Raw genomic sequence first — 72,089 nt, forward strand, 5'->3', positions numbered from 1 at the left:
ATATTTGAAGATAAAATTATGGAAGATAATCAAAAGAAAATTTTATATGTGCTGGTTGATATAGGTACACTCATGAAGAAGAGGAGAATTAAACTTTTATATATTCAGTGGAGTAGAAAGATCTTTTGGTTTTGCTCTTTTTTTTAACTGAAGGGAAAGAGAAGCTGGAAAAATTTGCAGGATATTAATATTCATTGCAGTTGAGAGAACCATGTGAAGGTGGAAAAATAAATTTTAATTAAAGCTATAAAAATCTCAAATTGACCTACAATTGTTCCTTTCAGAGGAAAGAAAGAAGAAGAAAAGAGGAAATAATGATTGATATATAATATATTAAATTTAATAAATTTGAATAACTACTAATGTTCATATTCCATGTAAAATTTATTTTAAAATGTAATTTGAAAAGTAATTCATTTTAAAATGCTATATTTTCTAATCTCTATACTATCACTTTCATAAATATGAAAAATATTTGATTTCATAATGTTCATAATTTCTCTTCTCAGTGAAATAAACATAGCTGCTTGATTTTTACTTCAGTCTATATTTAAATTTTGCTGGAATTGAAGAGTACCAATCTACCATGAGTTGAGTTACATTCCTAAGTATGAAAGCTAGGCCCCAGAATGGCACATGTTACCTATCTTGGGATCTGGGATAATCAAAATTGTGAAACAATATTCAACATCTCTAGCAGTTAGAGAAATTAAAATTAAAACTGCACTGAGATTCCATCTCACTCCAGTCACCATAACTATTATCAAGAATACAAACAACAATAAATTTGATAAAGGTACACTCATACATTGCTGGTGGAAATGCTAAAGGTGCAACCACCCTGGAAATCCATGTGGAGATTCTTCAGAAAGCTTGCAATGGAACCACCATTTGATTAAGCTATCCCACTCCTAATTTTATACACAAAGGACTTAAAAAGAGCACACTATAGTGAGACAGCCACATCAATGTTTACAGAAGCTTAATTCACAATATCTAAACTATGGGAAAAGCCTAGGTGCCATTAAATAGATAAATTCATAAAGAAAGGCGGTATATATAAAAATGGTATATTTTTAGACATAAAGAGAAAGAAAATTGTGGCATTTGCTCATAAATAGACAAAACTGAAGACTACAATGCTGTGTGAAATAAGCCAATCTCCAAAAAACAAAGGGTGAGTGTTCTCTCTGATATGTGCATGTTAACTCACAATAAGGTCAGGCATGTAAGGAAGAATAAAAGTACTTTGGATTGACAAAGGATAATGAAGGGAAGGGAGGGGGATTGGAAATGTATAATGAATCAGACATTACTATTCTATATTCATATATGAACACATGATCAATGTAATTATAAATTATGTACAACTAAAAAAATTGAAAGTTAAACTCCATGTATGTATAATATGTCAAAATACATTCTAGTGTCATCTATAAGTAGAAGATCAAATAAAAATAAAATAAAAATAAATAAATAAAAATTAAAAATGGAAATGAAACATTTAAAAAAATCCTCAGTTGGAATTTTTTCACCCTTGTGAAATACACTGAATCATATTGAACAAATATGAATAAAAGGCTGATTTCATGCCCAGACCACCTGCATCCTTGTCACTGGCTAGGAGAGAGGACATTTTCATCCATGACTGAAAACATTCACAAGTCCTGCAACTTCAGGCCTTTCAGCATCTACAGTCTCTGTGGCATTGCATGTAGCCAATGGTGGCTGAAGTGCTATATGGCTCTGCCTAGCTGATAGTCACAATCCTCAGTCACTTTCTGGCAATAAGGGTTACAAACATCTGAACTGAGAAAGCTTGAAAACTTGCACACAAGTACCTTCTGAATGGCAACTCATAAGATTTACAACAGAGTTCCTTGCCAAGTTCAAGGTGAAAGGACCCCAAAACAAAGTTTTTGTGTTGTAAATAAAGATGATGGTACCCTGAAACATTTATGTTCACCTGCTTAATCCTGATCTGGGAAGAATTTATATCAAAGAGAGCATCTTACAGTGAAGTGTCAAGTGAACTATGCATAAATTCACCATGAGGATCTGAGGAAAGCAAAATGGCCACCCTGTGGTAATGGGAGGCCACAGAGGGGCTCATTCACCTGCATATTCAGTGGGGATGCAAGTCTGTCTCAGGACTCCTGATCAGAATGTCACATGATGAAGTGTATGGGCTTGGACAATAGGGGGCATGGCAGACCCCTTAAGAGGGGTTGGGAAGTAACTAGAACTGTAATAAGCCACCTGGCTCTGCCTGACATTCTTTTGTTAGGGCTCACAGCTGTGATATTTAATATCCCTGAGCCAAACCAACTCCACCCCTGCACACCCACTTGGCATCTTTATATACATTAGTGTTAACCAGGGCCCAGAGTGCAATTAGAAAACCTGGATGACACAAATTTGCATAGATAGACCCTCCCCTTCTCAGTGTATTAAGAAGGCAAGGGAGAGACTTGGGGGAAACTCTCCTCAGCATCGTGAACAGAAGACAGAGCTCAGGATGACCTTCACCACGGCCTGGTCCTGTCTCCTCTTCACATTCCTTGTTCAATGTTCAGGTGACATGATAAGGAGGAGAAATATGGTGTGGGAGTCCTCTGATATGGATCCTGATTCTACTCTATTTTATAGACAAAAATCACTCTGTCTGTGTCTCTTTTTCTTTCAGGGTCCTGGGCCCAGTCTGTACTAACACAGCAGCCCTCACTGTCTGGGACTCCAGGACAGACAATCACCATCTCCTGCACTGGAAGCAGCACCAATATTGGTAGCTATAGTGTAAACTGGTATCAGCAGTTCCCAGAAACAGTCCCTAAACTCCTCATCTATGCTGATAGTAATCGACCCTCAGGGGTCTCTGATCGCTTCTCTGGCTCCATTTCTGGCAACTCTGCTTCACTGACCATCACTGGGCTTCAGCCTGAGGATGAGGCTGACTATTACTGTCAGTCTTATGACAGTAGCCTTGATGCTCGCACAGTGCTCCAGACTCAAGGGGAAGTAAGACAAGAACCCCTTTACCATCTGTCAGGTGGGCAAACACCCAGAAGCTTTGCTCAGGCTTGTTTTTTTTTCTGCTGCCAGTAGTATAAGCCCAGCTGAATCTCCTGAATCACTTCTTTGAGTGAGGAATCTCTTGTCCTCTGTCCTCAGAATCATTCACAGCAGCATGTTCCTAGGAAAATGTCATATGGAGATTCTTCAGAAAATAAATTATTGCTCCTCTTTAGCTTGAGATGCTGAACATTCAGAATGCTGTGGTCTCTTTTCCCTGAAGTTTAGGTGATGAGGCAGCCAGTGCAACCCTGATTATCTCAGTTTTGACATCTGATGGAGAATCCTGTGGTTTCTACATCCATTCTTCCCTATTTCCAGGAGATCCAGAACTGTGATCCTCTCCTTGGTTCTCATTATGTACTCCAGTGATTCTGGTTGTAGCCTATTTTATATAAATTTTATTATTGTGGAATATTTGGCAGTCATTGAACTACCCAGAAGTGAAATTTTGTACAAATATTGAGATATGTTCACACATTTGAGAACATCCACACATAAGGTCAAGAAACCCACTACACCACACAAGCCTCCTGTGCCTTGTGGGAATACTTCCTCTAACTGTTCTCATACCACCTCCCAGTCAACCAGTGAATTGCTCTCTGGGGTATTTGCTCAGTTTATACTTTTAAAACATTTTATGAATGGAATCATACAGTAGGTATTCCTTTCTTAATGTATTCTTCCACCCTGTAACACTGCTTTTGAGTGTCTTCCATGATGAGTTGAATTGCACTTCATCCTACTGAGGATACATCATGATCTTTGTTGTCTCTGCATGCTTCTTCCTTCAGAGATCCTTTTTGTAGATAACATGTAAATTAAAATATATTTTATGACTCATTAGAATAGAGGAAATTATAATCCACTCTGGATTATATTCATATTGCTTCTGGTTATAAAATAATATTTTCTTAGTGCCCCCAAACTATTCAGTCCTCCAGGCACTTGTTTCTTCTGCTCTGATGGATGTCAGACCTGCTTACATACTACACAATTTTTATCCACCTTTAAATAGTGCTAATGTTTACTCCTAATTTCTAGAGGTAATTTTTTGGATACCGCTGACTCCCAAGTCACTGGGATTACATGTATGTACCACCATGCCAGGCTAGAGGTCAGGTGTTAATTATTTTATAATTGCAATGACAATACCACAGGATGTATAAATTTTGAACAGTATAAGTTTATATATTTCATGATTCTAGAGATTGGGAAGCCCATCAGCGTAACACTGGCATCTAAGGATGGAAGAGAAAATGGTAACACATGAAGGACATTAGACTGAGTTTCTCCCTTATATCCAGAGAACATTTCTGCCATAACTAATCACATACTTTTATTTTTATTTTTTTTATATACACACATGCATGATTATTTATAATTCCCTTTATTTGTTCTTTTAAGTTATACATGACAGTATAACATATTTTATGTATCATACATAAATAAAATTTAACATCTTATATTTGTGGTTGTTCATGATGAGGAGTTACACTGGTTGTGTATTCATATATGAACATAGGAAAGTTTTGTCTGATTCATTCTACCATCTTTCCCATTCCTATCCTTCATCCTTTCTACCCACTACCCTCTGTCCAATCCCGTGAACTTCCCCCTACCTATTTTGTGTTAGCATCCACATATCGGAGAGAGTATTCAGCTTAATTTATTTGTATTGGCTTATTTCACTTGGCATTATAGTCTCCAATTCCATCCATGTACCAGTAAATATCATACTTCATTCTACTCTATGACTGAGTAATATTCCATTATGTATATGTACCACATTTATTTCTTCTATTGTTTGGGGGGGATACTGGGCATTAAAGTCAGGGGCACTTGACCACCGAAATACATTCCCAGCCCTATTTTATATTTTATTTAGAGACAGGGTCTCACTGAGTTGCTTAGCACCTCAGTTTTCCTGAAGCTGTCTTTGGAGTTGTGATCCTCCTGCCTCAGCCTTCCAAGCTGCTGGGATTATAGGTGTGCGCCACTACACCGAAATTGTACCATATGTTCTTTATCCATTCATCTTTGAGGGGCATTTATGTTGCCTTCATAGGTTAGCTATTGTGAAGTAAGCTGCTATAAATATTGATGTGGCTGCATCACCATAGTATGCTGAAAGCAAGTCCATTGGGTATATGCCAAGGAGTGGGATAACTGGGTCAAACGGTGGTTCAATTTCAAGTTTTCTAAAGAATCTTATCATTGCTTTCCAGAGTGTTTGTACCCATTTGCCATCCCACTAGCAGTGTATGACTGTACCTTTTTCCAAACATCCTCACCAATATTTAATGTTATTGTATTCTTGATTATTGCCATTCTGACTGGAGTGAGGTGGAATCTCAGTGTAGTTTTAATTTGTATTTCTCTAATTGCTAGAGATATGGAACGTTTTTCATACATTTGTTACCTGATCATATTTTTTCTTTTGTGATGTGTCTGTTCAGTTCATTTATCCACTTATTGATTGGTTTATTTATTTTTATTATTTATTTATTTATTGATTTTTTTTTTTACTTTTTTTTTAGTTCTTTATATATCCTGGAGATTAATGCTCTATCTGAGGTATAGATGGCAAAGATTTTCTCCGATTGTCTATGATCTCTCTTCATGTTCTTTTTTCCTATGCTGTGAACAAGATTTTGAGTGTGACTGAGTAATATTCCATTGTGTATATGTACCAAATTTTTTTGGGGGGGATACTGTGTATTGAAGTCAGGGGCATTTATTGACTCTTGATTTTACTTCTTGTGCTTTAAGAATCTTGTTGAGAAATTTGATTCCTCACCTGACATGATGAAGAGTTGGGCCTAATTTTTTTTAGTAGGCACAGGATCTCTGATCTAATGTCAAGGTCCATGATTCACTTTGAGTTGAATTTTGTGCAGGGTGAAATACAGGGGTGTAGTTTCATTTGCTGCATATAGATTTTCAGTTTTCCCAGCAACATTTGTTGAAGATGCTTTCTTTTGTTCAATGTATGCTTAGGGTGCTTTGGATACTATGAGATAACTATACTTATGTGAATTTGTCTCTGTATGTTCTATTCTGTACCTCAGTATTCATGTCTGTTTTGGTGTCAATACCATGCCATTTTTGTTACTGTGGATTTTTAGAATAATTTGCAGTCTGGTATTGTGATGCCTCATGCTTCAGTTTTCTCACTGAGAATTGCCCTGGCTATTCTAGGCCTCTTATTTCTTCAAGTGAATACAGTGACTGCTTTTTCTACATTCTTTTCTTCATAGAAAAGAAGAACATAATTGCAATTTTAATAGGAAATGCCTTAAAATTTTTAAAGCTGTTTTGGTAGTATGGCCATTTTGACAATATTAATTCTGCCCATCCAAGACCATGGGAGGTTTATTCATATTCTAAGATCTTCAATTTTTATTCTTTAGTGTCCTGTAATTTGCTTTGTAGACATCTTTCACCTCTTTTGCTAAATTTATTTGTAAACATTTCATTTTATTTTTTTATGATATTGTAAATGGGATAATTTTCCCAATTTCTCTTTCAGCTGAATCATCATTAGCGTGTGGAAATGTAATTGATTTATGCATGTTTATTTTATATCCTGCTACTTTGTTAATTTTTTGAGTTCCAAAATATTTATTGTGGAGTTTTTTGGGTCTTCTAAATATACAATCATGTCATCAGCAAATAGGGACAGGTTGAGTCTTCTTTTCTTTGTTATATCCCTATAATTTTTTCTTCTAATTGCTCTGGCTAGGGTTTCAAGGACTATGTTAATAAAGTTAGTGAAAGAGGGCATCCCTGGCTTGTTTCAGGTTTTAGAGGCAATACTTTCAGTTTTTCTTCATTTAGAATGATGTTAGTCTTGGGGTTAGAATATGTTGCTTTTACAATGTTGAGATATGGTCTTACTACCCCTAGTCTTTGTACTGCTTTTGAACATGAATGGATGCTGATTTTTTTCCAATGCCTTTTCTGCAACTATTGAGATAATCATGTTATTCTTGTCTTTAAGTCTATTGAGGTGAAAAGTTAATTAGTGATTTCCAGAGGTTGAACCAAAATTACATCCCTGGGATAAACAACGTCTCATTGTGTACTATCTTTTAAATATGTTTTTTTGTATGTATTTGACAGGTTTATAATGAAGAATTTGTGCTTCTATGTTCATCAGGGACAGTGGTCTGAAATTGTGTATACATGATATACTTTTTCTGGTTTGGTTATCAGAGTGATTCTATCTTTAAAGAATGTGTTTGAAAGGTTCTTTCCTTTGTATTTCATGAAATAATTTGAGGAGGTTGATGTTATTCTTTGAGGTCTGGAAATCTTGCCTGAGAATCCATTTACTTCTGGGCTTTTCTTTGTTGGTAGGCTTTGGATGGTGTCTTCAAGTTCATTGCTTAAAATTGATTTCTTTAAATTTTCTATGTCCTCTTTTTCAATTTTGTTAAGTCATATGTATCTAGAAATTTGTGCATGTGTTTATGATTTTTTGTTTTATTTTAGCATACATGTTAAGGGTATTTTTCTGATTACCATGTGTATTTCAATGGTGTTCATCAAAATAGTGTTTCATCACAAATTTTAGTTATTTGAGTTTTCTCTCATTTTCTTCATTAGCATGCCAAAAGATTTATCAATTTGATTTATTTTTTCCAAGATATGTTTTTGTATTTCATTTGCCCAAATTTTATTGTGAATTTTTGTATCTATGTTCATTAGAGATATTGGTCTGAAGTTGTCGTTTTTTGATGTGACTTTGCCAGGTTTTGGAATCAGAGTGATATTGGCCTCACAGAATGAGTTTGGAAGTTCTGCCTCTTTTTCTATTTTCTGAAATAAATTGGAGAGCATTGGTAATAGTTCTTCTTTAAAGATCTTGTAGAACTCGGCTGTGTATCTGTCTGGTCCTTGGCTTTTTTAATTCATAGACTTTTGATGGTGTCTGCTTTTTTTTTGCTTGAAATTTAATTTATCTGTTTAAATTGTGTGTATAATCCTGACTCAATTTGGGCAAATTATATGACTAGAAATTTGGCAATTCCTTCGATATATTCAATTTTTTTTGGAGCACAAGTTTTCAAAATAATTTTTAATTATCTTCTGTATATCCATAGTGTCTGTTGTGATACTTCCTTCTTCATCACGTTTATTAGTGATTTGAGTTTTCTCTCTTCTTCTCTTCATTAGCTAAGGTTCATTGGTTTTAATTATTTTTTCAAAGAATCAACTTTTTGTTCTGTCAATTTTTTCAATTGTTTCTTTGGTTTTAATTTCATTGATTTCAGGTCTGATTTTAATTATTTCTTGTCTTTTGCTGCTTTTAGTGTTGATTTGTTCTTCTTTTTCTAGGGACTTGAGATGTAGTGTTAAGTCATTTATTTGTTGACATTTTCTTGTTTTAAGGAGTGAACTACATGCAATGAACTTTCCTCTTAGACCTGCTTTGAAAGTGTCCTAGAGATTTTGATATTTTGTATCTGTGTTCTCATTCACTGCTAAAAAATTGTTAATCTTCTTCTTGATGTCTTCTGTGACCCATTGTTCATTCGGTAGCATATTATTTAGTCTTCAGGTGTGGATTGTCTTTCTTTTTTTTAATTTTTATTGTTGGTTGTTCAAAACATTACATAGTTATTTTTTATAAATAATTTTTAATTTTTATTTTTGGACTGAAATACAAATTTTGCTTTGTATTTTGATCTTGTATTCTGTAACCTTGCTGAATTCACTTATTATTTATAATGGTTTTCAGTGTATTACTTGGGATTTTTTTTTTAATTTTTATAGTTGGTTGTTCAAAACATTACATAGTTCTTGACATATCATATTTCACACTTTGATTCAAGTGGGTTATGAATGGATTGTCTTTCTTATTCTATCATTCATTTCTAATTTTATTCCATTATGATATTAAAAATGCAGGGTAATATCTCTACTGTTTTATATTTGCTAATAGTTCCTTTATAGCATAGTATATGGTCTATTTTACAGAAGAATCTATGTGCTGCTGAGAAGAAAGTATATTCTCTGACTGAAGGATGGAATATTCTATATATGTCAGTTAAGTCTAAGTTATTGATTGTATTATTAAGTTTTATAATTTCTTTGTTCAGCTTTTGTTTAAAAGATTTATCTAGTGATGAAAGAGGTGTGTTAAAGTCACCCAAAATTATTATGTTGTGGTCTAATTGACTCTTGAACTTGAGAAGAGGTTTTTTTTTTTTTTTATATGAACATAGCTGCTCCATTGTTTGTGGCATATATATTTATAATTGTTAAGTCTTACTGGTGTATGCTTCTCTTGAGTATGTAGTGTTCATCTTTATTCTTTTTAATTGACTTTAGTTTGAAGTCTATTTTCTATGAAGATGGAAACCCCTGATTGCTTCCACAAACTATGTGAGTCGTATGATTTTTCTCAACTCTTAACCTTCAGTGTGAATGTCTTTTAAATGAGATGAGTCTCTTGGAGGCAGCATTTTTTTTTTAATCTAATCTGGTAGTCTATGTCTTTTGATTGGTGAGTTTATCCATTAACATTCAGAGTTATTATTGAGACATGATTTGTATTCCCAAATATTTTTGTTTATTTTTGGTATCTAATGTGACTTTGTGTCTCCTCTGATTAGGTTTTCCTTTAGTGTAATCCCTTTCTTTGCTGATTTTCATAATGTTTCTCATTTCTTTTTCTTGGAATATTTATTTCACTGAGGATGTTCTGTGCAGGCTTTCTAGTTGTAAATTTTATTAACTTTTGTTTATCATGGAAAATTTTTATTTCATCATCAAACATAAAGCTTAGTTTTGCTGGATATAAGATTCTTGGTTAGCATAAATTTCATTTCAGAGCATGGTAAATAAATATCGTTCCACAATATCCTGGTTTTGATGGTCTGGGTTGAAAAATATGCTGAGATTCAAATTGGTCTTCCCCTATATGTGATCTGATTCCTCTATCTTGTGGATTTTAAGATTCTATCCTTATTCTGTATTCTAGGAATTTTTATTATAATATGCCTTGGTGTAGATCTCTTGTGATTTTGTAAATTTGGGGTTCTCTAAGAATCTTGTATTTGGTTTTCCAGTTTGTTTTTGATGCTTGAGAAATTTTCTGATATTATCTCATTGAAGAGATTGTGTGTTCCTTTGGTTTGAAACTCTGTGCCTTCCTCTATCCCAATATCTCTTTTATTTGGTCTTTTGATGCTGTCCATAATTCTTGTATGTTCTGTTCATGGTTTCTAACTATCTTCACTGTGTGATCAAATTTATTTTCCAGATTGTATACTTTGTCCCCATTATCTGACATTCTTTCTTCCAAGTGATTTAGTCTGTTGGTTATGCTTTCTATTGAGTTTTTTATTTGATTTATTGTATTCTTTATTTCAAGGATCTGACTGTATTTTTTTTCAGAGTCTCTATCTTTCTCTTGAAGTAATCTTTTACTACCTGTATTTGCTCTCTTATCTCATTGTTGGAGTGATCAATCTTTGCTTGTATTAGCTCATTTAGATCATTTTTTAATTCACAGATTATTTAAATTATGACTCTTCTGAACTCTTTCTCTGAAATTTTGTCAAATTCGCTGTCCATGGGTTCTGTTATTATAGTGTCTTGGTTTGTTTGGGACACTTTCCTCCCTTGTTTTCCCATGCTTTCTATGTGTGTTCCTTTCTTGCAGTGGGGATCTGAGATATTACAGTTTAGTTCCTATATTCTTGCAGTACCTGTGCAGATTGTTTGTACCTCACCTTGATGTTGGTCTTCCATACCCTGTTGGTGTCCCTCAATGAATGCTACTATATCCTGGATCTGTGTCCCACTTAAGTTGAAGTGGGTGGATCTGGGCACTGGGCTTGACCTCCTGTGGTAGTCTGCTGGTCAGAAGGGGTGATCCTATGCCAAAGGCTAGCCTCTGGCCATGTCTGCTCTGTCAGGGGAGGGGTGAATGAGGCTTTCTGAGAGCCTGAATCCCTTGTTGGCTGGTGTGGGCTGTCTGGCTCCCAGATTATGTAGTCCACTGGTTATAAGGGGTGGTCCTTCACCAGAAGCTAGGCTCTGGTGAGTGTCTGCCCCATCAGGAAAGGGCTGGACCAGGCCTTCTATGTGCCTGGGCCCAACAGAGGTCAGTATGGTTAGATCTGAGCCTCTGGGCTTAACCTCACATGCTTGTCTGAAGGGTTGGTCCTTTGCCAAAGGCTAGCTCTTGTGGTGTCAGCCACACTGAGGGAAGGGTGAACCAGGCTAGCTGAGAGCCTGGAACCTGCTTGGGCTGCTTTGGGCAGTCTGAGCTAGATCTCAGCTCCAGCTGTAGCCCCCTATTCAGAAGAGGCAGTCATGAACCAGAGGCTAGGCTCTAGTGAGAGTCTGCCCCACCAGGAAAGGGGTGGACCAGGCATGCTGTGTGCCTGGGTCCCCACAGAGGCCGGTGTGGCTGGAACTCTGTAAAGAGTTTTAATGAGAATTCTGGGGCTGTCTTTCTGGTGTGATCATTCTTGAAAATCACACACCTAGTCTGTCTGTACTATGATCTGGGCTCCTCTCTTGCTCACATTTCTGGCTCACTGCAGAATCATGGAAATAGAAGTGGAGATGGCAACATGGGACATTTAGGCCCCTATCTTCTTTATTTACCAATCAGTCTCTTGGTTTTAAGGTTAACTCTCCAGGCTATGATGATTAAGGAAAGTTCAGTTTCCATAATTCTTGAAGAAATGTTTACTTTCCATGTGGATGCACTGCTTGGGCCTCATGAAAGACACAAAGAGAAATTTGTTTCTGAGAACCCTGCAAAATTCTCTGGCTTCTAGTCTGTAAATAAACCAACCATAACAGTGAATCTGTCCAAGCATGATCCTGAACACCAATGTATTCAGTGGTATATAAACCGTCATTACAGTGACAAGCAGGTGAAGACTCCCAGAAAGAACCAGGCTCAAGCCTTTGTACTGTGCATCTGAACCAAATGTGCTCTTGTTTGGAGGTTGGCTTTTGCAAGAATTGACTTGGCATATTTACTTTACAGACCTCAGAAGAGATAATGACAAACACTTTTTATATCAAGCCTAACCCTAACCCTAACCCTAACCCCCATTAAAAAAAGAATCAACAAATGGGATTAATACAAACTAAAAAGCTTTTTCCAGCAAAGGAAATAATCAATAATGTGAAGAGAGAGCCTACATATTTGGGAGAAAATCTTTAAAACCTGCACACCAACATGAATATACAGGATATATAAAGAATGCAAAAAACTTAACACCAAAAACCAAATAACCAAATCAATATGTGGGCTAAGAAACTGAAGAGAAACTTCACAGAAGAATGAATTGATCAATAAATATATAAAAAAAATGTTCAACATCTCTAACAATTAGAGAAATGCAATCAACAATTTTTTAAGACTTTTTCTCATTGTAGTCCTAATGGAAATTACCAAAAATCCAAGCAATACCAAGTATTGTTGAGAATGTAGAGACAAAAGTACACATATACATTGCTGGAGGGAATGCAAATTGGTGCCACCACTATGGAAAGTAATATGGAGATTTCTCAGAAAACTTGGAGTGGAATAAACATTTGACCCAGCTATCCTACTGTTCAGTTTATATCCAAAGGACTTAAAAACATCATATTACAGGGGCTGGGGTTGTGGCTCAGTGCTAGAGTGCTCGCCTACCACGTGCAAAGCCCTGGGTTTGATCCTCAGCACTACATAAAAATAAATAAATAAAACAAAGGTATTGTGTCCAATTAAAACTAAAAGAATACATATTTTGAAAAATTGTTATATTGCACTAGCATAGCATGCTCAATGTTTATAGCATCTCCTCTAGTCTTAAATAACACTGTGACACATTTGACCAACTTCAATGACAAAGATAGAGGGTAAGGGAGATGTCAGGCTTAATGTGCCTTGCAGAACCTTTTCATGGCCAATTTCAGATATTCTTGGAATGAGTAAAATGGAAGCAAATTTCAATAAAATAAAAATAAATCATTTAAGCCAACTCAATGCATTTTATATAACTGAAAAATAGAACAGAATGAAAAATAAAACTCCAGGGAGACTCAAGGATAAACAGTGCATCTAAACTTCTAGTATTAGAGAGATATTTAACACAACTAGAGCATTTAAGTATAATTATCAAATTATTGGTGGGTACTATGGATCTTCTCAGAAGTTGTCAAGGCATGAAAAAGTCTCGGATGGCCAACAAATAATTTTCTTGAGCCAAGTTCACTGGCTTGAAATGGAGGTTATAGCAGGTGCTTCCTTCCATGGGGCAAACTCAGATCACAACACCACAGCCCCTCTGATAGTGGAACTTCTCTCTGAGCTGGAGGATGCTTTCATATTGGAAAAGGGCTTATATGTGCCTAATTCACCACTCAACCTCAGGCCCTCACTCAGAAGACTATGGGGGAGATATAAAGCAGTAGAGTCCTGCTGTGGACCATTGTGATCTTTAAAATGTCCCCACCATGAACTGGATGCCTGCCCTCCTCCTTCCTTCTTTGCTCCCACTCTTCCCATATTCATATATATTTCAGAGAACTGCCTTTTGAATGAGCCTCCTGTTGTCTTCATTCTCAACAAGTTGTTTTCATTTCATTGTCCTGTTGTAGGCTGTGCTGACTAATGGAGTTTTCACCCTGTCCACAGGAGGGATGGTAACTCTCCAGAGGCAGTCACTAGTGGTTGCTTTTCTGTTTCCTGAAGAGGCCTTTCTAAGTCCATAAGACACTCATTTATGATGCAAACAATGGTCACTCCTGGTTACCTGTGAGGCTCTTAGGCTTCCTCCTTAGACCCTCTGTGTAGCCCAGTGTGAGGACAAGGTTAATATCTGCCAGTGTGCTGTGGGTCTCAGCACAGTGATACCCAGATGGGAAAACAGGACAAAAACATGCTCATGACTAAGCCTGGAAATAAACTTGATCATGTAAGATGTGGCCCATAAGATTCTGAGCTCTCAGGCAGCCTAAAGTTAATTATCCATGGAGAGAATGTTCCTTTTCCTGATTGAATCCTAAAGAGGAGAATATTAATGACTGATTTTGGTGTAGGTGTGCCATGAAAAACAGAGGCAATTATTTATTTTCTGAAAAGAAACTCTTGAATTCTATCTGGCGAATGTCAATGTATTTTCTCCAGAAAGAAGAATCTCAAGTGATACTGTTTTTAACATCTAAGAGAAAAGCAAGCAAATTATCTTCCATGTGTTACTAAAGTCAATTTTGTTTTATTTAATTTTTGACATGAACATTATATATCACTTTAAAAATATTAAAAAATATATAAAATATTTGGGTCAAGATTCTGTCTTCTCTAATGTTATTTGCTAAAATACTTTCCCCAAAGAGGACATATTGAAGTGATGATCCTAAGGAACACAGGTTGTGACATTATTTATAAACAGAGTCATTGTTGATGTCATTAGGTAGAATGAGACTATATTGGAGTAGGGTGATCTACTGATCCAATATAACTAATCCCCCAGAAGAGAATGGTCATCAGAAGAAAGGAAAACCCAGGTAGAATGTCATAAAAATATATAGGCACACACTATAGGGTCAAGGAACACCCCAAAGTGCCTACAACCAACCAGATGCCAGGAAGGGGAAAGGAGGAATTAACTTAGAATTGTCACAGGATACAGTTTCATTTATGGCTTTTGGATGACTAGTTTCAAGAAGTAATAGGACAATACATTACATGTACACCAAGTTTATGGTACATTGTCATTGTCATTTTACGAAATGAATAAACCTTATACTCAATATCACATTATTACTAAACTTGCATGCAATTTTCATCTTGATTTATAATTTAACTAAGTAAGATCGTATTTCTTCTTAGACTTCTAACGTTGATGACCATGATTGTGACTTAAGGCTAAAACCAGAAATTTCTGTGTTAAAATATATATAAACATAGCGATACCTCTTTAATATTAACATTAGAAGCACTATATAAAATACAATTTAATATAATCTCAAATTTTCACTGATACCAATATGCAAAGGTAGGAACTCAAGGAGATCATATTTTTATTAATAAAATGCTGCTTGATATTTTTGTAGCTTTCTTAAATGCCAAGCAATATGACTGCCACTTTCAATGAGAATCCTTGAGTACATTAAAGAAGGGAACACTTTAACAAACATAATCTTGTGATAGTAAGAGCAAATGTGACTCCATTTTGTTTTATGACTTCATCCTCTAAAATAACCATGCCAAGTAGAAGTGTCATTACTGGGGCAAGATGTTCTTTTCCTTTTGCTATAGAAACCTTTAAGAACACAAAACTACCTAATGGGGTATTATTTCTATAACTAGGGTAACGGGGCTCTGTTTCTGTAACTGGGGTGACTGGGCTAACTGTGATTTGTTAGGCTTCCCTCCACTTGACTGCACTGTCCCACTTCTGTAACCTGGCTTGCTTGCATTGGCTAAACCCCCGGACATCCCTTTTGTGGTTTTCAAGTTTATAAGGAGTGCCCTTGCAATTGTTTGTGCTGATTAGGGGAACAGCTTTATGTTCTGGTCAGCCACCATCAGTGTGCTTCAATACAGGCTTGATTCGATTATATATATAAGCGGTCTGGAAGTCAGTTTATGAAACCCTGGTATGAAGCTTTATCTATAACATCTGGGGACTCATCCAAGATCCATTTCTTCCCTACCCTCATGCCAAATTTGCCTCCAACGATGGTCCTTTGGACCTGGGCCCCGGAGAAGAGGGGAGCTCCTGAGAGCATTCCTCAGCCTCACTCCGAGGACAACTCCAATGCATACTAAGACATTTTGAAAAGTCTCCTGCCGGCCTGTCAGTTCTGGTGAGTTGGCTCTTCTGGGGGAAAAAGGACAGATTGGATGCAGTCATTTACACCTTCCCTGGGACAGGATGAGATGTTGTCACTGTCTCCCTGGAGGTAGCCCTGTGAGACCTCATCTGTCTGTATCTGGGGCCCACTGGAGGCCTCCCTGGGAAGCCTCATCTGTCTGGGGGCAGGACAAGATGTGGTCTCTACCCTATTAGATGTCTCTCTGGGTGATCTCAGCGATTGTTGCTTGTCCTGTGTCTGTTCTGCTGTTTGTCATTTCTCCAGCATCCTCTTGCTGTTTGTCATTTGTCCAGTGTCTGTTCGCTGGCCGTTTGTCTTGTGTTTATCTATCCGTGTATTGTGTGTGGGCCCTTTTCTTGTTCTCATAACCACTCTTCTTTCATCAGGACTCCTTCACTCCAATGACATCATGAGACAAGGAAGCCCTACCTCTATCTGGACCCCTTTAACTTGTTTTCTTAACAATTTTCGGGACTTTGTCTGTTAGTTTGTTTTTGTTTGTTCCCTTTGTGTTCTGTGTTAATTTCTACCTCAGTTTGTTTCTAATGAAAAAAATGGTTGAAAGGGTTTTAACTGTGCTCACTAAAGCTTGCATTAAAATGTAAAGTGCTGCCAACAGGACTAAAAGAATTGTCAAAAGTAAAAGCTAAAGGTAAAAAAGGCATTCTAGAGATTGCCTTCATTTAGGAACTGGGCCAAGTGGACAACTGGGTAAATCATGTCAGTTCCTATAGAGGACAGATTAAAATTAAAGTGTTTTATAAAATTATTATTCCTAAATCATATAACAAAAAGCATAATTTTGTCTAGAAAATTTGGCTTTTGTCTCTCAGTATTTCAAGTATGAATAACGTCCAACTATTAAAAAATGGTCTAAAGATTTTTCAATGTCAGGCTAAAAGTTGGTGGCTGCTATCCAAGAAACCAGAAAAACCAGATTAATAGGGGACCCCAACCTGGGGTCTCTCCCAAGGAGACCAATAAAGCTGCATCTTTGGGAAGTTCCTCCAAGGGAAAATAAGCCCCCTTCATTTGTCTATGTTCCCTCAACTCTTTTCAGCTTTCATGAACAGGACCACCCCAGGAAAAAGGCGTGAAAATTTTTAACATTCTATATTTGTTAAACTCATAATTTTGATCCAATATTCCTAGGTTAATATGTTTTCCTGTTTACACTCTGCCTTGTTCTAAGGCCAATTTACAAAGGCTATCAATCTAATAGGTTTTTAAAAAAAATAAGCAACAAGGCTTTTGTTTGTCTGTTTGCTTTGTGTGGGTGCACTGGTGTACTGTCCATCTACATGTATTGCCATGTCTACATATATTTGTTACAAAAAAATGACATATAAGCTCATAAATTATAATTTTAAAAAATGGATCCAAATACTTTTGGTTAATATGATTTAAAAGGTTCAATTCAAATTGGAAAAATAGATAAAAGTACAAATGTCTTTAAAGTTAATGCAAAGTTTTGTTTCTAGATGGTTAAACAGTTGTTAAAATGTTAATGTCTATAAAGTGTCTGATATCCATTGTCTCTAGGATTTTTATTCAACAACAACAACAAAAAAAGATTACTAATACTATTCAATGCAATTGTCTGATACCTTATTTTTAAAAAAAGATACACAAATTACTTCTAAACATATGTGAAATTAATCATGGATGTATTTGTTAGAGACATCTAATTGGTTTACAAAGTTAAAATGCTGACTGTTAAATATAATATCAAGTACTCTTGACTCCTTAAATTCCATAAGGTAAAATACTTAAACAATGTTGGTGTTTTCATAAATTGGTAAACTAAAAATAAAATTTAAAATTATTTTGTGTTATCATAAAAACAAGTTTAATATAAATTACAAAGTCCCAACAGGTATAATTCTACATACAAGGAGTCAAGAGGTTTCAACTGTATTTCAATTAAAGTACTGTAAATAACAAATATTTCATCTTATTAAAATAGATTAATTTATCTAAATTAAAAACTTTATTAGGTTATTTCAAGGTACAAACAAAAAAGGATCAATGGATTAAAATTATTAAAAAGTTCCAAATATAAAAATATATTTAATAAAAAACGTTTCCAGGTAAAAAGTCTTTATGTGGTAAAATATAATTACAATACATCTAAATAAACAACAAAAGGGTCTAATTAAGTAATATAAAGGTCTATAAGTAAAAGAAAAATATTAAAATGTTTATATGTATCTAAGTTGATTATATATGTAACACAAATAGTTAAAACTATTTAAGGTTGTTCCCTAAGGACAAATAATAATGTACCGATATATTCATATGTTAAGATGACAAAAACTTTTAAAAAATATTAGTTACATTGTGTCAGTTAAGTTTTATCCTCTAAAACAAGTAATCTTGGAGAAATTAAGGTTTGTACATCTGTGGCTAAACAGCAACTGTTAGTTTAAAGTACTGTCCTAAATTACAAAGTCTAGATTTTCCCTTAAAAGCTAACCTTGGTTAATATAAAAAGCATTAATAAAACTGTGGTACATTACTCTTCTTTACAGATTAAATGTGTTCATATCTTTCAGATATACAAGTCTTTAAGGTAAAAGTTTTAAAGGATCATTTTATCAAGCTGGTATTCTCCAAACTAAAATTGTCTGTAATGATAATTTAAACTTATAAAGATAATAAAATTTATTGGGGATTTACTTATATTATTTGATGTTTTGTAACCAAATCTTATGTTACACTTTTTACACTAAGATATAAAAATTTAAAGATATTTTTAAAATTGATGAGAGCCTAACGTATTTAATGATTAATATTGTAAAACATTTTGCCACTTAACACTTCAAAAAAATGTTAGGGGCTCTCAGCCTTTCCTTAATTAATGTTTTAGATGTATGTCATATTGTACTACTAACATTCATACAGAGTCAGGAAACAATATATGTAAACTTTATAAAATGATATCTAAAAAGACAGACAAAGATCGGCTTTAAAACTAAAACACTTTACCTAAGATTTGTAAAGAGCCCCACCTTACTTGAGATAAGGCTCTGCCTCCCACCTTACAGCATGTTAAAATAACTTCAAGTAGGCCAGATTTCAGTTAATTTAAAGTTATATTCAAAAATTAACTTTATTGGAAAGATTACTGTGATCTCAAATAGAAAATATAATGTATAATTCAGCCAAGGTTCAAAATTATATACAAGTTAAATATGTTTTTACTATTGGTAATTTCACTTTGTATTTTCATTATAACTAAAAAAACGTGACCACTACACTCAGAGCAACCAAGAGACCTTTACTGTGACAGTGTCTGATTAACACATGAGAGGGAAGGAGGGAGGGAGGGAGGGGGAGAAAGAGAGAGAGAGAGNAAGGAAAGTGCCAGAGAGAGAGAGAGACAGAGAGAGAGAGAGAGACAGAGAGAGACAGAGAGGAAAGTGCAAGAGAGAGAGAGAGGAAAATGCAAGAGAGAGAGAGAGAGAGAGAGAGAGAGAGAGAGAGAGAAGGAAAAAGAGAGAGAAAAAAGTGAGAAGAAAAATGAGAGACAGGGAAAGTGAGAGAAAAAGAAGAGAGCAAAAGAGGAAGCCTTGGCAAGAGAGAGTTTTTATAGGTCTCTGGGTCTGCAAGCTGCCTTGTTGGCATACAGTGATTGGATCATACAGTGGTTGCTAAGGTGTCATCTTCTGCCTTCAGGCAGATCTTCAGCATTACATAAATTAATAAATAAAATAAGGATATTGTGGTATGTAAAAATTAACTGTAAAAGTTATAAACATTAAAGTTAAAGCCCAACATTCTTACTTTAAAACTGATAAAACTGACTTGCTGGATGTTTAAGGCCAAATTTAAATATTAAGGTTAAAATAAAGCCCCCCCCCCAAAAAAAAAAAAAAAAAAACCCAAACAATATTTGGCTCTTGCCCTCTGAGTCAGCCTGAACCCAGGACAGGGGGAAAAGCTTTGCAACTCTGGACCACATAACCTCCTGATAAGAGAGATTAATGAGACCCCTGGAGAACAAAAAGCCAATGAGTGTACATGCTGCAAAATAGGGAGGGTCATTGACAAAGGGAGACATGCCTGATGCTTCCAAGGGAAGTCATATGGTCAGCAAGACCTTGACCCATCCTAATGCAGATTTCACTAACAGAGGGAAAATGCTACTCACAAGGTCCCCAAGAATGTCCTCCAGGGAAACTCAACTGACTCTTACCAATAAATAGAAACAAGGTCAGTTTGACCAGCTTGGTCTTAAACACCTAGCAAAAACAGTTAAAATCAAAGCACAGCCATTCCTGGGCATTTAAACAGAAACAACAGTTATTTTAATGTAACTTAAAATGTAGACTTATGTTAACACCCCTCAAAATGAGTAAGACTGGAGACAATAGAAGAAAAATTATTAGGCAAAAATGCCTGATAACTACCAATAAACATTTCCAGAAGTTTTTATTCAGTTTAAGGCCTACAGATCTTCCTAACCTCCTACACAGATAGATGTAATCAGTGTTTATTAATATAATTATCTAGCCCTAAGTAACAAAAGGATCTTTACTGAACACAGAGGTCATGCCAAAAAAGTATTTTTACAAAAATCAGATGACATTAACTAATTTAACTAAATGTTGAGTCTATATTCCTGATAATTCTGATAATGTTAAAGATTTATGTTCTCTAAAAAAAGTGCCTTAATAGGCTTTGTTAGGCCTTGTTATGGGGGCAATTTCTCGGGTCTTCTGCGTCCTGGTAAACAATTATTAATTTCTATCATTTTAATGATATTCATGAACAGGTTCCAGATGCTACAACTGCTATTTTATATTAATCTTACTTCAGCACTCATGTCTTTTTGTTTCTCTCATAGAAGTGCCCACCCCAGGTGAATTTAAACCCTGTTCTTCCTGAACCAGATTTTTACCATGGACTCCTTGACCCACTCAGTTTCTAAAGAGGGACTCCAAAATGCTTGCCCCACTGCATATTGCAATCTTTCAGCTTGAAGTAGCAAGAACGGTCATTGCCCTTTTCCCTTATGGCAGTTGGAGGTCCCTAATATTAGAGAAAAAAATACAGTCAATATAGATGTTCGCCAATATGTCTAGCTCAGAAAGATGTACCTGGAAAACTACTCCCAAGATCACACTGTGTGGTGTCCCAGAAAGACACACTTGCTTCCTCAACCCAACTTATACGTGGAACAACTCCCCATTCACCAAAAATTGTGCTTCCTGGGTCCCACTTTGAACTCCTTGCCTAAATCTCCAAACTGTTAATAACTCTGAACTATGTAACATACTATTTTGATAGAGTAAAAGGAAAAAACAAAACAAAACACCTGGACTTATTAAAAGGCCAGGGCCCACTGATTTATCAACATAGACTGGTTGCCCCCATTTTAGTTCGCCTCCTGGCTGGTTTGGGAATTCCCTCAGTCATCAAATAGATATAGATTTAGGAAAACTAGAAAGGTCAATCTCCAAACTAAAGGTTTCACTAGACTCTCTGACAGAAATAGTCTTATGAAACAGATGATGACTAGATGGTCTCTTTCTGAAAGAAGGAGGACTTTGTATGGCTTCAGAAGAAACTTGTTTCTATGCAAACCATTCTGGGATAATAAAGGAAGTTTGGAGCTTGTGAGAAACAGGAAAAGGAAAGAGATGAAGCACTAGAAACTTGAGGCAATTGGTTTCAAAACCTATTCTCATGGTCCCCTTGTTTGACTACCATCATTTCAGCCATGATTGGGCCCCTAGTCCTTCTCCTGATTGGTATTACTGTAAGACCCTGCCTTTAAAAAACCCTCCTAAACCATATACACAAGAATGTAGGTGAGGTCAGACTTATGGTCTTGCAAGCCCAGTATAGTCCCTTAGACACAGAAAGATGGAAAAAAAACAAAAAACTGAGGCCTAATGATGTGCAAGATTGACATCAAACCTACTAAAACCAGTGGAGAATGTGATAGTAGGAGCAAATGTGACTCCATTTTGTTTTATGACTTTATCTTGTAAAACAACCACACCAAATAGAAGGCTCATGACTGGGGCAAGGTGTTCTTTTCCTTTTGCTATAGAAACCTTTAAGAACACAAAACTACCTAAAGGGGTATTGTTTCTGTATCTAGGGTTACAGGGCTCTGTTTCTGTAACTGGGGTGACTGGGCTAACTGTGATTTGTTAGGTTTCCCTCTGCTTGACTGCACTGTCCCACTTCTGTAACCTGGCTTGCTTGCATTGGCTAAACCCCCCGAACATCCTTTTTGTGGTTTTCAGGCTTATAAGGAGTGCCCTTGCAATTATTTGGGGCTGATCAGGGGAACAGCTTTATGTTCTGGTCAGCCACCACTGGTGTGCTTCAATAAAGGCTTGATTCGATTATATGTGAGTGGTTTGGGAGTCAGTTTATGAAACCCTGGGATGAAGCTTTAACTATAACAATCCCAAGAATAATCTCTTGCACAATAAACCAAATGTTGTTTTTTTTTTTGTAATATATATATATATTTTTTGGTTGTAAGATAGATACAATATCTTTATTTTTTATGGTGTTGAGGATGAAATCCAGTACCTTACACATGTAAGGAAGCACTCTACCACAGATTTATAGACCCAGTCCCTAAACCAGAATTTTGATTAATGGAAAATCTACTGTCATTTTGGGAGACACCAAAAATACAGGTAAATGTCTGGGAGAGACTAGGGTTCTTTTGAAAAGTACAAGCAGAACAGAAATCAAGCACAGAACAAAATTCATTCTGACTTGACTTTCCTCTAGCATTTGTGTGATCTCCCAATTGCTGTTCATCTAGTCATAATTCGTCACTTCACTACTTCATTCTTGATTCTCTCTTTCTTTCTGACCATTTCTTTGCTGTGACCTCTACAGTTAATAGCAAGGTTTTAAACCAGAAAATCCAGGGAAAGCATTTGATGTCTGTCTTTGAAAGTTGACACACACATCTCTTTGTTTCTTAATCCTTTCTAATCCCTAACTTCATATGAATCCTTTAGCTCATAGTTTTAATTTTCAACTACTTTGTAGGTTTTCTACTTTCACATCTTCTTCATTTGCACTGTATTATTGAGTTATAGAGTGTACAATTTTATTTTCACAATCACTCACTTATTTGCTCTTATTTGCTCAATCTTGTAAGAAATCAATTAGGAAGAGAGAAATCAGGCTTTGTGAGCAGCCTGAGAAGTGAGTCATTCCTGAACTCTCCCAGGACTCAGTAATTGGACTTATTTTCTCAGTAATGTTTGAATATGAGACACCACTTTCCCTCAGGTTGTCTTCTAATATGAAATGATTCATATGTCCTCTTCCTATTAAGCAGGATCCAATAGAAAACTAAATACTGAGGTGGGGTCAGAGGCTGTTCCTGCAAAGGATCCTTACTCAGCCATTGGGTAAGGAGAGGACAGAGGCAAAGACCCTGGGGGAGACAGAAGATTCTATCAGGACCACCTGTCATATGCTCACAGATATTATGACCTTGATCTAGGCAGAAGGAATTTCTATGGAAATGCTATAGAGGGGCCTGTGGGGCTGTTAGCTATGAACTTGCCTCCTTATCTCTGATGAAGACTTATTGAGCCTAGTATTCAGGGACTTTATGCCCACAAAGAGCCTTAATCCAGGCCATCTGTACTCCCCACTTTATCCCAGGAATAATGCCCAGATTTTGGGCCACACACTGACCCAAAAATTGATTGTGTTAGCCAGGATGAGGGGATCCAATTTGCCTGAAGGGCCTGTATTATTCCTCTGGGGCTTGAGGGTGAATAAGAGAGACCTTCAGTAGAAATGTCTCAGCAGACCTCTGGGATTTCTGCACCATGGCATTCATTCTACTTTTTTTTTTCTCATCCTCCTCCTTTACTGTAGAGGTTAGGAAGTCCTTGGCATCCATCTCCTCAGCTCACTCAAAACACCTTGAAACTATTTGCCATTAATGTTCTTTTATTCTCTCCTTATTCTAGGATGTAATGAGTTTGTGTTTTCAGGTCCCACTCCCAGCCAGTGCTGACATAGTTGCCCTCCATATCTGACTCCTGGCAGACTCAGCCAAACTCAACTGCAACCTGAGCAGTAAGCAGAGCACCTTTTACATTTTAGGGTATTACCGACAGCCAGGGAATGTGCCTCTGTATGTATTGCATCTCTACAGTGATAAAAGCCAGAACAAAGAAGACAGAAACTCTGATTGCATTCAAAACTCCAACTTGCTGGCTGATTACTACTTAGGTATCTCCAACAACTACTCTGAGGATGAAGACAAATATATTTGTGGTGTAAATTGTAAGATTACTGAACAATATGGGAAAAGCCTTGAGACCCAGATGAATGAGGAAGTGGATCAAAAGCTGTTTTCTCTCCCTCCTTACCAAGATTTTCATGGGGTTTGTAAGTGTCTCATTGTTGTGAAACATCAACTCTACTGAATGTTTTTGTTGTTGTTGTTGTTGTTGTTGTTGTTGTTGTCGTTGTTGTTTCTCAAGAGCAGAGCCATAGATAAATGGATTTCAGTCATGAACTTCTTGAGAAGTATGGGGCCAGACTAGGATTGTACATAATGTATTATTCCATGTAAATGAGGAATATATGAAAAACCAATTGTATATGAATACAGTGTTGTTACTTGGGGAAGTAAAAATAGCCTCCTTTCCAGACTGGAAGAGTAGGGCTTAGGCTCTCATTCTTACCTTACTTATCCAAATTTATTTTAATGCTCACCCTTGTATGATAACTTCCTTAATTTATGAATTAAATATATGAAAATTTTAGGAAATTGATAGAGAGCACAAGGTAAAAAAATAAATTAAATAAATAAGGTGGGTGGAGAGAGTGAGAGAGTGAACAAGCATAGTGAGACTAAAAGCTCTTACACTTTTTGGCTTTGTCTGAAGTCATGGGGGAATTTTTGTCAGGGGATCGGCACCTGGGATTTGTCAGAGCAACATGGAGGTAGGACTGACTGCATGACAGTGAAGATGGCAGTCAATATGCACCTCCATAACCCTAAATGTAATAAAGATGGTGACTTAACAAAGGCTATCATAGACTGTTAGATTTTATATTCAGAAACTCTTCTTCATGTATAGGAGTCAGACTAAGTGGCTTTCACTGGGGAATGTCTTCCCACCAAACTATCACAAGTGTGGAATCACTGATCCTTGTTTATAGGCATATTTTTATGGAAGTTCAGCTGACAGCTTTATTAAATATTTTACAAGTTCATTTTTGTACATCTTTCAGATTTTTTAATTTGATTTTTTTGCAAAATTCATTAACTTGAAAGTATATTTTTAATTTCCCATATTTAATTAGTAGTCTGTGTGTTCATACACACCATTAAATGTTAATAATATATTGGCATATGTGTGAGAATTTCACATTTGAATCCATAGTGGGTAGTAAAAAAAGAGGAGAATCCAATATTTGCCAATATCTGTGTTTTCTGTTGATTCAAGAGAAGATATTTAACAGTTTACTTATTTCTTACAGATTCATCAAAATCCAGATATTGCTGATAAGAGTATATGAACATGTAGTATATGTCTTTCTATTTTAGTACTATTTTAAATCATAACTGTGTAATAAACATTGTCATAATCTGTTATACTATAATTCGTCAGCTAAATGTTAGATGAAATGTCTGCACCATAAAAAATGTTTATACTGTTAAAAGGCTTTATCCCCTTTCTAAATGTTTTAAATGTTCCATAGTACTTTTTCCACTGAAGAAGTTTCTTATGGACCTTGCAACTTTATTGTTTGCTTGAGGTTTATTATTGTGGTTGTATTGTTCACTGTGTGTAGAACTAGTATGAGTACAATTAATAAAATATTCAGTTTATAATATCAGCCATAGCACTGCCTAGAATATCAGTAGTTTCATGAAACATTTATTGTACTCTAATTTATTTAGATAAATTTGATGGGCTTTTAAAAATTTTATCTTACAGTTCAAGTTTACAGATTTTAATAAGCAACAGTTTTTAAAGATGCAATAATCTTTCAACTAGTATTTATCCAACTCTCGTGAACTCACAAATGGAATCTTTAAATCCATGAGTAAGGTTTCTTAATCATACTTTTCTGCTCGTTCAAGCTTTGTTTAGAGGAATCACAAAAATTTTAGTGGAAAACAGTATCTATTTTGAAATACTAATGTATTCAACTTGCTGTACATTAAAAAATGTTGTGACAAGAATATGTTAAATCTCTTATTTTGTCAAATCTGGAAAAGCCTGGAGACTCTGCAAATTCCACAGAACATCACATGAATATATTATTTGTTGTTGGAATTTAACTGCTTGAAGGAAAAAAAATAGCAGAATGGAACATATTTCGGAGTTCTTCATAATACACACAACTCCAGATGATGGGAGTTAGGGTTTCCTATGAAGTGTTAGAGGCCCATAATGTCAGTGAGCTCAAAAATCCACTAGTAATCCCCTAGTCCATAGCACATATGGACATCCCTTCCAATGTAAAAGAAAACTTATTTCATCTCACAAGTTTTATATCCAAAAATAAATCACTACACTTTTAGGTCCATTTTTGTCCTGGAAGTACATGTTCTTTAGTTGGAAGAACTGTTTTTACCCTTTCTCAAGGTGACAATAGAAAACCAGCTTTCAGGGTTCTAGAGCAAAACACCTTGCATGCTCTGTATGGCAGAAGCATTCTTGTCAATCATTATTTGTCAAATACTTGTCTAGCAAGAATGTCTGATCAGGAAAAGCAAAAATAAACATCACTTGCAGTATTTGGCAAACTTTAATAGGAAAATCACAATATAGCTCCCTGGAGAAATAGGGAGCTAGACTCCATTCAAATGTAAATTCTAAAGTGATACTGGATCCTGCTAGAAACCAACCATCTGATCCAGTGATAATGAACCCACTATGAATATAGGTGTGCATATTATTAAGTGTGATTTCTAGATACTCTCAAGTGAGACTATAGAAAAGTCCAATATCCCAGTTTTATCAGCAAAATAAGACACTAAAAATAAAATCTAAAAAGAATAGTGTTAACTCCTGCTAAAAAAAATCAAAATAAATATGAAGTAATATGACAAGACATTTTTTACTCAGTAATGCGATAACTTTCTTTGCTTCTTATGTTTACTCAAACTGTGTACTGTAAAAATTCCAAGCCACAGAAGGAAAACCCTGGCCTATCTCTACATAGTTCATTTTCTGTACAGAGATTCTGCATGACACTGTAATATGTCCCAAGTTGCCCACACATATCTTTGAAAATTTTAGTGTAAATGCCTAAAATTTTTAATTAACATCAGGGAAATTATTTGAGAAGAATGGAATTAGATAAAAAACATTTTAAATAAGTGAAAAGATTGTGTCCTCATTTATTATTGACTCAAAGTGAAGATTATGAAACCTCTGCACTTGTCAAGGAGGGATCTCACGGTTTAGTACCCAGTTCTCACTTGCAACATTCCCAACAAGTACAAGCTGTGATTTTCAGAGGCTCTGTGAAAATTATAAAGAAAACAGACATGCTAGCATTTTTTTAAAAAAATCATGAGCAATTGAGCCCTCACCTAGTGATTGCACCTTAATAATGAAGTAGGATTACTGCAGGAACATGCTGCTCAGATCCTCTTTGAATAATGAACTTTTTATCCCTCCCACTTAGAGGACATGATAGAAAATTCCAAGCAGTAGCCACTGAAAGTTTAGATAAAGTGTTGTGCTGAGGTTGAGTCTCAGACCTGGAGGAAGAGATTCAGAATCTTGGCAGGTGGAAGCAGATGCAATATGCAATTGGAATCATAAATGTGCGTTATTCAGAAGTAGCATCAAACTTAACTAATCCCAGCTTCAGATTCAGAACCCAGCCATTTGTTTTCACCCCCTGAGCCATTTCCATAGGGCTTTTTTATATGCAGGATAGATGAAGTAGAATACACTGCTAACAGTTAACATTAATGGGTACATGCTCACGAGCAAATATTTATGACTTGAGGGCATACACTGAATCATGGTGTTCATGACCTAGATGACAAAGTGCAAACATAACCTTCTGGAAGCCTCAGAAGAGAGCCTAACTATAACCATTTGAAATGCATTAGAATTCACCCCTGTGGGAATCCTCACCATAAAAGTCATATATTTGAAGTCTTCCTTAATCTCATAGTGAGGATGACAGAGCCATATATCCACAGGCTACAACAACAATGTGACCTGCAAAAACAGGGAATCAAAAACAAGACCTATTACCTAGTATTCATAAAAACGATTACAAGTTTTATCCCATATTGAAATAGCAATAAAAGTCTTTACCAGCCATATCCAATTGCCCAGGGACATAATCTAGATTCACCAGGGGAGTCTGGCAGCAAAAATCGCAGGCACTTCCATGCATACTCAGCAGGCAGAGGTGTTTGCTACTCTGGGTTTAGTGTGTGCCAGTTCACAATGGTGTTTGTGAGAACAGACCTACAGACCAAAGAACAATGTAATTACAGGCTTTAGTGCAGGTAATTCATATCCATCCAGGAGAATGCATTCCAGGTTTGAATCCCAGGAAACAGTGGCAGTGTGAGGTGGCTTCCATGGACAGAGACACCATGTTTGTATAGCTTGGTCCTGAACTTCAACAGGATCAGTGTTCTCCAGCATTGGGGAATTTATACTTGACCAATGGCAAATAACATAATTGCCCTTTAAAATCTGAATTTAGTCTCCAGGATTCAGTGAGGTCACATGTACACAGAATAGTCATCTGATAGTTACCCATGGTATCACAATGAGATCACACTCTAGTCCTTTTCTCCACTGGGCTAACAGGGATATCCAACAAAAATTGGGGGTCTTTGTTGTCCAGAGCCATGTTGAATTCACAGTTTGTCCCTCATCTAATCCAGTGGGAACAGCAAAAACCACATCTCCTTGCCTCTCAAAAGCAGGCTGAAGTACAACATCTCTTGTAGTCACCAGGATCTGTACTGATGACACTGTGTGATGTGGAAAAGCCTGTACAGAACTGTTTCCCTCATTTGGGATGCTTACTCAGCACTCTTAATTGCCAAGAGATTCTATACACACCCATTCTTTGAATGTGGATTGATTACATACTTCATTCCTTATTTACACTGGCCATTACATCTTTCTATCATGCCTGCAGCCTGTGGGTGGTATGGGAAGTGTATCCTCCATTCAATCTGTGCCCATTGCTACACATCTAGAGCTGCAAAATGAGTATCTTGATCACATTCTATTGTAATGGTCTGGCTATACAGGGTGTAAAAACTGTTATAACACAAATTGTCATATACAGATTCACTTGACCACTGACAAAAACCTGTAGCTGTATCCACTGCTGATAAGGGAAATTGGCCTTGTCTTATCTCAGTAAAAGACCAATGCAATCAACCTGACATTATGTCAAAGGGACACATCCATGCAGTAATTGATCATCTGTGGCTCAAAGGGTTAGGTGTTGTGAATATTCCTGAGCACCAAACCACATGGGCAGGCAGTTCCCTACTAGTGAATCCTATTTGAAAGGCAAACCTCATTATTTAGATACATTATTCATAGTTTTCTCACTCCATGATATAAGCAGTGATGCAATCAAGCCACCAGGTAGGTTGGAGGTACCCATACTAAACATCACACTCTAGTCAAGGAATTTGCTTCATTATTCCCTGAGCCACTCAGGGGGGCATGGCCAGTGATATGCCCTTTAGTCACCTTTCCTGGTGGTTTACTCCCAGAATTCTGGTCACAGAACTAGCATCCAGTACATAGCACGAGATTCACTACTTATCAATATGTGGGATGCTTCAGTTCAGTTCACTGGCTATGTTGTCTTGTACATATACCAAAAAAAAAGCTATCTCTGGCTCCAAAGCCACTGTCACACACAGAGAAAGTTGTTCATGGCTGGAGATGTCAGTGTACTAAAAACTGGAAAGTATAGGGTTTTTACCTGCAAGGTATATGCTTGTTTCTGGTTTACTTACATAAATAATAGGTCTCTTGCCTCTGATGGCTTCTAATATACTTGGGCTTTCTTGGCCCCCTGCCTGCTTCTAGCACATCTTGGCTCACTTTTCATTCTTGCCAACTCTTAGGACATCTGAGGTAAAGTTTGTACAGAAGTAATAAATGTACTACATGGAGTATCTTGCCTCTTTCAGCTTTTGGCACCCCTAAATCTCACAGTCATAACAACAAACTGACCAGAGGCTCTCTTGGTCTCTGGCCAAATTATTTTCCCAAGTCCACCAACTCTGCTTAACTAATGGAATATGGTGAACTTTTTCCCCTGAGTTGGAGCTGCTGATGGCTACCAATCAGAGACTTTGGCTGGAACTGGGTGGAATTGCAGATGTTAATATTCTTCTTTCTCCTCATTAGAATCCATCAGTACTACGGAATATTCTGAGGAGCATTTTCAAGGTACATAGATTCTTCTCCAGTGACAGTACTCTGGCCTCCAAGTCTTTTTACTTGTCTTTCAAATCCCTCATCTTTTCAGCCTCTCATATCGTTGCATCAGTTTTTGCATTCAATGCTGTAAGAATTTTTCACCTTCAGGGACTTCATGAGCAACTTCTCAGACTGTTTAATCCATCTCATCTACACTGGCACTGATATTTTTGTTTTTGGCCACAGGCTGGTGTCTGGCCTCTCCTCCTCAGGGTCAGGTGCTCAGTTCATATTTGCTCTGCCAGGTTCCTGTTCAACAAAGGGTAACCAGAAGTCTTCTCTATGCTCACAGGGAACCCATCAACCATATCACAACTGTCAACAAGAGTTCATACTAATAGAACCTTGGCACCAAGTAATACTTGTTGGGCATAGGATGAGAATCTCCTGTCTGCTGGAACTGATACATCTCTTATCTCTGGAATGTCCTGCCACCTCTTCCAATTGTCAAGGTGAGATTGAGGCTCAAAACTGCAGAAAAGAGTTCAGGATCCTGGAAATTGAAAGAAAATGCAAGACATTGTTGGTATAGTACACACATTTAATTCAGAGATGGCAGCACCATTTAGCTAACCCTTGTTTCTATTTTCAGTCCCATCTAGTTACATTAGCTCCCTGGTTCAGCATAATCACTGCTTTATAACCACTCAATTCTATTAACATTCTTCCCTCAATTGTGACAACAAAATAGATGTAAAGACTGCCAAATGTTTCCTCCCAGGAGTCAAAAACCGCTTTCATTCAAACCACACAGTTAAGAGCTGTCCTCAGCTACACGAAACTGGCTTCTTTGAATCTTCTATATGCCCTTCAATCTGTTCATATAGGTTGGATTTTATATCTCTGAGCTTTGAGTCCCCATATGTGGAGCAAAAAAATAGCAGAGAATTCAAATGAAAATTTTGATAATTGAATAGTATTTTCAGTTACATGAGATTAGAAACTGTGCTAACTAATGTTATAGAAGTCCCAAGCAGTGTGCATGCTATAAAAATTACCCTATACTAGATGTTTATTTTATGTTAATCCATTTTTATTTGTTATTTTTATATATACATGACAGTAGGGTATATTTTAACAGATTATAATATATAGAATATAACATTTTATTCTTGGGATTGTACATGATTTGGGGTTTCACTGGTGGTGTATTCATTCAAATATTATCAGGAAAGTTATCAAGTACTTGTACAATAGAAATGTAAATGGACTGGAGTCATTCATTCGAGTGAATAATATTCTTCCATAAAAGCTGTGGAAAACATGTTACCACATGGATGAGCATGAAAACTCATGCTGGCTGTAAACAAACACAAAAGACCACACATTGCTTAATTTCTTTGAGAAGAAATATCTAAAATGTGTAAATTGATGGTGTAAGGAATAGTAGAATTTATACTCAAAGTCTGTCATAACTGAGGGTGAGAAGGATGGCATTGAGAATGGGAAACAAAACTACTTGAAAACATGAAATATTTCAGAATGATTTCATGAAAAAAGTTGAAGATTTCCCAATTCCTTGGTGTCATGGATCAAACTAGGTGCAGTTTGTAAAAGTCACTCTGCAGTTATTTTGTGACACAAACTGAAGAGAACAAGGTGTTTGGTGCTGATTTTATGAAGTTACCTGTAAGCTGTAATAAAAGCCCCTTGGATTCACATCACTTCTTAGAGCATCAGCTTCTGATGAGTTTAATAGCACCTGAAATGCACATATGTGAGATCCTCAGGTGAGTCAGAAAGCCTATGTTTTATTGGCAAAAAATAAATATAAGTCCTGTAGAATTCAGTTTGGACCCTTCCAAGAGGATGGATCTGGCCATTTAGCTGGGAAGCCCCCAATAAAGGTAGAGTATGGTTGAGAAAATAGTATGTTTTCTTCCCTTTGTGTTGAGGTGATCACAGTTGTGGAGACCTCCCAAAACTCAAGGCCATCAAGGGCCAGTTACATACATTCCTAAGGGGCTGGTTCAAGAAAAATTTTTAACTTCTTCCTCAGGAACGGGAAAATGATCAGTAAAGAGAGAAACATTAGCATGTAAAGGATCTTCCTTGACTGTATCTTGTGGAGAATTAAAGAGAATCAGACTCCATGCTAGAGTCTCAGGGGGCTGAATTCTGGAGCTCCTGCCCCATGACTTGCCTCTCTTTTTATCCTCCTCCTCAGTCTTTGCACACATCGGGCCTGACTTATCCAAGGAGGAAGTCTCAATGCAGGGGCCTCCCTGTGTTACATTGCTATCATTGTTTTCTCTGTGTCTCCCCTCTGGGTTTTCAGGCCCAGGCAGGGTTTTCAATGAAAAAGACCTTTTGACAGAATTCCACAATCACCTGCACTGAAATAGCAACATATTGTATATCAGGGCACAGCTTGTTAGCAGCAATACCTGGTATATTTTTTCCCAAACTCTTGTTACTCAGGAAAAACTTGCATTCAGAGTTCTTAAAAGATTCCTTCTCTTGTTTTGTTAGTATGTCTCCCTAACTCTTGGTTCCAATCTGGAGATGATGTACTTATTACCATTTAGCATTGTCAATTAGAAATGACATTAATATCCATTAGCTTCCTCTCCTCTCTACTGCAATGAGCAGAGTGGTGCATTGAACTATGGGAAGACATAGGCTGAAAACATGGTTGACAATCTTGGGTGTTTGAGGAGCTCTTAGTTAGTGGTGTCTTTTAAGCTTGGATCACTAACACAACTCAATAAATAATGATATTTAGAATTACTTATCTAATATCTAATACACACACAAAAATTCTAAAACTTAGTTATAAACTGCTTGGTTTTGGTTGTTTTAGGAATTATGTATACTGATTTTTTGGCGAGTACTGGGGATTAAACACAGAGGTTCTTTATGATTCAGCCACATTCCCAGCAATTTTTATAGTTTATTTTAGACAAGGTCTCTTTAATTTACTTAGGGCCTTAGTAATTTGCTGAGGCTGGCTTTAAACTCATGATTCTCCTGCCTCAGCCTCCTGAGTAGCTGGGATTACAGTTGCATATATTGAGTTTAAAAGACATTAAAGAACAAAGATCCCTGCTTCCTGATTTTTGCCCTTATTTTCTTCTAGCTTCTGCACGTGAGAAAAAGCTTAAATGTCTGGGTCTGATTATTTAACTTAGCATGATGTACTCTCTTTCTTTTCATTTACCAACAAATGCCATAGTTTTGTTATTCTTTAGGACTAAGTAAAACTAAGTCCATTGTGTGAATATACCACTGTTTTTGCTTTATCCATTTTTCTGTTGAGAGACAATTGAGCTGTTTACATAAATTGGTTACTGTAAATTGTGCTACTATATACATTGGTGTGGCTTGGAGAAATCTTATGAAAATAGAAGAGAACTCAGTGCAATAGGGGAAGGGTCTCAAAGGGGTGAGAGAAGTGACTGAAAAAGGGAGGAGCAGTGGAATGAAGTTGACCAAACTATCATATGTACACATATGAATATACATTAGTGAATTTTACCTTTATTTATATCTATATTGCAGTAATTTAAAGAGAACTATACTTGGAAGAAAGACTGATAGATGAAAGAGAATGAAGAAAGAAAAGTAAGAAAAAGGTGAACTCCTGGGGACTGAATTGGAGCAAATTAAATCCCATACTTATAATCATGTGAAAATGAATGCCCATATTTTTGTTTCACTATAATGCAGTATTGACAATTTTAAAAGAACAAGAAAGCTAAAAATATTTACTTAATTTATGACTTATTTCTATAAAGGGACTCATCAAATGTAATGCCTAGAATAGGTGAAATTCCGTTCAGGTACTAAATCTTTTCCACAATTTTCCATGTTACATAATCATCAGTTATGCCAAGTATCTACATTTTCACTTCAGATTATTCCCTCCCTACCACCTCTACCTCTGGGAAAGTCATTTCCAAGCACAATTACTTCATGTTTTAGGACATCTGTCTCCACAGTTGCATCCCCAAGGGCAGCAATTCCTATCATTCTTTCATGGTAGGTGTATGAGAAGCAGTTATGAATGCTGTCAGGGCATTAGGGAGTTATCTCTCCAGTGAGGGTTTCTGTGAAGCATTTGAGGCAAAGAACCCTGACCCCATGTGGTTATATTTAATATGATATCTTCAAGATTAATGGAAATGAAACATAAGGATGGATGAAGGAATAATGTTCCCAGAATTGCCAACAGCTTGTGCTGAGAATAGAAGAAAATTAAATTTTCTGTCTCATCACATTAACTAGAAGAATTTGCAACTGACCTGCTTGTGAAGTGGGTAGAGAAGAAACTGGAGATGAGTCTTCATGACATGAAGAAAGATGTTGCAGATAGTTATCATGACACTCACAGAGAATGCACACTTGATTGTAGAGGTCATTTGGAGACACCTAAGTGTGCCCATTAGGTACCAATGAAAGGATTCAAGATGCAATGCAGAAGGTATTGAAGGGGAACTGAAGAAATACCTGGGGCAGCATGATTAGTTAGTCAACAAACATGATCCATTATGGGGAAACAGTGATATTTTATGCTAGATTTTGATATGAAGAAGGAAAAGATATCAACAAAAAGGTGTTATGGTAAAACTTGAAGTCAAGAGTGTCTGCTGAGAGTATAAAGGGTCATCTAAGATGACTTCTGATGTGTTCCAGGAGTCTTGGATGGATTCTAATAATCTATTAGAATATTAGACAATGAAATCTTAATTTTCTCATCAAATATTTGGCATTTTATGGTTATCTGTGAATAGGAACATTATTTAAAGCAGTTGCAAGGATATAGAAGTGTGACAATAATTTTTTTCTAATTATATTTACTTATGAGTTTTTCATGAAGTTTTAGACTAAGAATGTAGTTGTGTAAGATCAACAATCTGAAATTATGTGAAGATCTCATTAGCAGAGTGATTGACCACTGAGTTTAAATTTAAGCAATGTGATCAATATTGACCCTGGTGTGTGGGGGAAATATGTCTCATCCCAGGCATTGGTCTTCAATTATGCCTTATGTTAATATTGGACAGACCTTCTGAAGAAACAGGGGTCCTTTCCCTGAATTCTCTGAGGCTTTAAAAAACATGGATAGTGAGTTTCTTGGCTCATCATGAGTCACCATGAACCTAGATATAAGGCATTAGAAAAATGTTGCAGGGAAACAACCGGTTACTCCAGGTTATAGAAAAACTTGATTAGTCATAATTTTTATAAAACATTCATGTGCCTTAATGCCCCCTATTATTTCTCCATGATTGCCTGAGTCTGGCTCCCTTACCATCTTTTTTCTCCTTAAAGTCACTTTCTCTCACACGCTGATTGTGTCTTTACTTAGTATGAGTGTAAAAATAAATTGAAACAGGAAGAGAAAAACATTTGGGCCACAAAAACTCTATCCCCAGATAATTACAGGAGTCAGGTGTTAGAATAAAATCCCTGAGATGAAACTATAGCATACAGAACTCTGAGATAATTTACTGTAGCTGAGGTCCATTATATCTTATATCTGTTTCTCCATAATCAGGTGGCTGATGCTTGATTCAGAGAAGGTGGCCATAATGAGAACCTCATGACTGCCACATTATTATCTATCATTGTTTCCCCATTTCTAAGGACTTGCATGAGGTCAGTTGTATCATCCATCCCTAATGTCTGAAACCCTGGTTAAAAGATCTGTAATAGAAGCAACAATGTGAGTTATTATACTGCTGAAGGGAAACACCATCCATCAGTGAGAAAAAAAAATCCATGATGGTTGATAGTTATTTGCTCCCAGAGTTCTGAGGCTAATCCTGGCATTTGAGATCTGGAAATAGGGCTTTCCTGAACAGCCTGGAGGCATTGTATGATTGTTACTGCTTCTCAGGGGAAGACAGCAAGGTTCTTACATGTGGATACAGATCACCAATTTCCTACTGTGCAGCTCACATCTCCCTTGTCACTGAGGGTGACTACTGCCTTTAGTACTGGGGACCTTTGTGGCTTCTAAGATTTGTAGACTAGTCCCCATTGTATCTCATTTCTGTGCTTGAGGGAAGATAAAAATTAATCCTGATCATCTCTACAGAGGCAGACATGGTTGGAGGAGAGAATCTTTCTAGGGCAAGCATTCTTAAGCAAGGAGGAGGTTTTGGTGTGTGCCCATCAGCTGAGATGATGATGGTGATTAAAGAGACTGGGATCTTGGACTCTGAGTGATCACCTGTGGGTGGCAGAATACAGAATTGTGAGTCCCTGACCTTTGTCATTCCGGTATGTGTTGAACCCAGAATAAATTTTCAGTGAATGAATTGGCCACTGTAAAATTTCTCACAGTACTACATCTCAGAATTCAGAGTTTAGCCATGATGAAGAAGCTACAGTCTGTGAAGAAGGTACATGGGCAGTGAAGAGTTTCCCCTCTTTCTGAGGAGGGTGAGGTGGAAAAAAACCTTGAGGAAGCAAATTCACTCTACAGGACCCCTTGTTGTGCACTCAAGCCTGAGTGTCCTTTTCTTAAGGGAAAAGGTATGCCTTTAGCCTAACTAATTACAAATCAGTTATTGATTCCTGTGTGATCCTGGGAAGATCCATCTACTAAGCCTCAGTCCAGAGAGGCCAAGGACAGGTTCCATCCATTCCTAATCAGAAAAGGACTCTGAATTCAGGGAATGAGATGCTATTTAGGGGGAGGGCATAATTTATATTGGAGGTGTGACAGACCTCTTCAGTGCACAAAAAAGTCCAAAACACACTATCGGCCTCTGATACAGCTGTGGGTCCTCAGGAATGAGAGATCTAGAGGAATCTTCACCTTGGCCTAGATGCCTCACTGTCCTCATAATCTGCAGGAGATGGACTGTGAAAAGAAAAGTAATGATTTGGGACACCTTGGCTACTTTTACCCTTTTAAAATTTGGAAACAATGCATAGGGAATTAATCTCTGTGTCTCTGACTCTTCTGTTCTGGGGTCTGGGTCATATGTCTGGGCTGGTCAGAAATCTCAGTTTCAGGATATGTGGTACAGAAAGTCACTTTCTCCTGCACTAGAAATAGCAATCAAAATGGATGGTATCCTATGGGCTGGTACTAACAGATTCCTGGTGCTATACCCCAAACACTGATAAATAGGAATTCTTGACTCTGAGTGTTTCTGAAGACTTCTCAGATTTCACTTCTAGAACCAGAATCCCTGAGTACCTCGGGCCTTCAGCCTGAGGGTGATGCTTATTTTTCTTGTTCAATGGGAACAAAGACCTTAGTGATTATATGGTATATCAGACCCACGGGGGTGCTGAGACATAAACCTTCCCTCATCCTCCCATAATGCTGTTGCCCCCAAGATTAAGTGCTTTTGACAATCAACATGGGTTACTACGGCAAACATGACAGTGACCATGTCTGAATACCTGACTCTTAGACAACATACCAGCTTTAAATGTTTAGCAAGAGCTGTGTTTTAGACAGATTCTTCTTGCTGCAACCAAAAGACCTGACAATAATAACTTTAAGGGATAAATGTTTATTTGGCACTCACATTTTCATAGGTACATAGACAGCCGGCTCAATTAGTTTGTGCTCAGGATGAGGCAGAACACCAGTACATCAGGGAATATAGTGTGGTTGATGGAACCAACTTAAAATATCACACCAGAGAGAAAACAGAAGAGGTGGGGAGAGAGAGAGAGAGAGAGAGAGAGAGAGAGAGAGAGAGAGACTGACTCTGACTCTTCTCCATATGGACAAAATATAATCTCCAAAGACATGCCCTTTGAGACACACCTTCTCCAGCTACAACACACATGCGCACAGTTAGTATCCAGTTAATACCTATCAGGGGATTAATGTACTGATTATATTAATGCTCTCACAAATCACCTATTTAACATTTAAACTTTCTTGTATTGTGTTACACATGAGCTTTTAGAGGACATTTAATCAAAACCATAACAAGTTGGAACCTTGTGTTTCATGTCTGACAAACTTATTGAGATACAATTTGCATACATCAATTACATACAATGAAGTACACAACACGATGTGTTTATTTTGTATTTTCAAGGTTGTAAAACCCAACTTAATCCAAGTTTAGATTACTTTATCATTCTACAAAGAAACAATTTTAGTCTAAAAACTAGTAATACTATAACTTTCATCATAACACCATTTTATATGCAATTTAATAGATGAATACTGTAAGTAATTATTAGTTTATTCTTTTCAACATACAAACATAAAATAATGTAATTATGTAATATCAGTTATGTATGTGTTCCTTCTTACTGCTAATTAAAACTCCATTATTTGGGCAAACTGCTATACTTATCCATCTATTAGTCATTGAGACTGGAATATTTAAAATCTTTGGAATTCAGGGTTCTGCACACTTCACATTCTTTTGTGGATGTGTTTTATTTTCTTTTGGGTATTAAATTGAAATTTGAGGGCTATAGGTTATCTCTGTTGAAGAAAATGCCTATTGCTTTTCACAGAGGCTCTGAATTTTCCATGACATGAGCAATGTGTAAGTTTCTCTATTTCCACACATTCTAGCCAAAACTAATTATTACCTGTCTTTTTTCATACAGCCACCCTAAATGGAAATTATTTTATATCTCATTATGGGTTTCCTTGTAATTACTAATGACAATAAGAATTCATTCAGGAGCTTTATTGTTTCTAAACACAGTATGAGAAGTCAAAAGTCTGAGGATTTTTCATGAATCATTTACTTCATGACATGTTAGACTAAGCCATTGGTGACATCACTAACTTCACCTGCTCAGATATAGAGACCAGAAATTCTTTGACAAGAATACACCTTCTCTCAGGAACAATTAAAACACTCACAATGAGGTAGTTTAACCATGGCAGGATCAGAAGACATGGACACCTTGTGGGATCTGTCAGTGGCTGACACTGAAGCCTTACAGTGAACCTAGACTTCCAAACATTCTCTAGAGCCTCTTCCTTAATATGTCACTTGCTCAGTGAATAAAATTACAAAGATCACTTGATGGCTAGCACCTGCATCTTCAGTGGGTAGAAAGTCGTGGATGGATAATTATTGATACTTGATTTCATCTCTTTTCACACACACACACACACACACACACAAAGACACATACACACTTCAATTTTTGTTATCCATAGAGTCCCCACAGCATCTGGACATTCACTTACAGTGTCCCTGAGACTTTTCTGAGAGAAGTTGTTTTGAGTATTTGTGCCATCTGCATCACTTTGAGAGTAGAATTGCCATTTTTCTCAGGCACATTTGAATTATTTGGGTTAAAAACATTGGTGAGAATTCACTAGAAACAATGTGGGATTTTTTTTCACCAAATTCAGCCAATGAACTCACAAAGTAGCAGAGAGCAAGAGGAAGTGTAAGAAAGACTCTAATAATGAGAAAAAAATGAACTTGAGAAATTGAGAAGGGTACAAGGAGGGTAAAATTTTGTTATCATCTTCTAATGACAATCAGGATTTTCTTCATTCTCTTTCTCTTTCTGATTCTGTCTGAGATGCTGTGCACTCATTTACCCTTCATGGCACATCTCAGTGCAGCCTGCAAGGAATGTAAAGATCTACAGATGCCACATCTGAACACCTCTTCAGTCCTTCCTGTAACCTCTACTTGGACAAATCACCTAAACCTGAAATCACCTTATCACTTGGGTCCCAGACCTGAGGTTACTACTTACTTAATAAACATACTGGGCTGGGGTTGTGGCTCAGTGGTAGAGTGCTCGCCTAGCAAGTGTAAGGCCCTGGATTTGATTCTCAGCACCACATATAAAAATAAATAAATAAATAAATAAATAAATAAATAAATAAGTAAAATAAAGGTATTGTGTCCAAAAAATAAAAATAAATAAACATATTGCATGAATGATGAGGTAAATGCACACAAAATTGAGAGCCAGGCTGAGCTGATAAAATATTTTTCCATATTATTTTACCCTTTACTCCTTGGTTTAACAGGGATACCAGGATTATATGTCCTGCTCTTCTCTCTTCCTAGCATCCACATTCCATGTTAATGACTGCTTCACACTGTGTGGACCCCATCTTCAAAACCAAAATGAGAGCATACCACTAGACAAGGTCACAGTCAATTGCTTCTGAACCGATAAGCCTAAATTTGTAACGTCTTACCAAGTGTTTAATTATTTTATTGTTAGAGAAACCATCAAATTGCAATATTTCCCCCAGTACTCAACAGCTATAGAAACAGCCTGGTTATTGAAATAAGAAATGTTCAGTTTCTAGTATATTCTTCTTTTCTTACACCGTGTCTTTGTGGTTAACAGGTTAAGAAGATTTCATCTTAAAACACAGCTCCTATGAATATTCCCATCCTGTTTTCCCTTCTCATTGCTTCTCTATGGACAAATTAATTTCATAAGAAAACTTTTGAGAATCCCCATTAATGCAATATAATATTATTAATTTACATATATAAATAATAACTGGGGATTCAATTGAGGACCTACCACATGCTAAACAAGCACTCTAACACTGTGCAATATTCCCAGGCATCCTCACTCAATTTTATAGACTCAACTTACAGTGCAATAGAAGTCCCCCATAATGTCCCAAATAGTGAGTTGTGATTGTTTAGGATTTGTATTTTGGTACAAATACAGAATGAGCTTGGCTCTTCACATTCACAACATTGTATTTTTTCTACCCTATATTGCAAAATTCTAAAGTGACAAAGAACATGCTAATACTGATAAAATTGTGTCTATGTGCAACTTATCACACAGGAATTCTAGGCAAAGAAATATATCAAATGATGTTGGAAAACCCTGTGGCATTCAGCACTTAGGACCCTAAACATGGACCTTTGATCAGAAGGTGGTGAAGAAGAACTGTGTAGGGCATTCCATTGTGTTTCTCACAGCTGGCTGAGCCCACTAGCATCAGGTCTAGCAGAGGCTGAGCTACCTCCTGTGCTCCCCAAGGAGATCTTTAGCTTGGTGCTCTCAGGGCCTGGTGATAGCTCCTGAGCAGGATACTGTATGAGGTTTCCAATAGCTGCTCTATGACATTTACTATGGTGAAACTCAGAATAGGCATCTCCTTAAGCATACTTTCCCCTTATGAATTAGAGATCAGATGTACTCTGATAAAGCAGGAAGAGAGGGGTTCAATTTACTTGAACAGCCGCTTATTTTCCCTGAAAGCTGCAGAGAGAGTAAGACAAGCCTGAGGTAGCAAATTCCCTCTGTGGAGAAAATGGCATGTACCCTCATTCCTCATGCTACTCTCTCATTACTCAGGTAGGGACAGGTCTTAGAGATTCAGGATAGACACCATCCTATATTAATCTTCTAGTTCAGATAACCACTATCTTAAATATGATTCCCACTCCAGCACCCATGATTGTTCTCTGCCCAACCTCTGCAGACTCAGCCCCCCTCCCTTTCTGTACCGCCTGAAGCATCTGTAGACTCATCTGCACCCTGAATAATGTCTCCAATGTTGCTGAAAAAGGGATACAGTGGTATCAGCACAAGATGGGGAACCATTCTAGATTTTTCCTGAGATACTACTCACATTTGGATATTCTACATGGCTCTGGGGTTTCTGGCTCCTTCTCTGGATCCAAAGGTGTCCCATACAATTCATCCCTTTTTGTCAATTCTGGGCTGCAGCTTGAGAATGAGGCTCACAATTACTGTGTCATTGGCCACATTAATGCTTCTCACAGTGACATAGGCATATGGGGGAATTGATACAAAAAACAAAACAGCCTGCTCAGGGTATTGGACTATAACTCTTCACCAATTTCAAATTAATAGGCTTTCAACTCTAAATATGAATTTAAGTGAGTTCTGGGTCACAATATTTGCCCTCTAATTTTTCTAATCAAAGTTTCTGAAATTTCAGGAAAACTAAAAATAACACCAAAAAAAATAACATCAACCTTTTGTGATTTATATGGTAATCTGATTTTATAACCATATCCTGAAGATTTAGATTTTTTTCTTTGAAAAAAAAATACACCAGTTTTTTTTTTCCAAGTGGTGGACATTCCTCTACAGCATAAGCTTGACTTTTCAAGGATTCAGAGAAGATATTACCTAATTTGTCTTCAGTTTTTGAGCTCAAGGCTGTTTAGGCAGTCAGGAATTGAGACATTAAGATATTAAATGCTTTGTGAGGATAAAAGATGAAGAAATTTCAAGCACAGGGCTAGCTCCCTTGCTGGGTTTCTGCACATTCAGTTTTGATGTCAAGGATTGAATGTTAGACATTGGGGGTAGGGAAGTGGTACTGAGTTTAGAACTGAAGACAGCAAACTTTCTTGATGAATGTGACTGAAGGTGAGGCTCCACCTTTGATAAGAAAACTCTTGAGAGTCCTCCTAAGAAGTTCAGTGAAGTAAGTCCCAAGGATGACACTTTTCTCTGTGTGACACCTCTCAGGATAATGTGGACTTTTATAGGTAGGTTTCTCTGGCCTCATAGGAAATGACTTCTCTCCTCTAATACCCAGTGGGGCTTTTCAAAATTTCAGAGTTTAGGAGTAGATTGTGGAACTTCAGGGAGCAGAAATTTCCCCACATATACATATATGTGTAACTATACCAATAAATCACATGATGTGCCTCAGAGCCTGAGACCATTTTTTTTTACACAGGGAGCTATAGAAATATTGGAGATTACTGTGGCTATTGGTACCCAGGATTTCCTGGAAGAAATACTAGATCTGTGACCTCAGATATGAGTATTCAGTAATCAAGGATTCAGTCCTAAACTTAGGCCCAAGTTTTGTCAGTAGGGACTCATTGGGTACCACTAGGTTCCAGCCTGAAGTTCAGGATTAAAATAGAAAAGGCTGATTATCACTTTCCACTCCACAAGTATACACTTTTCCTCATTCCCATTTGGCTACATCATCAATGCCACAATTGTCTCCACTCTAGAGTAAATTGAGACAAAATCACCACTCCTCTTGTCTGCCCCATCATGCTTTGTCTCTGCCTATTAGCAACTCACACTCCTATGTTGATTATTCAACCCCCTTCATGTCTCCTGATTGTTTCCCAGGCTGTGCCAATCTTTCACTGACTCTGAAAACATAGGGAAGGTGTGCTTCATTTTCTCATAAGATTTCACTCTGATGTGGCTTTGGATTCCCTGATGAAGAATGAAATCTCTCCTCTAAGTACACAACTCTCAGACCCTCCAATGCTCTTTTCCCTGTTAGACCTCATAAATTATGTTTTACCCTCAATATTTCTCAAGTGGAAGAATGTTGGATAAATATCAGGTTTTTTTTAGACATAGACTTTGTAAACCAACCGACATACAAATCCATGGAGGTATTCACAAATAAACCTGATTAGGAACTTGTTCTCTGATACAAAAATTTACAAGGGTTGGTTAGTTGAGCAGTTGTAGAAACACCAATATAACAGTAATTTATATTTATTGCAATGCTATTTATATAAATAATATATGGAAAAATATAAAACTAGAAGAAGATAACTGACATACATCAGAGTCAAAATAAGTTTGTGTTTTTTAAAAGTAGACATTCAAGGGCAAATTAGAGAACTGAGATGCGAGTCAAAATAGAACACACTCATTCCCTGATAATATCATATTCTCACAAGGAAAATAGACATCTGAAGCCAAGGTCTGTAGAGTGGAGTGAGGCAGAATACAACAGGAGACTCTTAGAAATGTAGCAACCCATCAATAATTAAACCTGTAAGAGAAATTCAGGCAGAGTTACTAACACTTGTGACCTCTCCTTATCTTTCTGTTTTGTTAGGTACAGGACAGGCTGAGTAAATTGTCTGCAGGGCATGCCAAACAAAGTCAGCTGCAGGATGACCTGGCTTCTCTAACCCTCCATCTGGTTCTTTATTACCTGTTTGCTTCAAGCCCAAATACCCAAGCCCCTGCTCAAGGCTGAACACTCAACCTGACGCTCAAGGCCGAACACTTAACCCCCTTGTGTGTCAACAAGGCAGCTTGCAGACCCAGAGACCCCATTAGATTTGGGTTATAAAAACTCTCTCCTGTGGGGCCTCTCTCTCTCTTGCTCTCTCTCTTGCTCTCTCTTTTACTCTCTCTCTTGCTCTTTCTGTCTCTTTTGTGAACATTCTCTCTTCTCTCGTCTCTCTCGCTCTCTCTCTTTCTCTCTCTCTCTCTCTTTTCTCCTCTGTTGCACTGCTGCAATAAAGATCTCTTGGTCACTCCAAGTGTTGTGGTCACTCCAAGTGTTTCCTTTCATTGGTGCTGAAACCCGGGAAAGGGTTAAATCTCACTTTTGGGTCCTACTTCCTTCAGAAGTGCCACTCACTGGATGGCCTGAACCCATTTTCTCGACCGCCAGAACTCCATCCACCACCGGCCTTCGATTGGTGAGTTTCCCTTTCCTGGAGTCATAAACCCAATGGTGGTGTCAGGAGGATTTAACCATTGATTGTCTGGCAAACCTCTTTGCCAACCTGTGGGGAGGAAAGCACCCCACCACAGCCTTTAAGGCTATGGTGGCCCTCAGGGACTCCTTCTTTGGGCAGATTAGACTCTTTGGGTCAAAATTATTCCCTTCCCTTCCCAGCTAGTAGTTTACCAGCATAGGCTTTGTAGGTCTTCCTCAAAGGACTGTGTAAACTCCAGGAACACACAACAGAGAACGAACATCACACCCCACCCATACCTTCACAGTCTCGGTGGCTCATAAATTCCTAGTCCTCACACCTTCAAGACTTGGCTGCTAGAGAAACACTTATTATTTATATAATTTAATTTTCTAAAACTGGACCTGTTATCAATAAGATTAATATAAAGTTCTATAAACAAGGGTACATTTTAAACGTAATATCATATTGTGTTAGCTATTATTCATGTGACATCAAGCAACAATATATGTAAACTTCATAAAATGATATTTAGAAAGAAATATCAACTTCATACCTAAGATTTATAAAGAGCCCCGCCTTACCTAAGATAAGGCTATCCCTCCCATCTTACTACATGTCAGAATGACTCCAAAGTAGGCCAGACTTCAGCTAAAGCCCAGTACTCTTAATTTAAGGTGAAACTGACTTTGCTGGATGTTTACGATCAAGACTTAAAGTTAAATTAAAATGGCCAAAAAAAAACCCAAAAAACAACTACACAATATTTGTCTCTGGACCTCTGAGTCAGTCTGAATCCAGGGAATAGGAAACTTCTCTAAAGAGCTTTGCAACTCTGGGACACATAACCTCCTGATCAGGGAGATTAATGAGACCACTGGAGAATGAAAAGCCAATCAGTGCACTTGCTCTGAATAGGAGGGTCATTGGAGACAGGAGACATCCCTGATGTTTCCAAAAGAAGCCACATGGTCAAGCAAGACCTGGACCTATCCTAGTGCAAATGGCACTAGCAGAACCAAGAAGCTGTTCTTAAGTTCCCCCACAAGTGACCACTATGGGAACTCTGCTGACTCTTAACAATAGATAGAAACAAAGTCAATTTTGACCAGCTTGATCTTAAACACCTACCAAAAACAGTTAAGCCAAAACACAGTCATTCCTGGGAGTAATGAAGGACAAGAACAGCTAGAAAAGAGGAGACAGCAACTAGGCCAACAAGTTCCATGAAAATGTTCATTCAAGTATGGCTTTGGCCCCTCCCCCTCGCAGGACCCCTATTAGTCCTCTTTATGTTTCTCCTAATAGGACCATGTCTATTAAATTGCCTACAGAATTTCCTGCAAGATCAGATACATAAATTCACCAACCAGTCAGTCAATCAACTACCAGCCCCTGATGCCCAAGATGGAGACCTAAGACTCATGACCAACTCCTCTCGCTCCAGAGACTCTGCTCCCACCTAAAACCCTCCCTAACCCCTTTTCCAGATTTTACAATCCCTCTTTCACTTCCTAGGAATGAGAACTACTCTTCGGCAGGTTCACTCTGCTTGTTCTGTCTGCTCTACAGTATCCCCACAAGGAAGCAACAAACCTAAACTCCCCACACATCAGATGAAGAGTCACTAGCCAGGCGAAGACTGGTAGATCAACTTCACTCTCATGCCTAGGCACAAAAAGCTTCACTACCTACTTACTTTGGTTGATACTTTTTCAGGTTGGATAGATGCCTTCCCCACATCCAGGGAAATTGCTGACACCATTGCCTCCATTCTCATTGAGGAGATCATTCCCAGGTTCAGACTTCCCACCTTCAACCAGGCAGACAACAGTCCAGCCCTCACTTCCTAGGGAACATGTAGACAAGTGCCTTCCTGTGCCATTCATTGCCTCATCCCCAGCACAAGAAGGAACTGAATTGGACCCTCTTCAACTGGGTGACTTAGTCGTACTTCAGGAACTGCATTCTCAATCGTTGGAACCTCGCTGGATGGAACCCCATACAGTCATACTTACTACCCCAATGGTGACCAAGCATTTAGACACTCCCCCTGGTACCATGTCTCCCACCTTAAAAAGGCACCTGTTCCAAATATCCAGTCCTGGACTTCCACCATGCCCACTAAACTCTAGATTTTTTGCTAACTCTCTTCTTTTACTAATCATTAATCTCTCTCAAGTTTCTATCCCAACCACAGATGGTGCTTTAACATCCAAGTGACATGGCACCAGGATGACACCACCCACTATCAATTTATGGGTCAAGGTAATTGCTCATCCACTGGCTGCAATCGGGCTGTCACCCTTATCATTACTGGATTCAACCAAGCCACCTTCAATACTTCCCAGAGTTCCTGCTACAGGACCAGTGGCTGATACCAAGAATCTCCTCCATCCAGGACAGGTTTGATGCCATCAACGACTTGTGACTTCAAGGAACTTTTATGGACTTTACCCCTACTGAAGTAGTTGTCTATAGCCACTGAGTGTTATTTCTGGCTGTCCTGATGTTCTCAGACCTGTCCCCCGAACATTCCTCCATTTCCCCTTCTAGGTCCTACACCACCTACCATTAAGCAGGAAGTAGCTAGAGGACTTTATGCCATCCCCCATGTCACTTAGAAAAATAAAAAGGGAAAAATGTTAGGTGCAGGACAGGCTGAGTAAGCTGTCTGCAGGACATTCCAAACAAAGTTAGCTGCAGGATGACCTGGCTTCTCTAACCCTCCATCTGGTTCTTTATCACCTGTTTGCTTCAAGCCCGAACACCCAAGCCCCTGCTCAATGCTGAACACTCAACTCGATGCTCAAGGCTGAACACTTAACCCCTTGTGTGTCAACAAGGCAGCTTGCAGACCCAGAGACCCCATTAGATTTGGGCTATAAAAACTCTCTCCTGCCAGGCCTCTCTCTCTCTTGCTCTCTTGCTCCTTCTGTCTCCTTTGCATCTGTGCTCTCTTCTCTCTCTCTCTCTCTCTCTCTCTCTCTCTTCTCCTCTGTTGCACTGCTGCAATAAATGTCTCTTGGTCTCTCCAAGTGATGTGGTCACTTTCCTTTCAAGTTTTAAACTTCTTTTAACAGTTCATAGACTGGGAATAACCCAAAGTACCTGGCTGAAGCAAAGTCAAATACCAGATAATCCTGAAATATATGGGACTATAAACAGTGTATTTAGAGTTCAGGAGATTATTAGAAACCAAAAAAAAAGGTACTCAGTAAAATAGACCATGGTAGTTTTATTGTCAGGGAAATAAAATCAGAAAGGTCCATTTATTATAATCAGATGGTCATTCTAGAGTCTTTCCAAGTTATGAGAGAGGTTTGAAAACAGAGCATCAAAGACCAGTAGGGGGTGATGTTGGACTACTTACAACAGGACAGGGCTCTGCACCAGGTCACAAAGGGAAATACTGGCTTCACACCTCTGTGCAGAAGATGTTCTCACTAAACTGTGACTTTCTTGCTCTTGAAGGAATCTGATCCACACCCTTGCTCCCTATTTTATCCTCCCATCCTCATGGATTGATTGTTTAGGTGTGTTTTCTTGGTGGAATGGAAGAATGGTCACAGAGCAGGAAGAAATTTCAGTGAAGACCCAAGCAAGGAGAATGTCTTGAGAGAAATTGAGAAGAAATCAGACAAGTGTATATGTTAATACTGAAAATGAGAAATCAGCAAGACCACTGAAACACTAAAAACAAATAACCCAGTCAATAAATGGGCCAAGGACCTGAAGAGACACCACTCAAAAGATGATGACAATTAATCAACAAATACATAGAAAAATGTTCTTCATCACTAGCAATTAGAGAAATGCAAATCAAAACCACTCTAAGATTTTATCTCACTGCAGTCAGAATGGCAGTTATTATGCATACAAACAACAATAAGTGTTGGCGAGTATGTGGGGGGAAAGGCATACTCATACACTGCTGCTGGGACTGCAAACTGGTGTAGCCATTATAGAAAGCAGTATAGAGATTACTTGGAAAATTGAGAATGGAACCACCATGTGACCCAGCTATTCCTCTCCTGGGTCTATACCCAAAGGACTTAAAAACAGCATACTTCAGGGGCACAGACACATCACTGTTTATAGCAGCATAGTTCACAATAGCTAAACTATGCTAAAATGCTAAGGGCATTTTAGATGCCCTTCAGTAGATGAATGCATAAAAAGTGTGGCATATATACATAATGAAACTTTGCTCAGCAATAAAAGAGAATAAAATCTTGGCATTTGTAGGTAAATGGATGGTATTGGAGAAGATAATGCTAATTGAAGTTAGCCAATCCCCAAAAAACAAATGTCAACTTTTTTTATATAAGGAAGCTGATTCATAGTGGGATAGGGAGTGGGAGCATGGGAGCAATAGATGAACTCTAGATAGGGCAGAGGGGTTGGAAGGAAAGGGAGAGGGCATGGGGAAATTAATGATAGTGGAATGTCATAATCATTACTTACCAAAGTTCATGTATGAAGACACGAATTGGTGGGAATATACTACATATACAACCGGAGATATGAAAAATTGTGCTCTATATGTGTAATAAGAATTGTAATGCAATCTCCTGTCATATATAAATTTAAAAAAATACAACAAAAAAGAAATCAGCAAGCCCATTGAATTTATGTACCAAAAAAAGTCAAATAAAAGAACAAAGAAAACACAGGGTACATATAAAGTAAAGAGAGGTTTATTTTGGTTCATGGATATGGATATTTAAGCCTGGGATTTTTAGTCCCATAACTTTGGGACACTGGTGAGGATTTGATAAAATGGGAAGTGTGAGCCATGGTGAATGTTCACATCATAAACCAGGAAGTTGAGAGAGGGCAGACAGGGTGGTGTTATACCACCATTTTGTGGACATGACACCAGTGAACTATGGCTCTCTCTCTTAAGGCCCTACAACCTCTCACAAGATACTATCACCAGGAAGTACCTCCTGGTACTATAACCTTGGGAAGAAGTCTCTATATATGGAACTTTGGCAGATACTCAAATTAAACCCATAGTTTACCAGTATGTTAGGCAGTTGAACTTATGTTAGACTGAGAAAGACTTACCTAGATGAACAGGAAGCATTTAGGCTGAAAATAGGACATGTTTTTTGTTTCTTGAGATCTATGAAGGATGTTGAACATGAACTTTGAGGATGGGTATGTATGAGACTTATGAGACAATTTCAGATGTCACAATCAGAGAGAATACCTCTCAGCTCTCAGCAGTGGGACTTAGTCACTGTAGGGGAGAAAGATGGAATCACAGGACCCTCTTCAGGGGAACTGCAATGGGACTAATAAATATGGAATCCCACAGTGTGCAGCATATATCAGTACTCTCCTTCAGTGATAAAATACACAGCTCAATTTAAACTCTTACCTGGATCAAGCAGTATCACCTCCATCCACAATGGAGCTGCTTTTGTTTTGCTGATATGAGCTTCTGGTAACCTGAGATTTTCTCTCTTTCTAGGCTTCATATTCCTCCTTTTGCCTTTGGTTCCTTAATGCCTTGTGGACATCCTAGGAAGAAAACTGTTGATTCATGGTACCCAGTGAATGTCTGAGAGAACTTCAGAGGTAGCACAGGACTCACCTCAGAGTTTAGGATTACATTCTGGTCACTATGATTTCCTAATGCATATGTATTTTAATGTGTGATAAATACTTGAACCCATATGTTTCCTGTTTTTCTTGCATTTGAATAATTTCTTGCAATTTTTTCTTTCAGTGAGTTTTAATGTAAAAGATTAAAACTGATATAATTAGGATTTTATGTATTAAAATCAGCATTTCTATTTCTTTCTCACTTAAATTTCAGATCATCTTCTTTATCTTAGTATTATCACACACACACAATCAAATGTATGGATAGATAATTATGAGATACATTTGACTATTGGCCATAACATACTTTAATATGAATCTTTATTCCTATTTATGAGTGGATGTCTTAAAAAAGAAAAGAACGAATGAATTCAAAGGAAACAATAATATTAATGAAAATTTCATAAAATAATTATGAAGAATGTTGAAATTGTATTTTATTTTGAAGCTAAGAACACCATTTTTAAAAGAAATTATTACTTCACAAAGGAATTAAAGGAGTTTCATATCTGAACTTCCCAATTATCCTCATCTAGCATCTCTAATCATCTTCAAAAGTGAAAGTGTACTAAAGTCATAGAGATATTCACACTAATTTGATTGTAAATATTCTTAACTTTATTTTTAAGTATGATGAACATGGTTTCCTTTTATTCTTATTTTTGATATTGGGAAGGATAACCCACTTTCTCTCAAATACTGCAGTTCTACTAGTGCTAAAGCCATATAACTGATGACTTCTTATGTGAAGGCAGGTGACATCCTGAGCCTTGTATTATTGCTGTCTGTGTCTGCAATCTCAATATTTGGCTCTACTGAGGCTGCTTGAGACAGTCTCCAAGATTCAGACAGTGGGTGCCCCATCTCTGGAACTGGCAAGGAAGGTCCTCACAACATGTCTCCAGAGTATGAAAATGGGATCTATGATAAGTGTAATGACATTATGTGCTTGTGAGAATCCCACCATGGCCTGGATGATGTTTATACTGACTTACTTCTCTTATGGTTCAGTTTGGGGAGGGTAACTGCATTCTTTGAGTCCCTACAAAAAAAGGAGTGTCTCATGGAGACCATTTGTTCATAACAATAACTGTCTCTGTTCTTGCTTTTAGTATTGGATTCTCAGACCATTGTGATCCAGGAGCCCTCATTCTCTGTGTCTCCAGGTGGGTTAGGGACACTCACCTGTAGCCTTAGCTCCAAGTCAGTCTCCACAAGTCACTACCCAAGCTGGTACTAGCAAACACCAGGACATGCTTCCCAGTGAATTATCTATAGTGCAAACCACTGCCCCTTTGGAGTCCCTGATTTATTCTCTGGTTCCTTCCTTGGAAACAAAGCCATCATCACCATCACAGTGGCTCAGACTAATGATGAAGCTAATTATTACTGTGCACTCTATATGGGTACTGGTATTCACATGGTGATGTAAACCCATGGAGGAGTACAACCAAAACCTCTTCATGTGTTCAGATGTCTCTAATTTACATGATGGAGACATGTTTATAGGTTGAAAATGTTCAACACTTTTATGTGAAGATGAGGCTGACTACTTCTCCTACCAGTGGTTCACGCCATGTGCCTCATCCTCTCCCTCCCAGTGTGTGTCCATTTCTCAGTGTTTCTCCTCAAACTCTAGGATTCCACTTTCCCTTTCAGTTTGGACAATGAGCAGAGGAGTTAATCTTCAAATAGTTAACTGTCAGTAAGATTCAGGGTATGCCAATACCTTTAAGACTCTTCTCACTCAAAATATTAACAAATGATGGTTAGTCTTTTTTTATATGTTGATTTGATTATGTAGATCAAATTAGTACTAATTAGCTTTTAAATTTTAAAAGCAAAATTGCTTTTATATTATTTTTATGATTTTAAAAATACAATGTTACTTTATAATTATGTCATAACTTATTTGTTGGGATTTATGATTAATATTCAATCAAAATAACCAACCATGTCTAAATTATTGCCACATTAATAATTTCAAGTCATTGCTAAGAAAAATGATCGAATTAAAAATGCAGCCAAATGATAGCAGGTATTTCTGCAAAACTTCCTTGAAAGTATATTTTTAGGAGGTCATATAAATACATAGTATTTACATAACTAGAAACTATCATTCAAGACTGACTTCCATACACTCTCTTATCATCCACTGGGGTGACTTTCCTGTTGAAGAATATTAAGGTGCAGGACTGAAGGTTATACATGGACATGAACAGGCCCTATTACACTCAATACTGGCTGAGCAGGTGAAAAAGAATTGTGTGGAAATTAAGTTTGAGTTAGTTTTCTGCTTTATCCATAGAAAATGATATTATAAACTGCTATATTGAGGTAATACACAACAAGAGGAAAAGAAAACACTATGTAGGTAAGGTCCTGATATGTATTTATTATTGGTATGTAATGTTACTTTTATTAACTTTTAAAAATCCAGGTTTAACTTTTTTGTGGTTTACATAAATAATACACTTTCTAAAAAGACTCATGAGAATGAATGGAAATTAACCCCACCATAATTCAAAAGCACACACCAATATATTTGCTAGTTCTAAAAATGGTACTTTGTTGGAGCTCTCCCTCAGTCTTTAAGCATAGAATTTCCTGGCAAACCTGAAGTGTTTCCCTCATTGTAGAGAATGCATTAAGTGGAATCTGTGGTATCCCCATGTTGTCCCTATTCTAGCTGGTGTGCATAATGCATTCTGGGAGGAAACAGTTCAGAGGGCGGTATGTGTGCCCAGTGGATGCTGATTCACAGTGAGGAACTATGGTTGCATAAATGGAATAGCAGGGCACATTATTCTTTAAATGCCTTCAGTTGCTGGGTAAACGTGAAGTGATAATAGAAAATCATAAAATAATATATTTATTCCCATGGCTGCTTGAGATGTGGTCTACTTAATACTGCTATTGAGGTATATTTTCTTGATCTAAATTAACTCATAGAGAAGGAGATATCTCTGAAGAAATATAGTAATACCTGTTATCTGTAAAAAATAATTGCTTTTTCTGTTTTTTTCTTTTTCTCATTCTCCGTATGTGCTCACATATGTATGTTTGTTTGGAAGATGTGATAAGTAAATATATCTACCTATATTTAAATTTATTCATACATATATGTACGTTATATTTGGATCATTAATTTTATACAAAATCATACTGTGAATTTTTACAATTTATATCAATCAATCAAAAAAGAAAAAGTCTTCCCCATTTTTCCCTTAAACTAATTTTCACTGTAAACTGGCATTTTTTTGTTATTTGAAGGCTATTAAAAGAATATGCAAATAAGATAATGCTTTGGGAGGGGAAAACATGGAAAGCACCCAGAGGAGGACAGGCACCTTCCCACCACAGTTCTAACACATAAGGCAGAAGCAAGAGCAATGAGAGAAAGTATTGGGCAAAAAGATCCTCTGAAAACAGGCAGGCCTGAGAGAGAAGCTTCAGGCTGAGTGGCTCCTGGAACCGGGTTCTTATCAGTAGAACACTAGTTCCCACAGAGGACCCTACACTAGAACTGAAGATGTCAGCATTGCCTGGAGCCATTAAAAGGCAGAGGGCTAACATCAACTCTTGTTTCCCCATAGGATTCCCTATAAGAGGTGTTACTGATACTTCATGGGCTGCTACAACCAGCTTTATTGATGCATTAACCTTCAGGATAGGTACTGTGTCTATTCCCATCATCCCATTCCTCTATATGGACCCAAAATGAAGTCAAAGCTGAGGTCTTTCACGGATTTGGAGCCCTTGCTGTCTCAAGGCCCTGCAAAAACTGAGATACCCCTCTTTTCTTACCTGAATGAGGAGGATGTCCTCAGGCTTGGAGTATTCTTTTGGGCAATACAATCCCTTCCTGCTGTTCCAATAGCCTGAGACCACTCTTTAAATTATCTACATATCTGTAGTGACTGATTCATGTGAAGATCTCATTCATTCTTGAAGGAAAAAAAATGAATGAAAGAAGAAATGAAAAACTCATCTAATTCCCCTACTAGTGGTTAATTTACCTTTGACATTATTTCTATGGTAGTGGGATGAATCCCTTCTGTACTAATTGTCCCTGAAATTCCAGAATAATTTTCACCTTTTCATGCCATGTTATCAATGTGATAAATGTAAAACCAAACCTCCTCTGATCAGCTCTTTTTAAATCTAGCCTCATCTTTGTGAATTAGAACACAGGTGTTGCTTTTCCCTCATTTTGTTCTATGACTACCTGCTCTTCTCACACCAGGTGTTCACACCTAAGATGCCCTTGATATTTCAGCGCTTTCCTATTTCTTCTGCTCTTCTCTTGTTCTGCACACCCACAAATTCCTCTTGCCCAATCACATTGTCCAATTTTGTTTTACAATTTTCCCAGAGAAGTAGCTCTAATATGAGATATAATGATGGGCACAGACTGGTTGAACATGTTCTGGTTAATACAGAAGTCACCTTAGGAACCTAAAGAGATATACAGATGTACAGAGTCCTATGTGCATTGTGTGGTCTCTGAATTTGTTTTCTCCTAAGCCCCAAATATTAACTAAGCTTCTTCATCATGCCACCCTCCCTTAGTCAGGGACCCAGACACTGCAAGTACACATGAGGTAGCGACAAGGTGTAGTGACCCATTTGCATGAGCATCCCTTAATAGGCAGAGTTAGGCCTATGAAAGTGTTGCATCCACCATGGCCTAGACTCCTTTCCTCCTTCTACTTCTCTCTCACTGCACAGGGAGGTACAGACCTCAGAGGCCTAGGGCAGGCCCCTAACGTGAGTCATTATCCTATTCATCAAATACCCAAGTCACTTCCCCCTACCTCTTCCCTTCCGTCTGTTGTTTCTTTGATTCCCTCTCTTTTCCTATACTGACATGGCCAATCCCCTTCTATGCATCCCTGGATCAATATCCAGACTCACCTGCACTGAATAGTGAATAGGAACCTACTATTGGTAAAAAAGAATGTAAAACATGTACTGGTACTATCAGTACTTGTATCTGAGCAGTTCTACTCAGACTCAGAGAAACAGCTGAGGCCCAAGTTCCCCAATTGAATTTCTGGATACAAAGATGTCTCAACCAATGAAGTGTATTTGTAAATCTCCGGGCTCCAATTTGAGGATATGGACAATGATTACCCTCCTGTTTATAAAATTAATGCTTATGACAGCAAAACAGCCAGATAAGCAAGTAAGAGAAGACCCTCAATTGTAGAGCGTCCAAGTTTATGTCAGTTTACTGTGGCAGTAAAGACCCTCAATGTTTATAAAATAAGACACTAGAGTCTGGTTGACATTAGTGGCACACCACAATTCTCTCCCATTACATAATGCTCATAGAAACTGTACATGTTACAAAAAGTTATACTAATACTAAAAATAATAATATTATCAATTAAAAGCAGTAAAGGAGGTATGGCAAAGAAGTTGAAGTCCATCAAGATGATAATCCATAATATCATTATAACTCAGTTTATAACAAAATTTATTTTAATTATAAATTATGCATTTTTCATAGTTCAATATTCCAAATCCTTAGAACACAATTATAATTGATTTATTATATTTTTATCATAATATCAAGCCTGGTAGAAATAATAATCTGTATTTATAGTGCTTCTGGTCAGTAATCTTAGACCCTGCACTGTGTTAAAATTAATTAAAAAAGGGATTATAATGATAGATTAATATCCTCACTGAAGTGGTTTATTCTTCTTATGAATAACCAGTGTATTCATGCATCTAGACAGTATTCCACAGATTGGCTTTAGTGAATGGGTGAGCTCATGCTAGCTGAGCATAAGTCATCATTCTTTTTGATTTCCACATGACCTTTGGGCACCTGGATTCACAGTGAACATACTGCTTTTGTATATGTTTATTTTCACTTCATTGCCTTAGTGGAATATTAAAACCATTTGATAAATTTGTAGCACCTTTCATTACTATTTTAATATGCACAGTCTAAAGATATATTAGATTTAGTATTATTTCATGTGCTCATTTTTATTTTTTTATTAGATATACATAATATTAGAGTGTATTTAGCATATTATATATTCATTGGGTGCAATCTATTACAATTTTGATACCTTTCTTGTTGTTGAACATGATGTGGAGTTCCACTGGTCATTATATGTATTTGTACATAAATGAACATAGAGAAGTTATATCTGATTCATTCTATTGTCATTCTTATTCTTATCCCCCTCCCTTCACTTCATTTCACTTTTTATAATCTGAAGTACTTCTATATTTACCCTCCCTATGCTCCCTTGCTATGGGTTAACACCTACAGATCAGAGAGAACACTCATACTTGGACTTTGAGGTTTGGATTATTACACTTAGCATGATAGTCTCAAGTTTCATGCATTTTCCCACAAATGCCATAATTTTATTTCTCATTATGGCTGAGTAATATTCCATTTTGTATGTATACCACATTTTCTTTATTGATTCATCTGTTGAATGGAATCTAGGTTGGTTCCATAGTTTAGCTACTGTGAATTGAGCTACTATAAACATTAATGTGGCTGCATCATTGAGTGTGTTTATTTTAATTGCTTGTTGTATAATTTTAAGTGCTTGTGTATAATCTGATAGTGGGATAGCTGAGTCAAATGCTGATTCCATTCCATGTTTTCTGAGGAATCTCAATATGTCTTTCCAGAATGGTGGGATTTGCAGTTCCAATATCTTATATTTATTTTGTATCTGCAATTTTCTTTCTGAAACATTGGTCATTTTATATAATATGTTTCATGTTGATTGATTTAAAGAGTTCAAATATCTGGGTTCATGTTTGGAGATAAAATTAGAGAAGAGGATAATCAAGATAAAACTCTATATGTGCTGTCGGATTTGAGTACACTTATCAAGAAGAGCAGAAAATTCAACTTCCTGATCTGCAGTAGAGATGATTTTTTTTTTTTTGGTCTTGCTTTTTCTGAATTGAAGGCAAGTGGAGTTGTCCTGTGGAAAGAAAGAATCTGCAGGACATTAACAGTCATTGCACTTCACATATTTCTATATGAACATGAAAAAGTGAATTTTTATTCAAACTACAGAAATTCGCAAAGGGGCTAACAGTGCCTATTCCTAACAGGTAGAGACAAGAAGGAAGAAAGGAAGGAAGGAAGGAAGGAAGGAAGGAAGGAAGGAAGGAAGGAAGGAAGGAAGGAAGATTAAAATTTAATGTTTTAAATTTAAAAAAAAATGAGTGAATTTATAGTGCACACATTTTATATATAACTTATTTTAAAATAATCTATTAATCAGGAAATGTAGATTATTTTTTAATCTATATATTTATTCATAAAAGTAACAAGTATTAGATTCTACAATGTACACAATTTATCTTATCACAGAAATAATTATAATTGCTTGATTTTAATTCTGTATGTATTTAATTACAAATTGTGCTGGACATAAAAAGTACCAACCTACTATGAGGTGAGTTATGTTTCTAAAAGTATGGGAGTTTCTAGGTGCTAGAATGAAAATTGTTGCCTATCTTGGATCTGGAAGTGTCAAAATTATGAAAAAAAAACACTCAAAATCTCTAGCAATTAGAGAAAGAAAATTAAAACTACAGTGAGATTTCATCTCATGCCAGTTACAATGCAAATTATTAAGAATACAGGCAACAATAAATGTTGCCAAGGATGTAGGAAAAAAGGTATACTCATACATTGCTGGTGGGACTGCAAATTGGTACAACCACTCTAGAAAGCAGTATGGAGGTTCCTCAGAAAACTTAGAAAGGAATCACCATTTGATCCAGTTACCCTACTTCTTGGTTTATACCTAAAGGTATACTACAGTGATGCACCCACGTCTATATTTACACCAGTTAAATTCACAAGAGCTAAACTATGGAACCAGCCTAGGTGCCCTTCAACAGATAAATGGATAAAGAAAATGTGGTATGTATACACAATGGAATATTAGCTAGCTATAAAGAGCAATGATATTATGGTATTTACCAGTAAATGAATGGAACTGGAGACTATAATGCTAAGTGAAAAGAGCCAATTCCCCAAACCAAAGGCTGCATGTTCTCTCTGAAAAGTGGGTGCTAACTCATATAAGGGCAGGGCTTAAGGATGAATAGAAATACTTTGTATTAGACAGAGGGTAATGAAGGGAAGGGAGGTGTTAGAGGGATAGGAAAGATAGTAGAATAAATCAGACATGTGTTCCTATGCGCATTATAAATATATGACCAATGTAATTCTGTACCATATGTAACCAGAAGAGTGGGAAGTTATAATCCACATATGTGTAATATGTCAAAATACCATCTCTTGTCATCTATAACTAATAAGAACAATTAAAAATAGAATAAAAGTTTTAAAAATTCAGAATATGATTAATTCCTCAGCTATAACCATGGGGACTCTTGTTTTTTTTTAATTTTTTATTATTGGTTGTTCAAAACATTACATAGTTCTTGATATATCATATTTCACACTTTGATTCAAGTGGGTTATGAGCTCCCATTTTTACCCCATATACAGATTGCAGAATCACATCAGTTACACATCCATTGATTTACATATTGCCATACTAGTGTCTGTTGTGTTCTGCTGCCTTTCCTATCCTCTACTATCACCCCTCCCCTCCCCTCCCCTCCCCTCTTCTCTCTCTGCCCCCTCTACTGACATTCATTTGTCCCCCTTATATTATTTTTCCCTTTCCCATGGGGACTCTTGTGAAAAACACTAAGATCTTTTGAACAAAAGGCTCCATCCCTGCCATTGCCTAAAACAGTGCATTTCCATCCATGTCTGAAAACATTAATGAGTTCTGCTGTCTGAGTACTTTCAGGATCTACAGTCCCCATGGCATTTCATGTAGACAATGGTGGCTGAAGCTATATGGCTGTGATGGACTTATAATCACCACTCTCAGTATCACTTGTTAACAATAAGGGTTACAAACATGTGAACTGTGAAAGCTTGGAAACATGCATACTAATATCTTCTAAATGGCATCAAAAGGCTAATCATAAGATTTTGAAACTGAGTTTCTCACCAAGTACTAGGTGATAGAACTTTTGGAACAAAGATTTGTGTTGTGTATAATAAACTAGATGCTACCCTGCAAGCTAGTAAAACCATAGTTTTTATGTTCACCTGCTTCATTTTGATCTAAGAAGAATTTATATCAAAAACACCATCTTAGTCCTGTCCAAGAAAGAGCCAAGAGAAGTATGCATTAATTCACAATGTGGAGTCAGGGGAAAGCAAGAAGGCCATCCTGAGGTAATGAGGAGGCCACATAAGGGGTTTGTCTTGGAGACTAGGCAGAGGCAGTCGGATGCAGTGGAATTGTAGGACTGTCTCAGGGGTTCTGATCACAATGTTCTATGATGATGTGTATGGGCTTGGACAACAGGGGGCACTGCAGACCAGTCAAGATGGGTAAGGAATTAATCAGAACTCTAATGAGCCACCTGGTCCTGCCTGATTCTCTCTTGATAGGGCTCACAGCTGTGAACTTCCACACCCCTAAACCAACTCAAAACCACCCCTGCATACCCACTTGGCATCTTTATGTAAAGGAGTCTGAACCAAGACTAAGGGTGCAATCAGAAAACAGGGAGAATCTAATTTGCATAGATAGATCCTCCCCTTCTCAGAGTATGAAAAGGGCAAGGGAGAGACTTGGGGGAACCTCTGGTCAACATTGTGTACAGAAGGCAGAGCTCAGGATGACCTTCACAATGGCCTGGTCCTGTCTCCTCTTCACATTCCTTGTTCAGTGCACAGGTGACAAGATATGGAGGAGGGATAGGGTGTGGGAGTCCTCTGATATAGATCCTGACTCTACTCTTGTTTCTAGACAAAACTTATGCTCTCCGTGTTTTTCTCACTTCCAGAGTCCTGGGCCCAGTCTGTGCTGACTCAGCAGCCCTCATTGTCTGGGACTCCAGGACAGACAATCACCATCTCCTGCACTGGAAGTAGCAACAATATTGGTAGATATGGTGTGAGCTGGTATCAGCAGCTCCCAGAAATGGCCCCCAAACTCCTCATCTATTATAATAGTAATCGACCCTCAGGGGTGCCTGATCGCTTCTCTGGCTCCAGGTCTGGCAACTCTGGTTCACTGACTATCACTAGGCTACAGCCTGAGGATGAGGCTGACTATTACTGTCAGTCTTATGACAGTAGCCTCAGTTCTCTCACAGTGCTTCAAGCTCATGAGGAAGTAAGACAAGAACCACTTTACCATCTGTTAGGAGATCAAACACTCAGCAGCTTTGCTCAGGCCTGGTCTTTGGCTTTTTCTGCTACCTTTCACTATCGATCCAGCTGAAACTCCTTGCATGGTTTTGTATCCTCTTGCCCACTCTCTTCAAAGTAATTCACAGCAGCATTATTTTAGGACAATGTCCTCTTTTTTTAAAAAAATTGATTTTATTATTTTTAAAATACACAACAACATTGGAATGCACTACAATTCTTATTACACATATAGAGCACATTTTTTGTATCTCTGTATATAAAGTATGTTCATGTCAATTTATGCCATTATACATGTACTTCTTTTTTTTGCATTACAATTCTTAATACACATATATACCACAATTTTTCATATCTCTGTATATAAGGTATGTTGACACCCAATTCAAGTCTTCAGACATGTACTTTATATAATGATGACCATTACATTCCACCATCCTTGCTAATCCCCTTCCCCCTATCTTTCCCCATACCCCTCTTCCCTATCTAGAATTAATCTAATCATCTAATGCTCTCCCTCCCTACCTGACTAGGAGTCACCCCCCTTTTATCTGAGAAAACATTTGGCATCTGTTTTTGACTTCAATGCTGACTTCACTTAGCACTATCTTCTCCAATGCCACCCATTTACCTGCAAATACCATGATTTTTTTCTTTTTTAATGCTGAGTCATATTCCATTGTGTATAAATGCCACATTTTTCTTATCCATTCATCCAATGAAGGACATCTGGATTGGCTCCACAGTTTAGCTATTGTGAATTGTGCTGCTATAAACATTGATGTGGTGTGTCCATGTAATAAGTCCTTTGGGTATAGTCCAAGAAGAGGAATAGCTGGTTCAAATGGTGGTTCTATTCCCAGATTTCCAGGTAATCTCCATACTGTTTTTCAAATTGGCTGCACCAATTTGCAATCCCACCAGCAATGTATGAGTATACCTTTTTTCCCCACATCCTCATTAACACTTGTTATTGTTTGTCTTCATAATAGCTGCCATTCTGACTGGAGTGAGATGATGTCTTAGAGTGGTTTTGATATTCATTTCTCTGATTGCTAGAGATGATGAGAACTTTTTCATATATTTGTTGATTGATTTTATATCCTCTTCTGAGAAGTGTCTGTTCAGGTCCTTAGCCCGTTTGTTGATTGGGCTATTTGTTTTTTTGGTGCTTAGCTTCTTGAGTTCTTTATATACCCTAGAGATTAGTGCTCTATCTGATGTGTGAGGGGTGAAAATTTGCTCCCAGGATGTAGGCTCTCTATTCACCTCACAGATTTTTTTTTTTGCTGAGAAAAACCTTTTTAGTTTAAATCCATCCCATTTATTGATTCTTGTTTTCAATGCTTGTGCCATAGGAGTCTTATTGAGGAAGTTGGGGCCTAATCCCACACGATGAAGTTGAGGGCCTACTTTTTTCTTCTATTAGATGCAGAGTCTGTGGTTTAATTCCTAGGTCTTTGATCCATTTTGAGTTAAATTTTGTGTATGGTGAGAGATAGGAGTTCAATTTTACTTTGTTGCATATGGATTTCCAGTTTTCCCAACACTATTTGTTGAAGATGCTATCTTTTCTCCAGTGAATATTTTTGGCACCTTTGTCTAATGTAATTGTAATTTTGTGGATTAGTCTCTGTGTCCTCTATTCTGTACCATTAATCTATCAGCCTGTGTTGGTGCCAATACCATGCTGTTTTTGTTACTATTGCTCTGTAGTATAGCTTAAGGTGTGGTATAGCAATACCATCTGCTTTACTCTTCCTGCTTAGAATTGTTTTAGCTATTCTGGGTCTCTTATTTTTCTAGATGGATTTCATGATTACTTTTTCTGTTTCTATGAGGAATGCCATTGGGAATTTGATCAAAATTGCATTTTGACCAAAATCCCAAAAGTACTTTTGTAGTATGGTCATTTTGATAATATTAATTCTGTTTATCCAAAATCAGGTTAGATCTTTCCATCTTCTAAGGTCTTCTTTTATTTCTAGCTTTAGGATTCTGTAGTTTTCATTATATAGATCTTTCACCTCTTTTGTTAAGTTGATTCCCAAGTATCTTATTATTTTTGAGTATATTATGAATGAGGTAGTTTTTCCTCATTTCCTTCTCAGAGGATTTGTCACTGAAATACAGAAATGCCTTTGATTATGGATGTTGATTTTTTTTTATCTCTCAATAGTTTGCTGAATTCATTTACTAGTTCTAGAAGTTTTCTGGTGAAGTTTTGGGGTCTTCTGGGTATAGAATCATATCGTCATTAAGTAGTGCTAGTTTAACTTTTTCTTTTCCTATACTTATTTCTTTACTTTATTTCCTCTATCTAATTGCTCTGGCCAGTTTCTCAAGAACTATGTTGAATAGAAATGGTAAGAGAGAGCATCCTTGTCTTGTTCCAGATTTTAGAGGGAATTCCTTCAATTTTTCTCTGTTTAGAATGATGTTGGCCTGAGGCTTAGCATATATAGCCTGTACAATGTTGAGATATCTTCCTTTTATCCCTAGTTTTTCTAGTATTTTGAACATAAAGGGGTGCTGTATTTTGTCAAAAGTCTTTTCTGTGTCTATCAAGATGATCAAATGATTCTTATCTTTAAGTAGATTGATGTGATGAATTACATTTATTGATTTCCATATGTTGAACCAACCTGGCATACCCGAGATGAATCCCACTTGATCATGGTGCACAATCTTTTTGATATGTTTTTGTATTCAATTTGCCAGAATTTTATTGAGGATTTTTGCCTCTATGTTCATTAGAGATATTGGTCTGAAGTTTTCTTTCTTTGAAGTCTTTGTCTGGTTTTGGAATCAGGGTAATATTGGCCTTATACAATGAGTTTGGAAGTACTCCCTCTTTTTTATTTCCTGAAATAAATTGAAGAGTATCAGTATTAGTTCTTCTTTAAAGGTTGTGTAGAACTCAGCTGTGTATCCATCCAGTCCTGGGCTTTTCTTGCTTGGTAGTCTTTTGATGGGTTGTTCTATTTCCTCACTTGATATTGGTCTGTTTTGCTGTGTATATCTTCCTGACTCAATCTGGGCAGATCATGTGACTTAAGGAATTCATCAATGCCTTCACTGTCTTCTATTTTATTAGAGTATAGGTTTAAAAATAATTTCTAATTATCTTCTGTATTTCTGTAGTGTCTGTTGTGATATTGCCTTTTTCATCACTTATGCTGGTAATTTGAGTTCTCTCTCTCCTTGTCTTCATTAGCATGGTTAATGGTCTGTCAATCTTGTTTATTTTTTGAAAGAACCAACTTTTAGTTTTGTCTATTTTTAAATTTTGTTTTGTTTTGATTTCAGCTCTGCTTTTAATTATTGCTTGCCTTCTACTGCTTTTGCTGCTGATTTGTTCTTTTTTCCCCTAGGGCTTTGAGATGTAGTGTGAGGTCATTTATTTGTTGACTTTTTCTTCTTTTAAGGAATTATCTCCATGCAAAGAATTTTTCTCTTAGTATTGCTTTTATAGTCTCCTAGAGATTTTTGATACGTTGTGTCTGTGTTCTCATTTATCTCTGATAATTTTTTAATCTCCTCCTCGATGTCTTCTGTAACCCATTGTCCATTCAGTAGCACATTGTTCAGTCTCCATGTGATGCAGAATTTTTTATTCTTTATTTTGTGGTTGATTTCCAATTTCATTCCATTATGATCAGATACAATGCATGGTAGTATCTCTTGCTAAGAGTTGCCCTGTGGCATAGTATATAATCTATTTTTGAGAAGAATCCATGTGCTCCTGTGAAGAAAGTGGTATGCGCTTGATGCTGGTTGATATATTCTATATATGTCAGTTAAGTCTAAGTTATTAATTCTGTTATTCAGCTCTATAGTTTCTTTATTCAACTTTTGTTTGGAAGATCTCATCAGTGGAGAGAGAGATGTGTTAATGTCACCCAAGTTTACTGAGTTGTGGTTGATTTGACTCTTGAACCCTAGAAGAGTTTGTTTGATGAATATAGCTGCACCATTTCTTGGGGCATATATATACTTATGATTGTTATGTCTTTTTGGTTTATGGTTCCCTTGGGAAGTATATAATGTCCATCTTTATCCTTTTGATTAACTTTGGTTTGAAATCTACTTTATTTGATATGAATATGGAGACCCTGCTTGTTTCCACAGTCTATGGGAGTGGTATGATTTTTTCCAAACCTCTCACCTTCAGCCTGTGTATGTCTTTTCCTATCAAATGAATCTCCTGTAGGCAACATATTGTTGAATCTTTTTTTTTTATTCCAATATGCTAGCATATATCTTTTGATTAGTGAGTTTAAGCCATTAACATTTAGGGTTACTTTTGAGACATGGTTTGTATTTCCAGCCATAATTGTTTATTTTTGTTGTTTAACTTGACTTAGTTTTCCTCATTGATTAGACTTTCTTTTAAGTGTACTTCCTCCCTCTGCTGGTTTTCTTTGTTGTTTTTCATATCCTCTTCATGAAATATTTTGGCAAGAATGTTTTTTAGTGCCAATTTTCTAGCTGTAAATTCTTTTAACTTTTGTTTATTGTGTTTACCATATTCAAATCTGAAGCTTAGTTTTGCCTGATACAAGATTCTTTGTTGGAACCCATTATCTTTCAGTGTTTGGAATGTGTTGTTCCAGGATCTTCTAGCTTTCAGGGTCTGTGTTGAAAAATCTGTGATTGTGCTAATTGGTTTGCCCCTATATGTAAACTGATTCCTTTCTCTTGTGGCTTTTAAAATTCTCTCCTTATTCTGTATGTTGGACATTTTCATTATAATGTATCTTGGAGTGGATCTGATATGATTTTGCACATTCGGCATTCTTAGACTTTTTGGATTTGAATCTCCATTTTATTCTTCATGTCTGGAAAGTTTTCTGATATTATTTCATTGAACAGATTTCTCATTCATTGGTTTGGACCTCTGTGCCTTCCTCAATCCCAATAACTGTTAAATTTGGTCTTTTTATGCTATCCCGTATTTTTTGGATATTCTTCTCCTGGTTTCTTATCATTTCACTTTGCTTTCAATGTTCTTTTAAAGATAATATACTTTGTACTCTTTGTCTGATTTCCTATCTTCTACGTTGTCTACTCTGCTGGTGATGCTTCTCATTTGTGTTTTTAATTTGGTTTATTATTTCTTACATTTCAAGGATTTCTGTTTTTTTTTTTTTTTTTATAACATCTATCTTCCTGTAGAGGTGATCTTTTGCTTTTTGGATTTGTTTATGTAGCTCATTGTCAAAGTGATCTTTCACTGTCTGTATTTATTGTCTAATGTTTTCTTTGAGATTCCAAAACATCCGTTTCATGTAAATACTGAAACTTTACTTTCTCATTTTTTTTTCTGCTGTTTCTATTAAGCCTTGTAAAGATGGGTTGTCTTGAATTGTTTGTGATAATTTCTTCCCTTATATTTTCATGTTTCTCACATTTCTTTCCAACTCCATGGGACTGGTGTTTTATTGTTTTTACCCTATATATTTGTAGTGCTCTTGTGTAGTTCCAAGATCCCTCCTTAGTGGGGAAGAACAATGTTGACAGTTCCCAATATCAACAATATATCACCTGTTCAGTTGCAGATCTGCACTGGTAGCCACTCCCACCAAAAATTGGTGACAAAGGTTTACTAAGATTGAGTTCATCTGTTTCCCCTGTTAGGATGTGTGGTGAAGTTGGGGGAGCTAGGATGTCCTTGTGCTGTGGCTAGAATGAAGTCCAGTGACCTGTGTGGGAGCAAGCATAGTCTGGAGTTCTGCTGCTCTGCAGAGGTGCTGATTTGGTGTTTCTGTTCTGCTGCTTGAGAGCCACACATGTGCTCAAACTGTGGGCTTTGGCACTGGAGTGTGGAGTCTTTTCAGAATACAGAGGCTCTGAGTTCTGCTGGGCGTTTGCAGCTCTGGTGGATTCTGAGAAAATCTGCTGTATGTGGTCCTGTCACATTCTTTGGGATGTTGTATTCTGTCAAGGCGAGACCCCATGGAGAGGCCACCTGATAGCTTTCTCAGATTCATGCCCAGAGCAGCCAGAAACAGTATCTCCTCTACTCAACCACCTTTGATCCACCCCAGAGAAATGTCTTCTAAAGAACAGAAATTCCTGATTTTCATTAGTTTGAGGAGCTTAACAGGATGTTGTAGTCTCTTTATCTTGAAGTTCAGGTGATGAGGCAGCCAGTGAAACCCTTGTCATCTCAGAATTTATATCTAATGGGAATCCTGTGGTTCCACCCTCCATTGTTCCTGTTTTCCATTTCCTATTTATATTGTCTTCTCCTTTTCCCTCATTATGTGTATCTGTGATTCGTGTTTTAGCTTTATTTTATATAAGTTTCCTCATATTCTGTATTTTACAGAAAATAAAGCACACATGAGTGAAAACTTTGAGATATTTTGAGATATTTTCACATCTTTGGAAATACCAACACACTCAGGCCAAGGAATCTGTCCACCAGCACATAAAACCCCTTTGCCCTTTCAGAATCCTCCCTCCATCTCTGCTCAAAGAAACAACCAAGCAATCACTGAATTTATTTTTTTTGAATATTGGTCAGGTTTCCTTTAATATAACTTTTATATCTAGAAACTCACAGCAGATATGCATTCTGTTATATTACCACAGTCTCTTCCAGTCTATATATTTCTTTTGGGACCCTCCACATTGTGTTGAACTTCCCTTGATTATCCCAAGGATATAGCATGACTTTTGTGTTCCCTAAATATTTTTATGTGGATGGACACTTTGATCACTTTTGTATCAAAATTTTATTTTATAATTCCATCAGTATAGAGCGCAATAGAATTCAGCCTTTGTTGTGTTCATTGTATTATTGACATCCTGATCTAAGATCTTTCCTTCAAAAATTGATGAAGCACAATTAGAAACACTTTACCTTTGATATCTACTCACTCTTCACTGGGCTCAACATCTCCTCAATGAGCCTGTGGATAGGCCTAGCCAGGCCCTTCATCTGGAAGAGTGACTGTCCTAATTCAGGGCTTGTGGTGGGACTGAGATAAAAGGCAAGAAGGCTGACATGCAACACTCTTAGGAAGTTACTTGGAAGCAAAACAGAACTGGAAGGGTTAGGATCCTGTACAGTGTGCTTAGGTCAGAGAGATTGGACCATTTATATTATATTACCACAGTCTCTTCAAAGACCTCTCTAACTGCAGCACGTTTCACAGAGACCATCTGGTTACATGAATACTCCTAAGAAAATTGTGGAATCTCCATATGCTGTAACAACAAATGACACATCAGGGAGGTTCAGGACATGGATAGTTGTTAAAGGTGAGTACTTACAACTGTGTCCAGGTCTATGGCATCCATGAGAAAAGATTTAACGGCATTTTAATACATATCCTTCCTGTGGAGAGTCCAAATCAGGCTTCTAAATTTCAGGGAGGTAAATAAGAAATGAGTGCCTTTCAGGTTTCCCTCTTCTAGTAATCTCAGCTGAGATTCCCAGTGTTTATAACCAATGTCTGGGAAATACCTCATTTTCCAAGAAGATGTGCTAGAAAATCTAAGGAGAATGATGAAGATGGCAAGATCTACATCCGGGAAACTTCCCCTTAGATTTCTTCAGGGACAAAATCTTTTGCCATCTGTGGTGGTGAATGTACGGAATCCCAGAAACTCAGTATGCTGAGCCAGTGGGAATAACAAGTTGAAGGCAAGTTTCAACAACTAAGAAACAATCTGTCCCCAAAACAAAACAATACAATACAAAACAACAACAAAAAATGTCACAGAGAAGCTATTTATCCTAATACTCAACTTGGAATATTGAAGTTGTTTCTGATCACCAAAGGCTATGAACATTGCTTTGGTGAGCAATTTAAAAGATGTCCAGGAATTGGTTGGAAATGAGACTTTGCATCAGATGTATGCACATGTGGTGTCATGGTTTTCAAGTTTCCAGATCCTTTGGGGTGCCAGACATAATTCTCTGCCTCCATGAAGAATGCCTTAGCTAAGGACTGTCTTGCTCAATAAAGTAGAATCAGAGGAGGCCTGGGCTACATCTGCACAATAGCATGATAATTTGAATAGCTACTACTCTCCTTCTCCCATGCATGTTTCCTTTTGCAGGCTGACCAGAATTATTCCAATGAGTGATTCTCTATTGAGTTAGTGAAAGAATGAAATGAACACATGAAGAATCACCTTTCATTTCATGTGGTAGAAAAGGTTTATGAGCATAAGCTTTGCTGTTATTTCATATCAAGAGTTGCAATTGTGTTCATCCAGAATGATAAGACTATCTGATCTGATAATAAAATAAAATTGCTAAGTCTATGCATCTCAATGCTAATTGAGAATCTGTCTTTCATGGTTGTCTGATTCAGTATAAATCTCCACTTGCTCTATAGCAGGATGATCAGCAAGAATGATTTTAAGAGATGTAGATGCAAGCACAACTGGAAAACTGGTCACTCTGATTACCAGAGTGGGAAATAGTGTTCTAAGTAATATGAGGTTCTTCTCAGACTTTCTCTCACATTAGCCTCTGAACAGTTTCTCAGTGAACTATGAAGAGAAATATTCTTTGCAATTAAACATGGATTCATGGGAAGAGTAAATTATATATTAAGCCACAAAACAAGTCTCCAGAAATTGAAGAGGAGGGAGTTCTAATCTTATTCTAAGAGGTAGTTTTACTCTCCTGATACAATCATGGCCATTGCTATCTCTCCTAGAAATTATGTGTGCTATCATGCATACATTATTGTGAAACAAGAAAATCCTAAAAGCTGGCTGTGGTGGTGCACACCTGTAATTGCAACAGCTTGGAAGGCTGAGGCAGAAGGATCAAAAATTCAAAGCCAGCCTCTGCAACTTAGCAAGGACCTCAGAAACTTAGCAAAAAACTCTCTCTGGAAAAAAACAAAAAACAAAAAATGGTTGGGGCTGGGGATATGGCTCAGCCCTTCTGGGTTCAATCCCTGATACCAAGATAACAAAACAGGAAAAAAAGAAAAGAAATGCCCCTTCTGAGGTTGTTTTTTTAGTGGTATGGTCATGTAGACCTGGCTGAACATCTGCCTGACTGACCTTATTTCCACTGAACTATTTATAAAACAATCATACTAAAAATGGAATGAAAAGAAAATTTAATTCTCTAACTTTGAGTGTTTCCTCTTTCTTTTAACCCTATAGAATATGTAACTAAAATAATTTTTTACTCAAGCCTTCTCTATATTCAATGAGAAGCTCAAAATCAACAACCTTATAAGGAAGTCAGTCATGAAAACAATTCTTTACCTTATTCAAAAAACTCATGAGACAGTTTCCATGTTTATTAATTTTTCTCTTGGCAACTTCCACTTATGAAAGAAAGAACTTCCACTTATGAAAGAAAGAACTTGAAGGGAGAAATAATGAATAAAGAAAGAAGATCCAGGGGAAAAAAAGGTCCTGTGGAAGGACACCAAACCAAGGATGCTATGTGCATGTAGCAATATATCACAGTTAATCCCAATATTATTAATAATATTAATGCAGCAAGTAAAGAAAAACAGAAAAGAGACCAGTATAGTAGAGAAAGAGGCTTAGAGGAGGATTTGAGGGAAAGAGAATACTGGGGAATTAATTTGATGATGAAAATATGTTTCCTGATGTAAGATTGTATGTACCATGAATCCCACTATTATCATACAATTATAATAAAACAATGAGGCATTATACAAAATAAATACAAATATGTTAATGATAAAAAAATTCAGGCAATTATAAGAACATGCAACACTAAAATTTAATTGCCTACAACTGGGAATGATTTCAACAAACAAAGAAACAAAAACAGATAAATAGATATAAATAGGAATGCTCAAAGAAAACTCAAGTAACAAATGAGAGAGCATCCTGCTAATACAGCCAGAATATCATAAAAATACTTCAATAGTTATTTATGAAATGAGACCTTTCATCTTTAGGCCAAAAGTCCTCCAGTGGGCACTGGAGACATTCCTAGGAAACTCATGGACACTCAAGTTGTTTAGCTTTATTGGATCATGAACAGTTGTTCAGTGGACCATGCACAGCGCTAGAGAAGCTCCTACTTCCCATGGGGAAAATCATAGAAAACAGCCATCCTGAGTCTTTCTTTGAAAATCTAATTGCTGTGAGGATTGAGGACCATGTTTTGGAAGTTGATGGTAAAGAGCTCATATTTATATAATACATCACACAAATATGCCCCCTTTATTCATGCATTTTAGTAAGAAATCATGGGTCATTATAAAACCTGGCCTAATATTTAGTGCAAGTGGATCCTTCCAAAATGCATACCACACATCGGACTTGCCTCCTCCTCCTCATCACTCAGTGCTCAGATTCCAGCTGTTGTAGTGGCCCTGTGTTGCCCTTTCTCCTTCTAGACATATTTTGTGTTTTAGGGTTCACTTTTAGATTATAAACTCAGGAACCCTCACTGACCACTTGCTCAGGAGTGGCAGTCACTCTCATCTCTGACTCCAGAACAGTTTTGTCACCAATGATCACTTCTCATACTGGTTGCAACAGAAGATGAGCCAAATGCCCAGGACACAGATTTGAAACAGAAACAGCAGACACACATGGTCACATTCCCTGTTGTCAGGCTCCCTTACTATGGGCAAAGCTGCCTGGTCCTCTCAGGTGTGCAGCCTGAGGGTGTAACAGGTTCAATGTGTGAAACATTACAGCAATGCTCAGTACAGTCAGACCCAGATGGGGAACAGAGATCTAAACCTGCACATGACTTAGCCTGGATAGAAATATGATCACCAGATATGGGAATCATAAGAACGGAAAACAACCACTCTGCAGACCAATGATTACTGTTCCTAAAGACAGGCTAAGGAAAGAGTCTGGTTAATTTCAGTTCATTTGTGCAGAAATGTTCCACACAATTATCTGAACTCTTATTTAGTCCTCCCTGCAATCTCTGGGAGAATCAAAGAGGTTCTAGTATCTTCTTAACCTACATTCATCATATCATTTGAGGCCCATATCTGAAGATTCTAGTTAGTTAATAAACATACTGCTTGAATGATTAAGTAAAAATGCACATAATAATGTGCATTTGGGCTGGAGATGTGGCTCAAGCAGTAGCGCGCTCACCTGGCATGCGTGCGGCCCGGGTTTGATCCTCATCATGGCATACAAACAAAGATGTTGTGTCCGCCGAGAACTAAAAAAATAAATAGTAAAAAAAATTCTCTCTCTCTCTCACTTTCTCTTTAAAAAAATAATATACATTAGCTGATAGAGTGTTTTCAGGATTATTTTGTTCTTTACTTCTTGATTGAACAGGGCTTCCCCTGTTGTATCCCTAAGTCTTCTCTGTTCTTGGAGTCCATATTCCACAGTAGTGACTGCCCTCACACTGCCTGAACCCCATCTTCGAAACTAAGATGAGAGCATGTCACTAGTCAAGGTCACAGTCAACTGTTTCTAAACAGAGAAGAAAAAATATCTCACTCCTGATCCAGTATTTGATTTTTTTATGCATAGAGAAACCATCTCATTGCCATA

General features: G+C 37.2%; 2 gene segments (V, D, J or C); both read left to right on the forward strand.

Moving 5' to 3' along the window:
* Window positions 1-2,399: 2,399 nt before the first annotated feature.
* On the forward strand, window positions 2,400-47,300 carry LOC107158403. The segment is given in 4 exon segments: window positions 2,400-2,576; window positions 2,687-3,018; window positions 44,649-44,722; window positions 47,279-47,300. Coding segments are annotated over 4 exon segments (597 nt in total).
* A 12,678-nt stretch (window positions 47,301-59,978) lies between these two features.
* LOC107158404 lies at window positions 59,979-60,660 on the forward strand. The segment is given in 2 exon segments: window positions 59,979-60,110; window positions 60,221-60,660. Coding segments are annotated over 2 exon segments (567 nt in total).
* Window positions 60,661-72,089: the final 11,429 nt, after the last annotated feature.

The sequence above is a fragment of the Marmota marmota genome, unplaced genomic scaffold (genome assembly GCF_001458135.2).
Source record: "Marmota marmota marmota unplaced genomic scaffold, marMar, whole genome shotgun sequence".
NCBI lineage: Eukaryota > Metazoa > Chordata > Mammalia > Rodentia > Sciuridae > Marmota > Marmota marmota.